This window comes from Haemorhous mexicanus, chromosome Z (assembly GCF_027477595.1).
Source record: "Haemorhous mexicanus isolate bHaeMex1 chromosome Z, bHaeMex1.pri, whole genome shotgun sequence".
Lineage (NCBI taxonomy): Eukaryota > Metazoa > Chordata > Aves > Passeriformes > Fringillidae > Haemorhous > Haemorhous mexicanus.
The window spans coordinates 42,697,738-42,768,848 of NC_082381.1; the positions used below are offsets into that span (position 1 = coordinate 42,697,738).

Consider the following 71,111-nt stretch of genomic DNA (forward strand, 5'->3'; position numbering starts at 1 on the left):
GGAAGAAAGCAGTCTATTCTTATGCAGAGGTGAAACAGATGTTCCTCCTCCATGGCTCTGGGCAAGTCTGCAGAGACCTAGGAGTAAGGACCTAGCCCAATAATAATGGCTGAATCCGTGCGCATCTAATGCCCACTTTGAATGTGAGCACAATAGCCACAGTAACAGGATGGAGCTTTGTCTTCTATCCCCAGACACTCCCATTCCAGTGGGTATAGTTTGTCCTCCGGACCAAGTAGCATGAGCATCACATCCCTCATGACTTGTTCTCTGAGCTGGAAGAAAGCTGTATGAGAGGCTGAAGATGCTGAGTGGAAAGAAATGGCAAGGTAAATCCCTGCTGCAGGCTGCGATGGGAGAGAAGTGCACACACTGGCAGTACCCTCGGGCTATGCCTTCTGCTCTCTGGAACACTTTCTGCAGCTGCAGGTGCTGATGTGAGCAGCCTTCTTCTCTTGCCACCACAGAAATTTAGCAAAGGAGTTGGAGATCTGGAGATGAAGAGGAGGTAAAAGACAGTATCAAGTGCAGAATCAAGCCCTGTGTGGCCACTCTGTCCTTGTACAGCCTCTGAGCTGAGGAGCTGCACTACCAAGGAAAGGATGCTGCTGGACAATTGTGCCAATAGCATCAAAGACACTGAAGGTTATGTGGGAGCCACATCCCTCTGGGAGTGGCCAAGCTTGGTTTGCCACACGGCCCATCACTCCCAAACCAACCCTGACCCAATGATGCATCCTCTTTCAGAAGTCCTGCTGTATCTTTAAATTCCATAGTCATCCCTCTAGCATTGCTAAGGCTGGCTCATGAAGTCAATTCCTAAGGCATCTAAGGAAACATTTGTTTATTACACTTCAGCCTATTAGTTTGCATTTTGTACAGCCCCTAACAGTTGGTGTCCTACATGTGGTAATCTCACTTACTAAGTACTACTTAGTTACATTAAGAATTCCGTAATCCTGCACTGCCTGGGTTACCTTGAACAGTTCAAGTTTTTGTCCTGCACTAAGCTTTATTGGCCTTACTCATACTAGCTCTAAACAGAATCCAGCTAACAGGACATCCAACTCTCTCTGGCTCTCAGGATGGAGTGGCAGTCCTCACCTTCCCCTGGAGGCTTTTTCACAGTCCTCCTAACACTGGGTTCCTGCTCTATGTCTTGCACTGACACCTCACCCTTTTCCTGACCCTCACCCTGCCCTAAGCCCATGTCCAACATGAATTTTGCCAGCAAAGGCAGTCTGCCTTGCATTGGTCTTACACATTTCAGTCTTCCATCAATTCCCAATACATCCAAAAAAGGAGAATTATATTTAAGCATTTCTCATGGAAGGAGGAATTGACTCCAATACAACTTATTAATAGAGCTGGAGACTTCCTAAGAGAAAAACAATTTTAAAACCTCTAAAACTGACATAGCAAAAGTATGCATATGTGGCAAATGGTAAATGAAAAAAATCTCCCCAACTTTCCAGATTTTCTCGGTACAGTTTCCTGTCTAAAACTCAGTTCCATGTTATTGCTTCACAGTTGTCACTAAAGCATTTCAATAGAATAGTGACACCTTTTAAAATTCCAGAGCAGAAATCAGGAGGAAGATGGGATCCTCTTCCACAGTTTTGATTTTAAATTTTAAAGACTCAAAACTGTGGTCAAGAATGAAATAAAACACATGTGAGGGGGCAGCAGAGATAGAAAAGTGGAAGTTTACAACTGACTTCTAATTTAAGAAGTGACTGGAAGAAAAAGATGGCATGTATATATATATATATATATATATATATATATATATATATATATATATATATATATATACATACACGTATTTATATGTACATATACATACATACATACATACACATACACACACATATATACAAATATATAAAGATGGAAATGGTATTTCTGTAGAATTTGAAAGATTTAAAATACAGATGGAATCGAAGTAATTACACATGACAGTATAAAAACTCCAAGGATATACTTAATTGCAATTCTCATTCCATAATTTAAAAGTTCTAAATTTAACAGACTTGGGCTTGCATGAATCCACAAAAGATACATTGGCAGTGAAATGAAAAGATAAAGTATGTTTACTTTTGCATATATACACACACACACACACACACACACACACACACTCTATAAGTCCAAAATGGCTTTTTTCACCACTTCTGAAAGACATAGATTGCACTGCAGGTATTGCATATTTATAGTGTTGCACATATAGTGTTTTAGCTCCTATTCTTTAAAAGATTTTGAGGATTTGTCTCACAAGATTTTTTACAATAGCAGAAAAACAAATCATTAAAATCTAAATTAGAATCTTTCCTAAAACTAATGCCATGAAGACAGAACAATGATGACAAATTACACTGTGATTTGCAAGTTATCAGGCAATGAAAGACCAGAAGCTTAAAAAAATGAAGTGACTGACTAATCTATCAACCGCAAATGCTCTGCAACAAGTGGTGAAACTGAAAGCCAGTAGTCAAAAGGGCACAAATCAGTATCAGTCTAACAGATGAACAAACCTAAAAAAATACAATTCTGTGCAGCTTGTGAGAGACCAATACCACAAAATCAGGTGAAGTTTGACAATTAATGATGAGATTGTCTAAACTGACAAATTCAGAGTGCAAATTCCAAAGCCATACCACTATTTCTGAAAATCCCATCTCTAAAATGCTTAGCTTTGCTATGTTTCTTCTTTTCCATGTTACCATCCAGCCACTTTTACATATCAAATTGTATATTATTAGCATAAGATTTTTTTAATGTGTAATTCCTAAAGAACACAATGAAAATGAAAAATCCAAACTTAAACTGAATTGGAACTGTATTTATTTAGTCTCTTGAACTTTATAACATTCACTACTACTTACATATCTGAAATGTAATTCTGTTTCACAACAGCTTCTATATCTACAAATGTGGAAACCACATAAAGTTTTGCATTAAGAAAAAATCTACTGCTCAATGAGCAGTCTGCAAAGAAGTCACGGTAACTCTTTCTTACCTGACTGTCAGTATTAACCCTCTGCCAAGAAACTATAACACAACTCCAAAGGAAAGAGCATAAGTTTCACATATAAAATTATATTTAATCATTTGTGCAGATGTTTGGTCTATAGATGAAAACAGTTTCAGGGTAAATACTTACATATTGCTCAAAATGCTTCAAGGAAAATAAAATTTTATCTGAGACATGCCCTGAGCTATCTATATTCCTTAATAGTGCAATGTTGCAGTGATGCCTGGTTTCTCCCTGGCTTTCGCAAATAAAACACAATAACTGCTCACAGAGCTCCTAAATGGCTGACACAGCACAGTATCATATGCACTACAGCAGTTCTTGTAGCTTTGCCAAGTTTCTCTCCATCCACTGGATATTGAGCTGAATCGTGTCAATTGCCTCTTTTACACAATGCAGTTGAGAACTCTCTTCTGATTTTGACTCAAAAAATGACTTGACCTGCATAGCAAGAAAAAAAGAAAGAAAAAGAAAATCTTAATTAAAATCAACATTAGCCAGAAAAATACAGGGTGTTTACAGGTTCAGCAGCAAAGGCTATACACATGTTGCAGGAAATCTATTTTTGAGAATTGTTTGTATCTATGCAGTAAGCAAACCTTGCAAAGGAGTTCCCAAAATGCAAGTAAAGCATTTTTCACGGATACAGCACCATTAACTCATTTGGTTTCAGTATGTCATTTCACCAGTAAACAGACATTCATTTACCATATTACAAAGCCAACAGAGAGTATGCAGAGTTCTGGAAAAGGAGTGCTATTCTGTGACAAATAATTGGTTGTTGCAAGCAACCCTCTTCAGCATTCTGGAACAGCCCCCACACCCCATCATCATTATAACTGTCAATGCTAACACTTAAAATATCATGGATCAAACCATTAACACCAATCCTTATCAAATTATCTGAATGAAAACATTAGACTAAACTGTAAACAACTCTTGATACATTAACTTCAAGGCCTTGCTAGGGAAAACAACAGAGCTTTTTGAAAGCCATTAAACAACTCTTGACTGATACTCAACTTCTACAATAACTCTTTGGGATTGATGATGGAAAAAACCAGCAAAAAGCAATTTTTATGGCGTAGTATCACATTTCAGAAATACAGAAAGCAAATCTTGTATACAAAAATCTAGACCAAAATTACATATAGATCAAGTCGTTATTTTGTGAGACAGTGTGTTCCAGTGTACAGGAAAACACAACAGTATAAACCAATAACTGGGTTCAACTTTGTCACAGACTCAGTATATAATCTCCTGGTGTCCATGTATATATTTACCATGTATGAAACAGGGAAAGCAATTGATATACATACTCTCAACAGGGTGTCAAGGATATAAATAACATATGAACATGTGTTTTCCTCATCCTTCAACTAAATGAAAACAGCACTGGCACTAGAAAATAACCCTTTCTGGTAGATTGTGCCACCAACCTCAAGCAGATGTGCCTTTGTTGCAAACTGAGAAGTTGACCAGGTAATAATATTTTGGATAGTATATGAGCCTAGGTGAAACCTGTAAGACAAACAAACATTTTCAGCTAGGAGACACTTTAAGATGCAGTTTTGGTATATGTATGCATTCTTTTCTATTATTTCTACTTTTTTGTTTAGCAGTTCAAAAATATTAAAAGCCCTTAAATGCAATACCTTATATTAAAGTTACATACCTTATTTTTCAAAAGAAATATATGATCTTAGAAATCCAAGCCTCTAGCTCCCTATTCCCTCTAAAATGTAACATCAGAGCAAAAGCCATGGAAAATTTTCAAACTTCTATCACAGATCAAATAGTAAAGAACTGAGGACACCACACAGTGAATATCAAGATCTGTATTTGTGGTATGTATGTGTTCTAAAGCTCTACCAGAACTGAACCTGCAACCAGGTTTTCTTTCAAACGAAGTAACTCTGTAATATTGGTTATAAAGAGCTTGCTAGAGGAAGTCTTCCTAGAGGAGAAACTTTTCAAGCAGCATGAAACTATTTAAAATCAAAGCTGGGATTTACAAACAGAGGTTTCTAGTACTGTTGGCTTTCTGAAGACTTGGGGGGCCAGCTTTCCTGCTGGTTACCTTCAAGGACAGTGAAAGACAACACATTTCTGAAGCAAGTGGGATATTTCGGTTACTTGGTTTTAGGAGTGCTGTGGCAATTCAGAAAATATAAATGCTGAATTATTTCCCAGGATGTCCTTTTGAATCATTTTGATTCACATAAATATCTTTCAACTGAACCAATCATCTTAGAGACAGCAACCTTTCAAGAGAAATTAAGATCAAGACTGTTGAGAATTATTGGGAATGTCTAGGATGATTGTTGATGTAGCAAGTTGTATTTATAAACTCTGATTTTAAAACATGTTTTAGAATTTTAATATGAATATTCTTATATGAACACTCCTATTTATTGTCTTGTTTGAAAAAAGAAACAGGTGCTTTTGCCACTCTCAGTTTGAAAGTTTCAGCTGCATGAAAAGCCTTACTTTCGTGTAAGCTTTTCCCAGTTCTCTTTGACGAAGTCCCAGGCCAGCAAATATCCAGGCAAACTCTGGCTAACGGTTGCTATGATATGTGAAAGCTCCTGTGACCTGATGATTTCTCCTTCAAGACTGTTCTGCATTAGCCTAGGAGACAAAGCATATGCAAAGAGACAGGAAAAAAAACATCATTCATATGTTCACACAGGTTTCCTGAAAGTCCTCAATTAGATGGAAAAGATGATGTATTATATCAAGCAAGCAAATTCTGGCACCTGGAAGAAATCAAGGTTACATTTTATTACAACAACTGTATTTACTTAACTTTAATTTCCAGAAGTCAGAATGACCTTAGCTCTAATCCAAGTACCTGAACTTTCACTGGTGTTGGAAAAGATGAAGTAAATTCTATTAATTTGTAAAAGAAAAACAATACAATGAAGACATAAGAGAGGGAAACTGAAGACAAATTAGAGGACAAGTTTGCATTGTCCATGCAGTATTAAGATTTAGTCTACAGAGAGGAACATAATGTAAAGTCAAATTTTCACCCAAAGAAAGAAATGGAAATAAGAAGAGAAAAAAACCCCAAACAAAAATATACCTCAACTAGTTATTATTTTGATTATAAAGATATATCAATCTTTTAAGGCTCTATAGAGCAGCCTGCAATTTTGCTACTTGCACTGCAAAATCTGAAATTTTGCGTTACCAGTAGTGCAAAGCCTGTAAGTTCAGTTCTTTTCTCTTTATGCATATTCAGAATTTGGGTTTTTGTGTTGTTCTGTTACATAAGTTATTTTTAAGTAAAAAAATATCAGGTTCTTTGTGTGTATGGAAGCCTGGGCAAAACATTTGGATGGATTTTCTTTAGCAATCAGAAATTTTTTCAACAATAGAAAAAAGGAAATGCACTTTTCCAAGAAGATTTTATCACTTGTAATTTACACTGCATACAATTTTTGGCTCCTTCATACCAGATCAGCTTTCTGGCATCTTCTGTGCTGGCCAAGGCTTCAATCATTTTACTTTTCTCTGCTTCAGAAACTGAAGAGAAGTACATTTTCAGGAGGAATTCCCAGCCATCATTAGACTTGGCTCCAACTGCAAATATGGCTTTCATAACATCACTAGGAAGACTACAAGGAAAAACAAAAACAACAAAACAAATAAACATTGGGGGTACAAAAATGCTCACCTGAGGAAAGAAGAGAGAAGTCACAAAATTAAAATATTGACTTGAAGGAGATGCCTCTCTTTGGAGCAATTTGATTCTGTAGCAATTGTAAAGATTTGGCATTATTGAATTCATGCCAATCTAATTCTTTCAGTCACTAGGAAAACGCAAATCATTTAGTCACATGAAAACAAAGTCAATTGTACACAAAATTGAGTATTTTCTACAGCTCAAAATGCACATTGAATCCATAGTAGAAGGAATTCTGCATGACAATAACATGTGCTTTGGCTTTGCCACTAATCCTCTTTCAGCATGCTTCTCAGGAAATGCAGATGAAAAAAATTTATAGCTGGTTTTGCAGTTAAAACTAAATGAGCCCAGAGACAAAGTCTAACACAGTCACCCTCTCATTGTGAAACAGAAATTACTTCTACACATGGAACAGTTACAAGTTAGAATCACATTCTTTATCAATACTAAGTCAGTGGTGGTGGTGTGGTGGGGTTGTTTTTTGATTGTTCTGTTTGCTGTTGGGGTGTTTTTCCCAAGTACAATGGTGGCCATGCAACAGGAAAGCAGATGGGTAAAGGAAGTAGAAGCTCAGTTTTTGTGGTACCTAATTGTTCCGTTAGACTTCATCCACGTCTCAAACATCTTAGCAGCAGTTGTTCTGCAGTTTCTTATATCATGGGTGCAGGCAAAAGCCAGCAGTGTTGACCGGAGATCTCGTTCAGACAGGGTCCCATCATCTGTCCATTGCTGTTGATCCATTTTATCTCCAAGCAAGTCCTCTATCCTATGCTAAAGGAGGAAAAAGTTACTAGCAATAGCTAATCCCTTCCAAGAGGATTTCCTATATATAAAATTAGTTTAATGTAGGAAAAAAATAAAAGGTTGAGCTTTTGAACTGTGGAAGCTAAACACAGTAGTTTTTCATCTATTTATTCCAACTTACAAATGCTATTTCTTAACTGTAGGAATAAGTATCAGATAAGACATAAATCTGAAAGATGGGCCAGGTTACATCTTAACTGCACATGGAAACTGAAGACTCCTCTCTGAGCCTTGGCTCAGACTTGCTTGTAATCAGCTTACAATCACAAAGCACTACAACTTCTGTATGTTTAACTGCTTTTAACTTCACCAACTCACAGTAAATACACGTTCATTTACCAAAAAGAAACAACTTTTGTATGTCTATAGGCTGAACACCCTTTAGTTTTGTAGTTCTGTAGCTTGCCAAAACCACAGCTGGATGTCTGATCAGCTACCACATCTCAGCTGAAAATTCTAAACTTAAATAAAACTGCATAGATACTGCACTGCCAACCAGAGCTTGGGCTGTTTATAGCAGATTCATAACAACTTTGGGTAAATTACAATACTTCTTTTTTTTTCTTATGTTTCCTTAAGCACTCACTAATTATCCCTTGTTGCATAAAGAAAAAATGTCTGCTATTCTATCTAATAATTTAATAGTTTTCTTATAGACTAAATCTCTTTACTGATGTTTTACACTGCTAAGCAGCAAAGGTCATTTTAAACCAGTAGATGAATATGGAGAAGAAGCTCCATAATAAGAAGGTAAACAGAGAAATGAAAGACATATACTCATCAAGAACTGAACCTACAATATTGATTTCACTGTCAAGTCTGTAGAACTACACTGTATTACACAACTGGAACAGGACAATGACAACCATCCTTGTGTTTCTATTTCTACAGAAAACAGTTCCAGTTTTTTTTCTTGTCTCTCTACAAAGCAATTAGATCTACGATCTCTAGCCACTATAACTTTTGAAAATAACTTTTCTGTACAAGAAAAGTATAAGGAATCTGTTTAATTACATATTTGTACTAAACTGACCAGTATGGGCACTTTAAGATAGCCCCAGACACCACTGCACCACATCCCCTACAAAATATTTTGGGGCATATGGGTATGGCATGGAAAGAGGGGAAGAAGAGGAGAAGAAGCTGGTCCAAAAAATGTAGCATTTTGGTAAGAGACCACTAGAAAAAGCTGGAAAGACTGGCAACTCTCTAGAATTCCCATCCAACTTAGTGAAATTAATGAGTATGTTCAGCAGTCAACACATAAAAAGAGAATGTAAGTATAAAGAACATTATAGCTAATTATTTAGAATTATCATTTATGAAAAACTAAGACATACCATGACTCTTGCTGCCAGTTGTTGTTCACCTTTTTTGTCTAAAAGACTGTATATAAGACTCAGCTGAAACAAAGCTTGAGTAAGTGGTGCAGTGCTGTTCTCTTTGTTGAGGTAATCAATCAACTCAAAGGCCTTTTCCAGAGACTCTCTTCCTAGACTATGGGTCAATGAACACAAACATTAAAATGGATTACAAAACAAAAGCATTGAAACACTGAAACAAATCAGAAGTGATGCTTTCCATTATACTAACAGAGAGGTAAGGTAATAGAGGGGGTGACATAAGAAACAATTTACAGGTAGAAATTTTCATATTTTAACTTCAGCAAGATTACAACAATGCAATGATGGCCACTAACATGCCTCCAGTTAACAAAAATTGAAAATGGGTAAGGAAGTGTGGCAAGGATGTCTGAAAATATTTATCATAAATAGGGGTACTCAGATAGAACAGCAGTTTCTGAAGAGACAATCCAATATGTTCTGCCTCACCTGCTTCTGACAGTGGTGGTGAAATACATGAGAGGGCACCAGCAAAAATTTAAGAGGAAAATAGCTTACTTTCCAAAGTGGAGCACTAGAGTACAGGAAAACAGTTAGCAGGCAGATTATTGGACACTAAAGAAAACAGAACTTTCAGAAATGGAAACTATCATGTGGCTCTCTGTAATCCAAACAAATAGATTATGCAATAAAGAAGAGGAGATAACATCTAGAGCATCAGTGAACAGTTCCAACAAGGCTACTGAAGACTGAGTTAAATTTCCTTTAAAGCAGTTGTCTCTAGCAACTAAATCTGATCTTCTCTGACTTGGAGAAAACTTGAAACACATATTAAATACCTTTTACAATACAGAAGTCTTACCGTGCAAGGTTGAAGATATTGTTGATCAAATTTGCTCTGTCTTTAGGACTCAGAGCAGTGTGGTTTTTTTTCAAGAGATCAATCAGTGTTTTCCAGTCTTCAGCATAGTGTACTATGTAATAGCCATTCATGTCCACATTGAATTTTATCCATTCCACCTCTTCTGGAAGTTCAATGACAGCTAGTGGACAGACAATATGTTATCAGCTGAAACAAATATTTAACAACTTTTTGTCCAAATCAAAATCTATGAAGTAGACTCATACCCGAGAGACAGTAAATTCTCTCCCACTATTTCCCCCTATAATGACAAAGGAAAAGCCAGTAAGAAGGTTTTGAAAGATGGCTCAAAAATTCCAGGTTGTACTTCCACATCCCTCTTCCTACACCTGATTGAATGAACATTATCACAGGCCGCCCCAAGCTGCATCAGTGAATTTTTCTCCTTTTGTCCAGTTGTTCTTTCAAAAAGCCTCACCTACAGTTCCAAATACAGTATTTTCCTATACAGTTAAATAAAATAAACATTTCAGTGGAAAGTTACTTGCTAACGTTTCAGCAAACTGGCAGATCAACTTTCACATAACTTGCTCTCTAAAGAACATGCAGTTTGAGAGACTGTGTGTATGCACTGTCATGAAAAGCATAGGCTTTTAAAAATTTGAAACCTATGATTCTGTTCCAGTTGCTGCCATGTATTTATACACACAGTGCTACAGGGTACCAGCTCTCTGATGATGACAACACCAGCAGTGCTCTGCTCCAGATCTCTGAAATTATTTTATACCCTGTATGTCTTCAGCTTCACATCTTACTCAAGGGTGCTCTCAGAAAAATCATTTATCTGTAACACTAAAGTAACTTGCTACCAAAGCTTTTAGTCACATACCTGACTTCTGATCCAGCAAATAGGCATTAGTGCAATGGGTGAAGTTGCACCTATTTGTTATGTAAGTGAGCGGAATATGCCACAGGTAACTGCAAAGAAAAACAAATGTTTATTGACATGTTACATACATACTATTTCCCTTGAATGGTTTGTTTTAATTTAATTTGTTTTATTATAATTTAATTTATATCATTTTGTATACTAATAGTACTAGAATCACTGAGTTCTAGTATGTGGAATAATAAACTATAAATCTCACTTACGTAATCAGAATATGATGAAAGAATAAATGCACAGCATGTACAGAAGTTATTTTTTAAATCCCACCATGCTGAAAAATGGGTAAATTTTACAGAACAGACTGGATTCAAAGAGACCTTTTAAGGTCATCTAGTCCAGGTTCCCTGCAATAAGCAGGAACATCTTTGACGAGATCATGTTGCTCAGAGTCCCATTCAACCTGGCCCTGAATGTTTTCAGGGATGGGGCATTGACCACCTCTCTGGGCCACCAGTGCCACTTTTACCACCCTTATCGTGAAAATACTATTCCTTATATCTAGTCTAAATCTACCCTTTTTTATTTTAAAACGATTATTCTTTGTCCTATCATGACAGGATCTGCTAAAAAGTCTGTCCTCATCTTTCTTTTAAGTACTTGAAAGAATGCAGTGAGGTCTCCCCAGAGTCTTTTGTTCTCCACGGTGAACAGCCCAAATTGTCTGTCTGTCCTTGTATAAGAGAGGTGTTACGTCCATCTGATTGTTTTTGTGAACCTACTCTGGACTCACTCCAACAGGTCCGTGTCCTCCCTGTGCTGGGACCCCAGAGCTGGATGCAGGGTTCCAGGTGGGCTCTCACCAGAACAGAATGGAGGGGCAGAATCCCCTCCCTCCCCTGCTGCCACACTGCTTTGGATGCAGCCCAAGATACAATTGGAATTCTGGGCTGTGAATGCACACTGCTGGCCTGTGTCCAGAACCACAACTCCCTCAAGTCCTCCTTTGCAAGGCTGCTCTTGATTTGTTCATCCCCCAGCCTGTGTTGATACCAGACGCTGGCCTTACTAAGGACCCACTGCTCAAGCTTGTCCAGATTCCTCTGGATGGTATCCCTTCCCCCCGGCACACCAACTGCACCACTCAGCTTGGTGTCATCTACAAATTCTCTGCAGGAGCACTTGATCCCACTGTGTTGATCACTGATTAAGATCTTAAACCACACTAGTCCCTGATGGACTCTACTTTTCCTAGTACTTCTTTCCCAGTTCCAGCATGCTAGGTAGCTAGTCCAATATCATACAGATAGTAAATCTCTAGCTGCGTCAGAAATTTGTCCAGTATGATTTTTACATGAGTCCAACATTGTTTTTCTGATCTTATACAAGTTTTTAACTAAAATTAAAAAATTATCCAAGTACAAGACTCAAATTCCAAATCATGGTATAGAATTCAAAATTCATTGTATAGCACAAAGACTTTCTTAAGTGAACTGCAAGCTGAAATGCTAAGGAGGCTCATAATGATGTTAAGGACCTGGCTATTTAGAGAAAAACATAAATCTGAGTGGGATGAAAGAAGCTTCACATATTAATCTGATTTTGACAGGGATCCCCTCTATGTATGACTCACATAGACTGCTCTTTTTCTAAACCTTTTCATACCTGCCCCAAATTTACATTAACTAGAAGCAGAAATTACTTAGCTTAAAAATCCTTCCCTTCTTCCCTGACCTTTCAACCCCACATTGCTTTTCTTTCTCCACATAACAAAATAAACCAGAGCCTTCTAAATTCCTACATTTCAAGAGACAAATTTTTTTCACAGACCTATTTTTCTGCAAGGAGATGCAATGGACTTAGCTCCTGTTAAAACTTAAAAAAACTGAATAAAACCAGCAAAATATCAAAAGAATTCAGACTTACATATTTTTGTTAGAAGACACTGTTGAGGGTCCTAAGGTAAGTTACATTTTCAGTAAACAAAATTTTAAATCTACCAACTGCCACATCTTTGCTTCTTCAGTATTTGTGTATGTATTTCCTTTTAGGTTTTGGAAATAGATATTGCCTCTGTTGTACATTCTGTCACTTGTTGTCATGTAGTAGTGTCATCTTAAAATTTTGAAGCCAAGAAACTACTGATTCTAGCTTCTCTACCTTCTTGTGGTAAAGCCCAAGGTATACAGCTGAATTTTGGAAGTTAGAAGCAGGGGGTCTAAAGTAGGATACATGCACCTGTAACTTCTGTGAAACTTCTGCAGCCTGCCTTTCTTTAGAGTCTTGTTAAACACACAAAACTTTCTCAAATGTAAAGAAATCTTTACTTATGAGATCTGCCTTTTGGTATTGAAAACCAACTCATGATGTCAAGCTTAAAAGCTTCAAGAAAAGGATGCATGTAAGAAATTCAGATTACAAAGGGTATCACCAATTTTTACCAGTTGCTTCAGTGGAAATAGACATGGACCTCCAGACAGATACTAGATGAATGAAGTTTTGTGCTGAATTCTCTGTTACTACCTGACTTCAAAGGAAACACTAAAAGGCCTGAATACAAGTCAGAAAGATGTATAAACTTAAGACACCAGCTTGCTTTTAACAGATAAAAGGTATTAAGAAGGTAATAACCTTGCATCTGATGTCCAATTTTCTGGTTCCATACGATACAAAAATTTCTCTTGCCGTACTGAAATTATCTTTCCCTTTCGGACAACAGTGACTAAAGGAAATCCTTTATGCACAATCCAAGTCTTCATCATTTTTTTTACATCTAGTGTTCCATTGGTAATCTGTAAAAACAATCATAGCATAAAAAGCAAATGGAGAACACTACACTTTCTTTTTAAGTTACCAAATAAGTGGTTGCATGATTTTGCATCTGGAAACAATCCCTTTGACAGTGAACTTATAAACTTCCCTCCACTCTCTGGGTCCCAGCCATCCAGACAGTTCTTAACCCAACAAAAGAGTGCACCTGCCCAGGCCATGAGCAGCCAGCTTTTCCAGGAAAATGCTGCGGGAGACAGTATCAAAGGCTTTGCTGAAGGTTAGGCAGACAATATCCACAGCCTTTCCCTCGTTCTCCAAGTGGGTCACCTGGTCATAAAAGGAGACCAGGTTGATCAAGCAGGACCTGTCCCTCCTAAATCCATGCTGGCTGTGCCCGATTCCCTTGTTGTCCTGTATGTGCCCTGTAATGGTACTAAAGATGATCTGGTCCATGACTTTCCTTGGCACTCAGTTCAGGCCGATAGGCCTGAAGTTCCCCTCGACCCTCAGTCCTTCCCCTGTCCTTCCTGCCTTCTCTCCACCTTCCTTTCCCTGGCCTCTCTGATTCCCACAGCATTGCTGACTCTAGTCCTCACTCTCTTCTACCCAAGCCCTTGCTTTATTGACCCCTCCACACTCGTTTTAAAATTAGACACAGCCTTATAATTTGAGACCTGCCTGTACAGTCTGCTTTCCTAAAATTTCATCACACTTGTTAAAACAGAAACTATCACAAAGTTACATTAGTAGAGAGTAACCCAAGACCTCTGTGAGGTTGGATATAGCTATTCCTTGAAAGTAAATTTTATCCTGAATTTTATTACTTGCATTCTGGTCTTAACACACTACCCATGTAATTGTAGAGAGGATATGTCTATTCTGGATGTACATGCAGGGCAGTACATACTCACTCATAGCGCTTTTCTGGGATGGTATGCAATGTAGCCCTAGAAGCTTCAGTAATCTTCCTATCTATATGAAAGAACTTTGGAGTAAGATGAGCAAAAAATTCAGAGTACTTACCTGCAGTCCATTATCCTACCTTTTTAATCAACAAGGAAATAAATAAAACCTATGATACTCTTAGAGAAGTGGAGGAAAAAAAAAAAAAAAAAAAAAAAAAAAAAAAAAAAAAAAGAAAGGAAGAACAGTGTGTCCAAGACAGATACCTCATTCATGCTGTCCCACAGGTCATCACTCTGGGCAGTTCCATAGCTGTGATTATGCAAGTATACCTCAATGCCAGCTTGGAAAACATCCTTAGTGAGATAATGTTTCAGCATCAAAAGAAGTGAAGCCCCCTTTAGGTAGAAAAAAAATAGAAAATTAATCACTAAATTTAAGTTACAGAACTTTTTTAAGCATATGCATATTATAGCTCTTTCACAGTACAGGAGTAAGTCGGAAGCTAGCAGATTTTATTGCAAATAATATCCTTCAAATAATTACCTTTACACGCAGTTTCCTTGGGAAAATATTCTTTTACTATTTCATAAACTCCAAATACAGTTACAGAAAAGGCTAATGTAGTTTGAAAATTTTTTCCAGCTGCTTTGGAAAAAAAAATATTTTAAAGGCTCAAACTACAATTATAAAATGGACTAGTAGAATTTGACATTTTATCCAATCAATATCATCTGAAAAATATTGCCTTCTTACTGATATGTTTCTGCTGGCTGCCATTTTACATTATCAATACTCATCTGTATGGTACAGAACTGCACTTGTGAGTCAGTGTTTAACAGTCATATGATGGGCACTTATATCGAAAACCTAAAAATACAGGAAAAATGTAAGATACACTTGGTAGGCTGGAATTGACTAGAGAAGAACAAGTACGTTTTGATGTGTTTAAATACAGCCATGTCTTGTACAGAAAAAAATGAAAGTATAGTTTTAGTATCAAAAGGGCTGTGAATGTTTCCATGTGAAAGCCACCAATAAGGAAATTGCCTGACCACTTTCATACTGTAGAACTGAACACAGAGGAGCAGCCATAGGTCAAGAATAGGTAAGGTACACTTTACATTTTTGGTACTATTTCTAGGAAAGAAACAAGAAGAAAAGGAGAAGATTTTAGAGAGATAATGCATTGTTCTCACACATTCCGGTCTCAAGTTATGGAATGTGAGTAACATCTTATCTGAAACTGAAGGCTGCCTGGTTATTCACTACTCATCAAATGTCAGGAATAGCCCTTACTACAGTTTTTAATAATATGGCCACAATTTCCTCTCCTGTATGCATCTCTACTTGACCTACAGCTCTTCTTTTTTTTTTTCCTACTGTCATATCCTTCCAGGTAGATCTTGTCCCACACATGGGTGTTAGGTTTACTGACAGTCTGCAAAACAGTCACACTAAAAATAATATTGTACAATTATTTCTGTTCCAGACAGTACAATGCAGAGGTCACCTCCTAATCTGTGTCAGTTGGTAGACCAGTAAAACAAATTACGCTGTACAGTTCAGAAACAGACAACCCTGTGCCTATTGGGGACTACACTGCAGGTGTCTTCTCACGTGAATCGCAAAGAACTCAATCTAAGCTATAAGGACAACAATAGTGTAATATAAGAACTTCATGCATGAATGAAAAGCTATGCAATGAAATCCTCTGAAACATAGAAACCATCAACAAAAACACTATTTCTGACAACGTGCAAAACCTCTTTTGTTCAGCTCTTAAAGGTGTATGTTAGTACAATTCTATTCAAAATGTGCACATACTTATTAGCAGCAATGAAGTAATAAAATAATTCTCCAAATACAATGTTATACTAATTGACTGAAACGTCAATCCAATCCCTTAGGAAACTTTTCCATTAAAATTATATAGAGAAGTTTCAATCAAAGATTGTCAGAATTTGTATCTCTAAAGTTAGTTGGTTACAAACATGATTGTGCCAAATGCATAGCTTCCAGAAGCTCACCAAAAAGGGAATTACTTGAGACAGCACCTCTGAAGCATGAAACAACAGCCATGCCTTTTGATAAAAGGAGAGAATCCAAATTCATCTGGCAACCAAGTTAACCTGAAAATCATAGATATCTGTTCTTGCAGCTGAGAGAGTAGAGTCCAAAATAAATGGAAGCACATCACTCCCGTAAGTCTGTTTGGCATCCCAGACTATTCAAGGATGCCAGACAAGACATGTCGACCCGTTGAGACTTGCAAAAGGAAGTCAGAGGAAACAAACCAAGACTGTCATGGGAACTGCATTCCACTGAGCAGAGGAAGATGCAGTACTTGATTGTTTTCTAGCAGAAAATAGCTGTCCCCATGATTTCTAATTAGATGAAAGTACAAGACAGTGACGGAAAAAAATGCCAGCTAATCCATAATAAACAAAGAAAAGGCTTTCCTCCTTTTATAAACTCTGTTATCTACTAAAACCTGGTATCTAAAACCTGAGACAGCGTGAATAAAAATTTTGTAAATACAGGTATTTCTTCTCTCATGCATTTTTAAGCAAGGCACTGAGATACTTTAATAACATAAGCCTCACACACAACTCTCACTAGACATTAGAAATAATCAAGTTTCAGACACAAAAAACATGCAGTAAAGTAATTTGCATTCAGAAGCAAGCTTCCAGTTCAGGATATCTCTAAAATACTTGAGTTTTTTTAAACCAGAGAGCGTATAAGATTGAGTTATTACTGTGGTGTTTTGTTTTCACTCTTTTTTTAATCACTTGTAACAGTCTGCTACCAGAAGAATATATGCCTAACTGGTTATGTTGCTTCATCTATTGGTTCCCTCTTACATCTTCATGAGTATTATATTTTGTGGTCAAGCACTGAACAAGATGGCAAGTAAGGCAACAAATACATATACATAATATTTTCCTAATTAAATGCTACATAGATGCTCAAAAACATTATTGAGAAATCCTGCATTGTTTGAGTTAGGTGTAAATAACCTCCAAAGGTCTGTCAATACATGCCTATTTACTTGTGATTCCACATTCATATTTTCAATTACTAATGTATCACTTTCCAAATATTTTGGTATATTTTTACAGTTACCTTGATGTAAGAAAGAGCATCAAACATTTCTTCAATTTGCTCTGAAGACTGAACAGAAGAAGAGACTGGATGTGAAGAATTCAAGGCATCCTTCATCATAGCCTTGAAAATTAAAGTAAGGAAATCTTCATCCTGGAAGAGAAACATTTTTAGCTGTTTAGGAAGCTGAAATGCACATGTTAAGCAGAAAAGTAAATGTTGTCTCTGCTTTGCTCCTCCATTGCTCTAGGCAGCAAAATAATCGTCAGGATATAATTTATAAAAGCTATTTCCCTCCCACATTTTAGCAATGGAATCTCATTTTCGAGTTTGAATCATTACGCAAACCTTTAAGCCCCTGTCTCAAGCAAGTGTGTCAATGGCACTAGACAAAAATGCACCTTCTAAATAAGTGTGTGTCAAATTTCATATTCAATTTCGCCACTGTTTTCAGTTCATTTACAGGAGGTAGGGAATATAAAAATATGACTTTTATGTCATGAAGGCTAGAGAAATTATTCATTATAGCAATGTTTGGTAAAAATGTAAACAGCATTTTATCTACTGATTACCAAAATCTCTTTACTTCTTTTCTTCTAGAATGAGGATATTAGAACTTAATACATTGGTAGGAGAACAAAACCCCATACACTGAAAAGAAGCTGATCATACCAGTATGTTTCCATTTCATTTCATCAAGGCAAGCAAACAATTCTCTATACAGTAGAGAGTTTAAAAAACCCCAAAACCCCCAACAATAACAACAACAAAACAAACCCACAAAAACCTTTTGTAAAATTCAATAAAAATAACTGTTAAAGTTTAAAATGCTATGGCTATTCTTGAATGGAGAAGTTCTAGGGAAAGTATTTTATTTTCACCAAAACACATTCTGGGACCATCAAACAATGAAATGAGATATTCATCAAGGCAGCTTGTCAAACAGCTTTTGGAATGAAGTACACAGATGTTAGATGTGTCCTTGTTAAAAAAGGACACCACTTTTGTGTCCCACCCTCAGCATATATGCACCCAACAAGCAGAATGGCTACATACTTTTGGTGACAATTCAACTGAACAACCAAGCTAAGCCAAATGAAGAAGTTTTGAAACAACCAGTGCTGCAAAAGAATTCAGCTGGACCAGGGTAACAACTCAAGTTTTTCATACTAATAAGAGAGATTTAAGAACTCAAACTCACACTTCTCCAAAATACTGAGAAGAACACTATCAGGCAGGAAACAGTCAGTACAAATAAGGTGTTTAATCCCATGACTAAGGCAAATCAGGTAAACACTCCTAAAAGTTGATTTCAGGGCTCAGGTATGTCCTCTCCTTGGAGCTATCTCTATCCAGAATGAAAAATTAGTCTCTCCACTACCCTGTACTTTTCCACTAACCTTTGTTTATCTGCCTGTCATTCCCAGTGACAAGAAAGTTTTATAGCAGCAACTGATATCCTTTCATTGGATATTTGAATCCATCATGTTTTCCAGTGTCTGAAATGCTAAGTCACTTAGTACTTGAGTGAGTTAGTAAATAATCGCTACATTATTATGTCAGAAAGATTCTATCCTTCAGCCATATATGTAAACAGAAGTGCCTGTGGGAGTAGTGCTTTGTATTAAGTGTAACTCAATGCTATCAGAATCCTTTGTGGTGGACCATTTGATATTTTTATGCCAGATCTGCTCACTTGTGAAATTCAATCTGATTCAGAAAGACACAAGCAAGTACCACGATGATGGGAAGGCAGGAGTTACTTCATGTAGGGAAAGAAAACAAAGGGAACTTATAACAAAGAGCATTTAGTTAGAAAGAAAAGACTATTCAGCCAAGGCAGAAGAGATATAACAAAGTTTTTAAAAATGCAACAAGTAGCAGGTGCACAGTAGTTTGCAGAAAGAACTATTATATAAGCATTTATCTTTACGAGAAAAGTCTGATGTTGCTATTAGGGAATTGAATTATTGGTTAGCAAGTTTATTAACAATTATACTATTGGCGTTCCAGGCTCACGCTGTTCTAATCAAATGATGAAATATTATAAAAGCTACGCACACTTAATAAATGTGGTTATACCATAACTGGGGACTGTGTTTCTTTCGTGCACTTGCAATCTCAGGCGTATTTAATAACCTAAAGCTTCTCAGGTCTATTAGGAAAAGCAGAAGTAGACAAACTTGTTCAACAACATGTCTGCACTTCTTCTAGAAAGATTTTAAGTTATAATTTGGTATATAGACATCTACATGTTTAACACCTGCTATTTTGCACAGAATACTTTAACCTTCACAAAACACAGTAGACCGCCTTTTTTGGTAGATTACTACCAAAAAAAAAGAAAAAATTTTAAAACCCACAGGAACAATGTACCATCCTCAAAGCCACTTCCAATATAACAAAATGCCAAAGCAGAGACACATGATCTCAATGGTGCCCAAAATTAATTTTAATATCAGTTATAAGTATCAATCATTTATAGGCAGCACTAAAAACATCTTTTAGTGAAGGCACTGTAAATGTAACTATAGAAATTACTTACTGAACGTAATTCTGGAAAAATCTGCTCCATGGCAAAGTATTCCATGAACGTGGCAAATCCCTCATTCAGCCAGAGATCATTCCACCATTCCATAGTTACTAGATTGCCAAACCACTAAGAAAGACCAAAACCATCATTATTTTCTTGGAATTAAAATCAAATGAGAAGTACTCCATCCATCCACTGCCTTATCTAAAATGAAGGTAAGGTAAAATGATGGTCAGTCAAAACCACAGTAAAACCTTTGCAGCAACAACTCTTAAGCATGGCATAAGAGTTGAACTCTGCCCGTTGTGCTGTAGAAAATACACCTGCAGGTTTTCTAAACAGATACAATACACTACCCAGTCACAGTGAGGGAGGGGTGAATTTAAGGACAGAATAGAATTTCACTTAAAAAACAAAGAAATTAAAAATGAAAAAAATAATCTTCCCAGACTAGTACCTGATGGGCAAGCTCATGTGCTATCACTGCAGTTATTAGCTTTTTATCCCTCGCTGAAGAAGTACTATTGTCAAATAAGAGTGCTGTTTCTCGGAAGGTGATCAAGCCCCAGTTTTCCATTGCACCAGACTGAAAATCAGGAATTGCTATCAGATCTGCAAAATATTTGAAAGAAGATTTTGAAAATTACTAGTTAAACCAATCCTATCTTTCAAGCATACATATTATACGATACAATCATTAAAAAATTAATTATTTAAACCCTGCAGTGTGGACATTCACTTAAATCTCAAGTACAGAAGCCCCACAGATTTATAATGATGTTTCTCTAGCAGTACTCTGACACAAACAACAAGACTATGCCTATGGATGCTGCATGAGCAAAAGTAGCATGGAAATGAGATGACCTGAAAAGTACACTACTGAAAAGTAGTGTCTTAGAAGACTGCATTTCACTGTCTTTCCAGTCAAACTAATGCATGTAGAAGAGTCAGGCTGCAGATCTTGCAGTTGTGAACATGATTCACAGATTGAGAATTTCCTCACTACTAAGCTGAGTAACACCAAAGAAATTATTCTGTGTAAATTTATGTAAAAATATAAGCAATCTGTCTCCAAATTCTCACAAAAGCTTTCCAACTTGGGACTCAATACTTGCAGTCAGACAAACATATATTTAGTTTTTTGATTTATTTAATAATTGTAATACTTTTTTTAAAAATTAAAATTCCCTTGCATGTTAAGATCAGAGCTTCTTCTGGTTTTTGTTTTTTTTAACAAAAAAAAAAAAAGTCCTAAACAACTTACCTAATTTTTCAAGAGGGTATTTCATAAAAAAGTATTTTTGGTAAAATTCCAGAAGCTTCACTGCTGTGTCTAGGGCGTAACCAACTTGGTTTAGATGCTGCGGTATGGCATAGACAGATACCTAGTCCAAACAAAGAAGAGAATATTTTGAAACTTATAGCTACAAAAGATTTAGAATTGAAGGAGGAGCTGGCAGGAGGTCCTGAAACAGATGAGACACGTTTTTGCAAGTACATACACAAATTACATATAGTTATGAAGCTGCTCATAAAAAGCTGATTTTTCTTACTAGAGCCTATTAACAGGTGAAAATACAGGGACACTGTCCTGTGTGTATGCAAGAACAATTCAAGGATGACGACTTTAAGGAATGTGTCCAAGAAGGGTCTACATGACACAATTTTAAAATCCCTCATGCGTTATTAAGTGACCCTCCCTGTACACCTCCAACCAATCTTTAGTTTATGACAGCATTTATAGTATGACAGCAGTAGTATAATCTGCAAGAAATTCTCTCTCTCAAAAAAAAACTGGCATAAACCTCATCCCTATCTAAGGTATGGCCACATTAGACATGATGTAAGAAGCATGTATATAAAAATTGAGAGGTTACAATCTCCCCCTATTTATGTTCAATTGTCTGTACCACGAAAGTATTTTTGATTAGGTTACAAGTACATTCATGTTTAGGACACCCCTTCCTACACAAAGAAATATGTGGACAACCATATTCCAGTTCCACAAAAAAGGAGCTGCTTTTCCTGTGCTATAAATTAGTTCAACAAATGACATTTCAAACAGATGGAAAAGGTTACCTTTTAACTTCTGAGTTTAAATGAAGCACATATAAATAAGAATCCAGTCTAGTGTTCCTGGAGTGCAAAACTATAAGCATGAAGCAACTTTACTTCAACTCTGTACTATCTTAAAACTCTCATGACAATAAACTTCTTCGGTGTGAAGCTCAAATTCTTTGGATCTCCCAACCACATATAGCTGGAAGCATTCTGAGTCTGTATTTCCTGGGAAATGATAATATATGCTTCCTTTTTACTCACTTCCTTGGCCTGCGGGACACTGATGAGACTACTTTAGACCTACTACAACTCTGGCCTTACTTGGTATTCTTATGCTTTCTCCCTTCAAGGCAGCAAATACTCTTAATAAGATTAAAATACTATTTTTTTTTAAATGAAGAAATTAAAAATAATAAATTAAAGATAAGTAAGAAGTATTCTAATTAAGTTAAAAAAGTTATCTGCCTCAGAGAACTGTACAGTTACCTGCCTCAGAGAACTGTACAGTTTTACCAGTGTACAGTTCAAATACAGACCTGAATAAAAGCCACAAGACAAAAAAGAAAGAGCGTAACAATCTGTTCTATTCATCTTTCATTAGAAATACTTGTCTAGATCAGAATCAAAGCCTGTCTTGCATCTTTACTTGTGTTTATTTATTGGATTAAAGAGAGAGCTTCTCCTTCTACAAAGCTACTAGCACTATTCTCTCTGGCTTTTTCTTGGTACATAGGCACTTCTGACATTTCACCACAGAGGGGCAGTTTCTGCTAATGAGTCATGAAAGTCGTTGCCTACTCAAAACTTCTCCACTTTCTAAAATAAGATTAAGGAGCATCTACTAATATTACCACATTAATTCTTTAGTTTCTCTAACTGCACACATTATAGTAATAGGCCATACCCTTGCAAAGGACAAAGCTCAAGCAAGACGCACTCTTTGATATTTGGAACCTCTGAAAAAGCAAAATTAAATAATTGTATTTAAGTGACTAAATGCAGATTTAAAGTCAACCTAAGTTTGCTTTACTGTAGTGCATGAGACTTTCAGATATGTTATCTTGGCAGGTACAGAAAATTCTTGTGGCACTGCTTGAAACCATGTGTAGGTGTTCCCAGAAACTTGTCACATTTCTTTACATCCTCAGAAGAACTCCTGATTTGTGTGACATTACTGTTCACAGATGATGCACTGAAAAGAAGAGTTTAAAGCTGCCAGCTCTGGAAGCTCTTATGAATTTTACATTTTGTAAATTCCGGGTTTTAATAAGACATGATGCAGAGTCCCTTGTTGTAAAAGTGTATTCAGTATAGTATCACTTCAGTCCACTTTATAGCATATGGCTTTTGTCCCCTACCTATGATGAACATAATGAAACCAAGAAGACAAATAAATTTAAAAGAGTCAGAGTTTGCTTTTTGGTTTGGGGATCTTTTTGTTTTGTTTAGTAGCCTGGTCAGCTTGGGAAGAGTGAAGAAGAACTTAAAGTGAAACAAACACTTACCAGAGTCCCATTAGTTTCCCTGCTGATGTTTTTCAAGTCTGCAACAACAAAAGCTACTAGATAGGTGCTCATCTTCAAACTCACAAAAAACTCATCCTGAACAATTCCATTTGTCACAGGTGTAGTGGCTTTCTGCAGGGGAAATGAAGTATTATTACTGCAGACAAAAGAACACTATGACAAACAATAAATCAATGTTAAATAATTATTTTATGCTACAAATAGTTTATAGGCACACTTACATAACATCTTTATATTTTTGTTATATTTCAGAGGGATTGATGATACTTATAAAAATGTAACAAGTTTAAGAAGACATGAAACATTTACACTTATACATACAAAAATTATTTGTCAAGTTTTATTATGTAGTATTACCAAACAACTACTCTGTTGGAGAAACTGACTTAACCTGGATTGCATTTAAAGTTCCAGAATAATATAAAGTCAACATATAGATCAGCATTGATTCAAGAGAGCGTCAGGCTAGACCAGGGGCAAGGTTCAGCATAGACTACTAAAAATACTGGTGTTACCTCAGTTAAGTGTCTGTCTTTTTACGGAAGACTCAGCAAACCTAGGTAAATAGACATACTTACTAATTTAAAATTGAACAAAATATTTCTCAGATGCACTTTTATAGATCAAAAGAGACTGCATTTCAAAAACTGAGGAAAACCTAAGATTTCAGTTACTTCAAAGCAAAAAGATGCCTAGCTTAAAAATACACTGACAAAAGTGACTGTCTTCCCAGTTTTCTGAGTACACAGTAAGAAACCATATAGAAGTAAGATACTGTACCGTACCTCAACTTACTTTCTGTGTAGTTTTCTTTAATACTAGTCCTAGAAAAGCAGGCTATATGCCTTTAAGTACTTTTCTATGTATTCCTTCACAAACATGAAATACCAAAAGAACAAAGAAAAATTTTTAAAACCACTGTAGTGCAGAATACTAAAGGTCTGGAAAGAGAGATGGCAGTTTATAAATTCTGAAACTTCATATATGATTTTGTTTTCAGAACCCACAAACATTTAAAAAACAGCAAAAATAACCTTAAACAAGACCATTTGAAACCAAACAATGTTTTGACATCTAAGTGTCACTGAAAATTTAACTGTCAACCTTAAAGAGAAATGTGTTTTTAAACCTTAAGATATAACCACTATAATAATTTAATCTGACCATTATGTATGAGCAGAACACCATATTTTAATTTCTCTAGTGAATTCATAAATTTCTGCCTTTATTACAGCTTTTGTTTCATAAGGAGGTGACAGTCTATTTAAGAAAATCTGCTGCAGCTGCAGATAAACTGGTTTAAAAATTAGTTACCCTCATTAAAAAAAAACAACACACCCAAACCAAAACCAGGACACACGAAAACGCAAAAGGTAGCTCTACAGGCCCAAAACACGCAGTTTATTCTAGCCCACGGAATCCAAGTCCAAGTGAATGGCCAAAACAGAGCTCTAACCCACAACCTTGGCATAATTAGCACCTTTCTCTGACCGATGGAACTAACTGTGGGTGTATGCAGTAGGGCTGAACCGCCACTGACTTTCTATACATGAAGATCTTGGGAGGCTGTTGAAAGATGCCTTAGCCACTTGCCCAGCTCTGAGCAGAGGAGAGTGAGTGAGTGCCCTTTCTTTTTTACATAAAACAGAAGAGCGGTCCACCCGAGTTCATTTCTTCTTGTACTGCTAAGAATCACTACAAATCCAGATAAATGTTCATACACCGTGAAAACATACTATTTCATAAGGTTGCAGTTATTAGCTTGGTTTTCAAAAACAAGGCATCTGCATCAGCACCTGAGCTTTAGACAGCTTCCTGGAACCCAAGCTGCACAGTGTACATAAATGTACCAGAAACACCAAAGGCATAATTTCCTCATTACAGATTAGACCAGTGTCAGTATTGAGCTTCTGCTGGGTGATAAATGGTGGTAATATTTTGATGAGAGAACACCTAGTTCAGACACAGATAAGGTAATGCTAGTCTTTCTCATCTGTGTAAATAATTAGGCTTCCATAAAGGTTTGTAAAAGGCATAAGAGCATAAAACATCACCATAAAATTCAGATAAGCTCTTAAAAGATTTCATCTGAAAAATTCTAGCTGAAGGAATGTCAGATTCCTCATTCACATTCTGGAGCTGACTCTGTCTGTGTTCATACCACAGCTCCCCTCATTTAGGAACAGAAGCACATACTTCAAGATCAGGCATACCTTTCACATAGACTGGTGCTAATTGCACAAACTACTGCTGAAGGTACTCCAATACTCTGCACGTGTGCAGCAGCAGCAAACACAGAAAACTCAAAAGCAAACCTTAAGGGCTGTTGAGACCAATGTCACCAACAACACAGCCTTTAAAATAACAGTTCATTTGATTTCAACAAGAATCCTTCAATCATTCAACTGTCAGTAACATCCTACACTGTGCAATGCATTGAACAGGTGTTTTCTCTACAAAGTTCAAGTCTTTGAGAACAAAACAGTTGATAAATCATACAGCTTAAAGTCATATAGTTTATAGCTTACCCACTCAGGTAAATCCCCTGGACATTAATGCAATAAAAACACAATCACAAACACTGAAATGGATTACCTAGGCAGCAGCTCTACTAAAATTCCCCTACAAAAGCAGGTACCTTTGGCATATTTGACAGAGTGGAAAGTTTCTCATCCCTTTTGATCTTGATTAAAAAAGTAGCTTTAAGTGCTGGTTCATCAAAGCATGGAAAAGCAGACCTTGCTGCCAGAGGTTCAAACTGAGTTGCTGCAAACCACCTAATGGGAAGAGTGGAGAAGAGCAAAATAAGAATTACTAAAAGCATACATGTCAGTTTAGTTAAGATAGAGCACTCATTTCCCTCCCAAACATTCTAAGAGCTTGTTACAGGAATAACTTTTTGAAGACTGGCTGGGCCAGTCAGAAGAAATGCTTCTTTTACTTTTTCTTTAAAACCAAGTAACATACTTATTTGAGGAGTAATCTTCTTGGCTATTTTTTTTGCTTTCTGAACAAAGAATAATACACCTGGAATAACTCACTTACAAAACAATTGCCAAAATATAAGCCAGCCAGTTTCCAGAGAGAGGGAATAAAAAGAAGATTGAAAACTTAAATTAGCAAGCATGCCTACTAAATAAGAGTTTGGAAACCTCTGCAGTAGACAGGACTGCAAGGAAGCTTTTTCATCAAATTGCCAGGCCATTTCCTGCAGATGCTCCCACAGTTCATCTAACTGTATGCCTGCTCCCTGTGCTGGCTAGTAGATGGATTCTATCCAAGTTCCTGTACTGTCTTGTCTCTAATCCAACAGATATTAATATCACGCGAAGACTTCTCAGGAGTCTACCTTCCTTCTCCACTCTTTTTATACTGACAAGCCATGGAAATTACAGCTTTTGATAGACAGCATCTCTGACTTCCAAACCTGCAAGTCAACACAGTCCAGCAAGTCTACTAATTAAAATATTTACAGGTGCTACACGGAGAAGTTGGTACACATTGTGGGTTTTTTTCTTCCTTGCTTTTCCTACTGCCAAGTTACCCACAAGTGTTTGGGCAGTTTATTTGTTCTGCACCAGGATTCGAACATTTTTGGATATACAGCTTTTCTGAGAAGGCACAGTGCTGACAACTCACAAGATTAAACTGCATGTCTGCTTTCAACTTCTTACTCTTTTCTTTCCTCTGACAAATTAATGCAGTTTCACCACAAGATTGTGCAGAAGAAAAGCAAAGAATAAAGAACCATTCTGCATAAAAATACAAATAAGGCCAAATTTATTTATTTTTTATTTTGCTTTTGACAACAAGTTAAGTGAGTTATTTTGCCATTTTGTAATCTTGTGACGATATAAAAAATATTCAAAAGAAAGTAGAACTAAACTAAAGAAAATATATTTTCTTCCAAAATCAATTGAGAGTTTGAATTTTATATAGAAAGTACAGTAACAACAAAGGTTACCAGACGAGTCTGCGTTTGTAAAACTACAGACAAACTGAGACAATGCCTCTGCAAAAAGAAGAGGCAGGCAAGGCAACGGAAATGATGTAATCACTAAAGAGTTATCTGGAAAGGATTAAGTGAAAAACATACAGGTTAAAACATGCTCAACATACAGGTTAAAACACCCTGTTCCTGAACAAAAGCACATAGCACTGGACTGAAGAGAGAAAAAAACCTCAAAAAATTACTCACAGGTCATGTTTTCCCTCTGTGAACAACTAAGCATTCTCTTTCTACTACAGTAAATACAAACAGAAAAGAAAGCTGCAGCTACATCAGAAGAGGAAAAAAAAAAACACTGGCTAGTAGATGTAGGTAATCTAGGTAATTTTTGCCTTTTACACTTGCCACTGCACTCTTACATCTGCTTACTTCATGGGAATGCATGTTTTTAATGCTTGCAATAGGTTGCTTAGCTGACCCACACTGCTCTTCCTGTCTCTTTTTTATTGCACCACACTGTTTCTAGAAGACCTGAATGAATAATTACTTGCCCACAAAGGCATGAACACTCTTAAGTACATGACCAACACAAGGCCCATCTGAAGAGGGAAGGAAGGCCAATTTTCAATAATCTTCTTGATAAAAAGCACTAATTTAGTCTTTGTAAGTGTGATGTTTCCCTTTTCTCTAGCCATGTGAGACTTTGCCTGACTGCCATGACTTTTTCGTATATGATTGAGAGCATCTTTGCAATGACATCTCTCAGTTGCCTTATGACTGTGTGATGCATCCCTTTGGGCCCCACTGGGTTCCTCTGGTGGTCTTGAACCTGGCCTCTTTCTATGAGGACAAGACTTTGCTTCCTCAGTCCCTGCCTTAAGATCAAGGGCTCAAGAAAGAAAGAATTTCCAAAGAGAGAAATTAAAAATTTAACAAACCAAAAAAGCCACTCTATAACCACCTACAACCTCCACACTGAAGCACATTTCACTGTAGGAGAGGCTACCCTGACTTAAGGAACTCATCCATTAAAGATATTTTTCAGGCAGATTAATCAAGAGATAAAAGACTGATTTTTCTCAACAGGAATAAGTTGTATAAAATGTCCAATAAAAAAGCAGCCTTTTTACTTCTGTTATCAAAGCACAATCTCGAAGTGACAGAACAGAGAAGCTGTATTAGTGGGAGTACCTTTGCTTAGAGCTCTCATCCTTGTAAGAAATTTTGTAGAAGCCGTAATAGGTGTCTGATAAATTAGATGAAAACTCCATGTCGACAGTGTAATTCTGTCGTGCAAGGAGAGCCTCTGGAGCCATGAGTGCAATCTGGTCATGCAATGGATATTCCAGGAATTCAACTGGCTTTGCTTGCTGCCCTTGTGCTGAAGTAATTGTTGCCTTGGTGATATTAAGTCCTGAGCTGTGAAGTACAATCTTCTGAGTTACATGGAGGATGCTGACCACTATTTTTACGGAACCTGTAAATTTCAGAGTAGTTAAATTTGGCTGCAAGACAAGATCATAGTGCAGCGGTACAACATCAGGAGGAAGTCGAATTTTGGCCCATGGAAACAGTTTTCCATTGGTTGCCAAAGGATATATTAGTTCCATTGTATGATTTTTTTTATGGCAGCCTTCTTTGGTAAATGTACACTTGGGAAGAAGATAAAGCACTATTATTAATGAAAATGCAATCACAAAAACAACTGTGCAAACCACCATGGTCCTTGTAGAGGGAACTGAGCATGATCCATTTGGATTTTGTCTATATGCAGACATGTTACTCTGCAGACCTGAGCTTCTGTTCATGAAAGACATCCCCAACAACTTTGCTGATGACTCATAATCCTCTTCATCATCATCCATTTCATGCTCTCCAAGGCCACGCACCAAGAGACGAGAGCTTCTTGGTTCATATTCCACTTCATCAGGCTCCAGTGGATGTAAACAAGGCTCTTTTGCCAGGTCAACCACATCGGGCTCCTCTTCAAACATACTATTTTCAATCATATTCCTGGGTAACTGGATTCGATCTGAAAAAGAAATGACCATATATTAAATCATAAACAACAGGCTTGATTTAAACACCTAAAGATTTATCACCCAGTTACAGAATGGGAAACGTCTTTACAGTATATACCATCAAGATCTCTTCCATTTTCTCTCCTAAGTTTGTTTCCTGTAAATATTTCTACACTTTTCTGCCTACACTAATTTTGTTTTCAGTATCTCCAAAGGGACGCTTTCCTTGGGCATAATCAAAAGCATCCTACACATAACAGGAGGTCAGCTAGACCACCAGCACTGCTCTCCCAGTCCACTGATGTTACTGGCTTGGCTGCATTTCCTCTACTCCAGTAAACTATACTTGTACTCAATTAAATTCTTCAAGTTGGATTATTTCTTATGTTGCACAGTAAAGCACAACAGCCAATACAGTTCTAGAAGTGTTTCAAATATGCTACTTTTTGAGTTATTTAGCAGAGGAGAAAATCTGCCAATGCAATGGCAGCCACACAAATAAAAACTCTCATTAGACATTTTTAAACTTAATTTTTCACAAACATTGCAAAAAAGATAAAAATATTTCTCACACAAAAATAGCAGTATGAAAATCATAGTTCCAATTGACATCTTCATTTAAGATCTAGCTCATACAATCCTTGAAACAATCCATGCATCTAAGAAGTCAAACCAGCACCAGACTGTTTGCCTCGATAAAATTTGTCCTTAATAGATAATAGATCAGTCAATATAAATGAGGAATTGAAATTCATACCAAATTTTAAAATCACAGTTTTATAACATGCAGTTACATTTTGATCAACTTCTGATCATATCTTCCACTATTTATGTAAAAAGTTATCTTTTAGCTAATTGGTCTCTACTCAGAGGTTCTATCCAAGGAACTAGACAATGCTTTTGCCCAACTGCAAGGGTTCAGAAACTAACCTAATCTCTTTTAGACATGCCTGTCTACAGTCAACTGAAAAATATTCATATCATACCTCTATCTTCCACATTATTTGTTTCCAGAAGAAGCAAGCTGATTTTTGCTCTGGATGTAAACTTACTATAAAGTAGGCTAACTTGTATTAATTTCTAGCAAGAATGTACATTTTGCCAATCTATAAACAACCTAGAATATAACTGTTCCTCCAATGTATTATTTATTTTTCATTTTGTTAAAGTCAAGTTTCTCTATGTCTGAAAATCTCAAAAGTGAAAATAAAACATTTTAAAGAAAAGATGGCAAGAATATTTTCAAACTAGATATACTAAGTTCCTGAACATTCACTCTAAATGTATCAGGACTTCCTGTTTCAAGGCCACAAAATCAGAAAAACTGCAGTGTCAGTATCTCTAGCAATGAAAAGGCCTTAAAATAAGATAAAAAGAAAATAAAAAATCCTTCCCCAGAAAATTTAGTCAACCTGAACAGGAGATATAGTAATGTATGAAAGAAGGGAGTTTGGTGAAACTTGGATCTACCTGCTCTAAGAAGGAATAGGATAAGAGGGTCACAAGATACCTGAGGCTGGAAGAGACTTCAGGAAGCCATCTGCTCTAGACAAAAGCAACTTCCAGAATTTTCTATTCTTATGGCATTTCCCTGTACAGTGCTCACATGCCAGCCCTCAGGCTGTGGTTGCATTCAGTGGTCTAGCACCATGACCTCTACACTGGAGCACGTGTACTTGCGTGTCACACTGGGGGCCACACAATTGAGAGGACAGAAAGCTAAGTTAAATTAGAAGTGAAAACACACAGGCAAACTAGTGGAGGAAAAAAATGCAGAAAGTAAGTATTGTGCAGTAGAAACTCTTTTACAATTCCTCTCCCCAAGAACAGTTAATCAAGAATTCACTATAACTTTTAACAGAATTTCTTGATTACTCCCCTCTGCTGGTTGCTTTCGAAATCTGCTGATTAGCTACAATCAAATTTGAATACAGACTCAAGACCAAATTTCTTCAAGTTCCAATGAAATCCCACCCCAAAACAACCAGCTGCTGGTAGAAGACACCCAAATCCACATCTGCTATGTAGAAAAGGCAGGTATTAAGACTCACATCTTAACCACTCCAAAATGTAGCAGTCAATCAGTACACAGCTCCAACCCCAGCCATGGCATGTGCAGCTGCATGGCCAGCAAAAGAGGTAGAAGACAGGGGAGACACTGCAGAGGGAAGGAGGAGAAAGATAAAGTGCATAAATCTAGCAGAAAGTGGGTTTCATCAGCTGTGAGGTTTAGAGAACAGTTTGGATTTGAGGAACTTATTGGAGAATAAGTTACTTCTAAAGACAATATTTTCAAAGTCACATGCATGTACTAACAACTTTTTCAGTCAAAAAGAATTATACTAAAAAATCTCAAACTGAAACTAAGATAGAAAAGTTAAACTAGAAGTTAGCTTCAAGACAATTTACAGTTTTAATACCTAGAGGCATTAATTTATATGAAAACAACAGTTATAGGCAATTTCTACAGAAATATTTGCACAAATTGGAAGTAATCAAAATCTGTAAGATCAAAACTTTACTACGTATCTAAAGCATCACCAGACTACTACTCTCCACTGGAAAGAACATAGACCAAGTATATACCAATAGACTAGAGCTATTCATGCTGATATAAAATTCTTTTATCATTTTCTTTATTCACAGAACACATTTTTAGGAGATGAACTATAGAAAATTTGTTTAAAACTTATCACTCAGATAAATTCTGAACTCTTTGCTTCCTGCTGGTTCACTGGCATTGAAAACATGATAGTATGAGAGAACTGAATTTTTATGACATTTCAATTTTAACCCATGAGCTGTTACAATACGAGCTAAACAGCTACATGAAGGGGAAAAACCCAGTATTCTTAAACTGAAACATGCCACAAGGAATAAGGAGCAGCTTGAGGAGCATGATTGCAAGCATCACATTTCACCGTCATCTCTCATGTCCTGTATGGCCAAGCAGCAACCATTCCCATTTTAAAACACATACAAAGCAGATTAATTCATATTCCAAATATAACACAGGATAAATTATTATAAATTCAGGAGTAGGAAAATTAACCTGGAAAGAACTTGCATGGTTCCAGTGAACGACCACTGTCATGCCAGAGGTTGCAGGCGCACTAGAGGCATTTGTGGTCACACCAGTCCACAGTAACGAAGTACTGATCTGAGTTGCTAAAATGTGTTACAAAAGCCATTTGCCATCAAGCACGGCAACTTGAATCTAAATATTTGCTAAACCCAAGTCTATCGTGAGAGTAAACAAGGAGGTAAAAGAAGTGAGTCTTGCAGCTCTCTAAATAGCCCTAATGAAATGCTAAGAGCCTAAAGGTGAAAGCTTAAACTTTCACCCACATGAGCTAAAAGCTTAAACATACCCAAACAAAAGTGCTTTTACACAATTCTTCCACAAATTTTTGTTCTGAAAGCAAGAGATTTTAAACAGCTTCCCCAATATGTGATCTATTATCACATTTAATGGTGAATAATATGAATACTCACAGTTAGAAACAATTCTGAGAAAAGATGTGAGGTTAACTACTACATGATTGACAAATCCAGAAAACTAATCTTCCTTATACTGAGAAAAGGAAGGAAGGCAGGTATTTTCTCAAAACTGATGGTTCTGAAAGCTTCTTTAGAGCTGCCTCCTATAGCACAGATTCCCAAAAATCTACTGCAAGACATCTCCTCATTACAATATTCAGGTATGGTAACAAGCTGGGTCTATTATTTTCTGTGAAGAGGACAGAATGCTTAGGATGTGTACTTCAAACGCAGCTTGCGCCAAGACAACAGTACAATGAGCTTACTGTATGTACTGCAGTTATGACAATGTAATACCCATAGGCTTTGATAATGTGACCTAGGCAGGCGGTATGGAGTGGCGCGACTTAAGGACACAAAGGCAAGCACACAGCTTGTTCCTACAAAACATACTCTTCACTTCTTTACCTCTCACAAATTAATCCTTAAACTTATGAAGCAACTTCACCACAATACTCATGTTCAGTATGAAACATGATCCTACAGGAACAATTAGGCGTTGAAGTTAAACAGTAGTCTAGCATTTGCTCCCAGTATTTATTTTGTCTGAAGAGGTCCAATCTCAGTAAGGAGGAGAACATAAGCTTTTTCCTGAAGTTTAATAGACAACACAATGTTCTGAATTTTAGTGTGTGCAACAACAAAATATCTCATGATGTTTGATTTTTGGAATCCATTATAAATATTCTGCAGAATACAGAAAGAAATGATTCCTTTATATTTCAGAGACAGTATCTTCCTGTAATGCTATTGATATCTCTTTTTAGTTCTAGAAGTATGTACTGCTTTCCCTTGCAAAACAAAATCAGTAGTCTCTTGTCTATGTCTATCATGTCAGGATATTCTACCTCAGAGCAGAAATCTCAATACTCAAAAGTCTTATATGGATCTAAGTGACCTATTAATTGAGTTCATTTCTTTTTAAAAGATATATAGAAAATGCTCAAAGGCATTTTATTTTTCAATTTCTCAATTCTGATTAAGAGGCCAAAACTAAAAAAAAAACCCTAAAAATCCTCTTCAATCCTATTCAATTCAGACAGACAGTTACTGCTTCCTGAGACTGAAATTCACCACAATACAATCTTAAAATAGTGATATCATAAAATATTTTAACTGAAAAAAAAAAATATTAGAGGAATTGCAGTAACACCTGACACATTGCAGCAATTAAATTCCCACTAAAAATAAGTGAGAACCTTTCTGTAATTCTGGAATAATCTAGGAGCAAAACAACTATTGGGTTGCATGTACCAGCAAAAGAAGCAAAACCCAAGGCCAGACCAAATTCGTAAAGGGGTATAAGGTGTGGCAACCAACTGGAATAAAAACTGATTCTCACTGAATGTAAACTACTTCAGCTGCATGTAAATAATAGGAGAGGAGGTGCAGAGTAGCTAAGCCTGCGCAAAACAAGACATTCATGCCTTGTGGGTCAGGAAAAAACAGAAAAACCGTGAGCCAACTACTTGTTTTGCTATCAAGCAAATCACTGATAGTATATCAAAGAATAATTTTGCCCAATGATTTCAGGAATAGATGTTTAACAATGCCATTAGCTATTAAGAGCTATAATACTGTTTTGCATACAGAACTTTTATGTCCAAATTTAAAAGCATTGGCCCTTTTTTTGGAAGAAGCAGCTGCTGACAAAACAGCAAATTCCATAAACAAACTACATAAATTTGCTCCTATTAAAAGCCCTGCTGCTTTGGCTAAAGCCATCCAGCAGGGCAAAAAGCAACTCCAAGATGGATTTTTTCCCTTTAAAGATATTTTTTACCTTCATGTACCTGTCAAAAAGCCACCTCAGCTAGAAGTAGCGGTGAAACACTTGCAAGGTTTCAGCACGGGTACTAAGATCAGAGTATGTTAGCCCTAATACATGAATGAGCTTGCCATGAGGATGGTAAAGTGAGCTGGAAGAGAAGATGCTTTTGGGCACATATACTGTCTGACACAGTCTAAAACTAGAAGAACAAAGGCTCCACTAACACTTAAGAACTGGAGAATTAGTTCTATGCTGTTAATGTTTAGCAAACAGCATAAAATTCCTTGTTTCCAGGACTCTGAGGAACTACCGGAAGCACTTATGAGCACTTGCAAATATTCTGTGTATTGCATGTAAGCATGCTCCAAGCAGAGAAATGCATGCTAGTATGTATGTTTAATTCATCAGTAAAAATAGTAAGACTGGTTAGAGTACACGGAACCTGACCTTCTCTCCCTTACTTGGTCTTTGGGACTAGCAGAAAAGAATGTGGTAGCCACGACTGAAGCAGGTCACTCATACACAGCCATGGACACAAAACTGAACAAATGCTACCGCTCTTTAAGTTGTTTAGCTCTTGTCAGTACTAACAGTATGTCACTTGGAAGAGCCAATGAAGGAATTCTGCAGAAATAATGACACATATAGAATCACTGCCCTCTCTTGTATCAAAAGCAGTGAATTTAGTGTAACTATTTCCCCGAAAAAGAAGAAAAAACAAAGGTTGAAAATTAGATATCAAAAAAATGCTTTCACTGTAACTTTTGTATTTTGCTTAGTGAAATAATAATTTCTCATTGTATCTGAAAAAAACCCAACTAGAAACAGCACAAATTAAAAAGAACTTATTAGCCATGACAAGTGTATTGAAATTTTCTGCTACAATTGCACTGCCTTTAAGAGGTAATATGATTTGTGCAGACATGGCTCTATAAAGTTTGCAAATAATAGGTGTACCTGCTACAGAATCTGTTATTTTAGGGAAAATATTAAGACATTCACAGTACAGTACTTATCTATATTTATGAGAGAGGAAACCAAAAATATACCTACTTAGTGAAATTTCTCACACATATCTTATGTCTGTAGTCATGTCAAGCTAGTGACCAGAACAAGATGAAATATGAGACTCATTTAAAACCAGATGCACTTGCATTGGACAGTGTGCATGCAAGAAGGAACAAAACAAGCCACAGGAGAAAAGTACAACGAATATTCAACAAGCTTTCAGAAACATGACATGCTTGTATTATTAGTTTCTATATAAATTTAAAATATCTCAATATTTTAAATGCACAAACCACAAAGGTTGTCACTATTAAAAAATAAAAAAAAAATCTTAACACTCCTTTCTTTCCTAGAAAGACTGGACTCGACTGTAGAAACAAAACTGTCATTTTTCACATTAGAGAGTCATCTAAAATGTGTTTAAGGATACCTGAGTAACTAAGAATTTGGAAACACTATTAAAGGTTTACACTTTTCTTCCTGAACTGTCTGATGCAAATCTGTATCTTCAACCTCAAATAGGAGGAGGGTAGAGACAGAAATGTTTAAATACACCAAATCTTCAAACTGTCCTATCTAAAATTTCAGAAGTGCTACTATGGAAAAGCAACATAGCATATGGTATTCAGTCACCTCTTTTAAGTTTGGGGGATTTTTAAATTAAATTCAGCATAGGCCCAACTTCCACATATAACTTAAATCTATTTATTTATGCTGGGTTACTTACTAAAAATATAATTTTAACAGAATTGTAAAAATTAAAACTATATACTTGGGTTCTGCTCTGACTAATGGCAGTTCACCAATTCTACTTTACAGGAAGCAGCAGATCAATCACCCCAGTTCCAAACTGCCAAAAATTAATGTTTTCAATAGACGACAGAAGGGAATATGCACTGTTATTTGGGCAACTTATGCTGGACTCATTGCTTGAGACTTGCTCCAAATCTTACAACCTGTTCTCACCCATAACTATTGTCCTATTTATTGTTTCTAAGTTGTCTGAGAGGAGAGAAGAGCAATGGGCAGCCCAAACGGGAGTGTCAAAATAGATTAACTGTCACAGATACTCAAACTGGCATACAATGGCATTTTGAAGAAAATTTGGTTCCAAATACTACACTGGAAATCCTAAAGGTGATAAATATTTCAGAAAGTGCAATCACTTCTTCAATGGAGACCAAAAATCACCAGTTCCAAACACCACTAGTTAAGGGGTTTTATTACTGCAGATCAGCATTAGAGTTTAAGTAAATAGAAATAAGAACAGCCAGGGGTATAGATAAAACACAACTATCAGATTTTTTTTTAACAGATGAGAAATAAAATGGCCAGGAAAGAAGTTTAATTGACAGCTAAACATCTGAATTGGTAGGTTTTGAAAATGCACACTTGAAACATCAATTGTTAACATTTTCTTAGATATAAACTTCATCTTTCTAAACCTAAAGATGAAATAAGGCTGGAAACTTTAACTAATGCTGTTTATGGATTGCATATGACAGAAATGAGTTTCAAAAATCCAGCAGAGAAGGAAGCAACATTCTACCCTACTTAACTACTTCAGCAAATGAAATGAGAAAAGAACCACAGATCAAGAAACAGAAGTGACAACTTAGAAAATTAACAGTATTTTATATCAATAGTTTTGTGGAAGATAAATATTTCAAGAATAAAACCCCCAAGAGATTATTGAAGCAATATGGTTTTTTGTTTTTCAGAGTCCCGCTTCCCTATTTATTTAGGCACCATTCAAATCCATATATATATATTATGTCCTATATGCTGTATTATATTTGCCACAGGATTTGAACACATAGGTGACATTATCTCATCACTAGGTGACATCTAATTTTTTACCATAAAATTCTCAAAAAATACAAATAATTGGCATTGATTGGTCTCTGGCAGTATATGCTAGTAAATGCTCAGTCTACAAATAAGCACTTATGATGAAAAAACCTCCTGCTATCAAAAGCCTTGTTACATTTGGAATGCAGATTCAGAGCTGCTTTCTGTGTTACTGCAATTTCAAAACCTGCTGGTCAAATCAGAAATAACCTCAGCTCTGCAATAAGGTTTATGACAGGTTGCTTGCTCAGGCGAGCACTTTAAAATCTGAACAATTATACAAGAGACATTTAAATCAACTGGCTAAAAGCAACCATACTGGTATTTAACCTTTAAACTGTAATTCACTGTTGAAGCATCAGCAGCTAGGAAAAGGAAATCCAGGCTTTCTCACCATTGAATATTAACATAAAACCTTAATTTTAAAAGACAATTAAGCAAACAGAATAAACAAACAGATGTACTCATATGCAGAAGTGACTGTCATCTTAATGTTCATGGCCAGCTCAGAACTATGGGTTGAAGCCTCTCAATCCACCTGGACACTGAGTATGAGTACATAGAAGCTGCATTACCTTTTGACATCTGAAAGCAGACCATCCTTAAAGTTACTTCCGAGGCATAACTGCCTCCCATCTCTGCTCAGTCAGAAAATTTAACAGCAGGAGTACAGTACTGACAGGACCCAGACTGGAGCTATGCAATACAGTTGTTGTCACAGACATGCAAAACAAGTGAGGATCAATCGGACAGATTTTACATGCAATTCCATTCCCCCCAAAAGCAAAAAACTATGAATCTGAAGCCATATTTCACAACCCTTGCATACAAAAAAAAAAAAAAAAAAAAAGGTGCACTGAAAAATAAACACTCAGTAGTATCAGTAATGCTACAGACAGTCTTGGAAAGTTTTTGTAGTTTATTTGCTAGAAATATTTCATGCTCAGCATGCAATTATTCCCAACACTGCAGGCTCCCTGCTACTACCTAAACCATTCTTTAAGGATTAAATTTGCATTTGCATTTTGTATGAACTGTTAATTGCTGTGGTCTAGTGTCTTATTTTTCCTTGATGAATTGTGTACATTACCATAGACAAAATCAGCACACAGTGGTTGCTGTAGATTGATTAAAAAAAAAGGAACAAAAGTGTTGAAATCAAGCAAGAAAAAAAAAAAAAGGCAGACATTTTATACATTTAGTAGAAAATGGTAGTAACAGTTGATCAGACCTATGCTTATAAACAGTCAGGAGAATTGCTGTATGATTTTGTCTGAGAGGTATTTACTTAGGAAAGAACTTAATTTTTAATTTTTCATTCATTGATTGCTGATAAGCTCTCGTGGACAGTCTGAGCAAGCAGCATTCTATAAAAAAGAACATCTAACACATTTAAAATTGCTTTCCCTAGTTTATAAATTCTCTAATCTATTTCAGGATTGCGGTAATTCCTCTAAAGATATCTGCTCTTATTTAAGCTGCATTTAGAGTAAGTTGCTCCAGGGCAACCCTTGGCCTAAAGGTTTAGTATGCAGGCCTGTAGGTCAGGCTGCAGTAAGAGCAGATACCTTCAGTGACAGCTGTTAAGTCAGAAGCAGCACTTAGAGGTTTGAGCAAAAGTTAACTGAACACAAAAGGGTTCTAGTGGCTCAACAGGTCTTGAAGTTGTAGAATAAGTACCACAAACTTATCTTCCCACAGGTGTAGACAGTCTGATTTCTGAAATCACTGATGTAGACAATAGAAAAATAAAATCAAAGGCTGTGCTTAACAACAGCCGTCTAATGATACCAGCTCTTAAAGACATAGGCCTCTCTGCTCTTTTATAAAACAGAGGTTTAAAAGAGGGATAAAGGTGTTACTTGATAGTTCACCAATGATCTTTTCTGGGAGGAATTACTTTGAATCTCAGCAGTCCAAGTGAAAACAGCATCTCATCTGCACTCTCCTCTATGTAGCAGATATTTCGGGGTCCTCAAATTTCTCCCAAAACACTCATGCAGCATCTTGTGTTTGTGGATCCTTTTTTCTGGCCCATAGAGCCATTTTTCCAATTTCATTTATGTAAAGTCCAGCTAAGACCAAGAAAAATACTCAGAAAATTATTTGTAACTGACATTTCCACTTTTCAGCTACTCCGTTTTTGTAGCTGTTCAATTTAAAACTTGCATGAAAATACCCAGGCTGTGTTCATGAAGATTTCTGCAGTTCAAATACATCAAATATGGGTGAAGAGTAGGTTATTTAAAAGAAAAAAGAAACAAGCAAATGGAAGTCTAAAATTAATTTCTTGTTGAAATACAAAAGCCACAATTTGGAGGAAACGTTCCCATTTACATTTCTATAACCAGTTCTTAGAGAGTCTGAGTTACTGTATGGGCTTGGGGTCAAAACACCTAGAGAAGTGTAACTTAAATTAAACACATTCAGTTGCTATTACTCCTGGAAAAAAAAAGATGATAAGTAAGCAGTTTCTCTTCAAAGGGATAAAAACAAAGCAGAACTTTGGTTGAAGTTATTACCTCATCGACTCACAGAGCCACTGCTGAATGCTCAGGATGAAGGAACTGAGGTCAGTACAGAGATTTAATGTCTTCTATCCAGAAATTTAATTCTTATTTGGTTAAATCTGGTTTAGGATATTTCTTTTTTGTTTACTCTTTCAATGAGTAAACTACTCTAAATCTAAGTGACTTGAAATAACATGGAAAAATTTAGAGCCAAAATGGTGACTTAAGTTATTAACTTAAAGCCAGTCCCCACAAAATATAGAGAATTCCCATTTTTACACCAGATTTCAATTACACATTCTGGAGAAAACCAAAAACCACATCAAAACACAAACCACAGTTAAGCAGGACAGGAATTTTGCAAGTGATTTAGTTTCTCTGCACTAACTGGAAACTGAAAGGCGGTTAGTGAGGTGGGTGTTGGTCTCTTCTCTCAGGTAGTAAATTACAGCACAAGAGGAAATGGCCTCCTGGATATTAGGAAAAATTTCTTCACCAAAAGGGTTATCAAGCTTTGGAACAGCCTGGCCAGGGAACTGGTGGAGTCATCATCCTTTGATGTATGTAAGGTCGCATCGATGTGTCACTAAGGAACATGGTTTAGTGGTGGACTTTCCAGCATTCGGTTAATGGTTGTAATCCATGATCCTAAAGGTCTTTTCCAAACTAAATGATTCTGTGATTCGATAAATAATTGCTTAGCATGGAAACTTCTAATATTAGGTATAAATTCTATAAATCTGATCTAATTAAGTAAATTGTACAATCTGTAGACCATCTCTATTTGCTGATGCCATACTGTATTCCTAGCTGTTAAAACTGACAGAACATTCCTCTGAACATTGGCCCTATTTCCCCACCCAACTCACCACTTCCTCTAACAGAAGGTACATCACCCCCTCAGCACATCCCACCATCCTTTCCCAGACACCAGTTCTCAGGATAATCCAGACACCACTTTGTTTTCCATCCTCCTCTTTGCTCTTTTTCTCCTTTTATAATAACAGTTTTGGACAACCAGCTGCTGCTACCAAGCAGAAGATTAAATAATTAAAAATGTGAGCAAGCTCTTCCTACTTGTCCTCTGAGCACTACATTCACTGATTCACTGTAGGACTGTACACCTATTTCCAGGAGCAGTTAACACTACTGTAGTTAATTACAGCATTAATTAGTGTAGTTCTTTATTCTGAAACCTTGTGACAGTCACAAACTCTTAACTACCTCATTCCTTACCTTGGTTTCCATGCAAAGATACAAGACTCACTTAGCTCTTCTAATTGCCAGCTCTCCCTGCACTGTCACTGCGTATTTCTTGTCTGCTCATAGCTTGAAAAGAAATGCCTCAAAATTTTGGAGGAAGCAATTAAAAAAAAAAAAACTTTGAAGTGGAAAAAATACTTAACTAAAAAATATTAATTTTTTAAAATTGCTTTTCTGTTCTTCTAAAATATCAGCCCACAGAAGTTATATCAGTTTTGTTAAATTTTTCTCACAGACAATTGTGTTACAACATAGTAAATAATCCCTGTTGCCAGCTGCTTGCTCTTTGGGACAAAGAAATTCACTTACAGAAAGTGTAAAAAGGTACTGCACAGGCTGCTGATGATCACATGCCAATGTCTGAGTATTATCATGAAACCTATCCAAAATCCTAACTAAAACCTCAAGCTTTCATGGGTCATGCAGGCAGTGATATTTCTAGTCCTATCCTCCCTCCCACAGAAGAAAGGAAGTGTGAGGAGGGACATCAAGCAAAAAGCTACATTTATTCAAAGTCTTCATGAAGTAAATTACTTATGGCATTTCTGGACCCAGAACTCAACATAAAATCACTGAAGATTGGCTGCATGAATCTTGTAGGAGACAAGCACAACTCCTTAAATTCAAGACATGCTCAAATTTGAGTTCACACGTTTACAGGCAAAAAAAAAAAAAAAAACCCTGAAGATTTACTTACACAATCTAATTTTTGAAAGATTTTGTACTTTGTTAGTGGAACAGTGTGTAAGTAAAACATAAGTAAAGAGTAAAACAAGTAAAAATCTTCATATTTTCAAAACTTTATGCAGAATTGTGTCTTGTAAAAGCAGTGATTAACATCACCGTATTAACACTTAAATATTGCACTACACTATTTCTTCTTGTGGGTAAGTATCAACAGATACATCACATCAGACATTAAAAATTACTGAATTGAAGAAAGCAGCGATTTTTTACAAGGCTGCCCTTTAATTTTATAATCTTTTCAGCATGCTTCAAGAACTTGTTTGTTTATGATTATTACTCCTTGTCATATTAGCTCTTCCTTCTACAATGTGAATTACTTCCTGCACTGTTATGCCCCGGGCTGTCTCCAACTCATCCATTAAAAATTCTGTGTTTGGAGGGAATGAAGAAAAGCTTATCTTATCTCTTCCAACAAGCTTGTTCAGCAAACAAAGCCCATGCCTACAAACACATTAGTTACGCTAAGATTCTTACTAAAGATTTCCTTCTTCTCTACTATGTTTCCCTCATCATTCCATACATTATAAGTTCCTTCTGAGCAAAAAAAAAATTCAATTCTACACAGAAAAATTATTTGCTCTAGCTAAGGCAGGACAGTACACAATGTCATTCACGTAATTTCAAGCCTGCATCTGTCTGCAATAAGAAAACAATTATAACCTTTACTCAGCTAACAAAGAGAAAGCAAGCCACTGGAATGTCACAGAAATCACAAGTCCTACTGGAAAGCCCTTTGCCTTCATTTCACCATGGTTTCACCTACAACTTTGGAGCTGGGGCTTCTTTTTGCTTGTGTGTATGCAGCTTTTGCGTTCCCTATCAAAATATCTTCATCTCCTGACTCTTCCCTTTTTCTACCCTTGTGCTTCTTTTCCCCACCCTGCTGCACGGAATTAAGCACGAGACTACATAGGGATTAGCTGCCTATCAGGGTTTACCTACAACGAGAACATTTAAGCAGAATTTTACTGGTATAGCCAGTGTAAAGGGTTAATACACAGCCACTTACAGAAAAGCACAAGTCTTTGCATTTAGGAACAATTTTCATGCCTGCATGAAAACATTTTATTTTAAATGTGTTAAACCTTACTTTATGAACCTTTACAGGAGACCAATATTTCTGGGGAAAAAGAAAGGTTAGGCCGCTACAAGATAGAAGTCATGATTTTTCTCTCTCAAATTCCTGAATTCAGACTAAATTAAAAAAAAAAAATAATCCAATGAAAGAAAGGAAAAAAAAAACAAATGAAGAAGTATTAGGCAATATGAAGCATTGCCATGGGAATCTGAATCATCCATGGGATTTGCCTGCTTTTAAGAGAAAGAACAGAAGCAACAGGTAAGCTAAGAGCAAGTTCTTAATTCCCACTACACAGCAAGATTACATATGCATTGCATTTTTAATAGACCAAAACTGGACACATATACACTTATATATACTTTTATATGCTGAGTGCAACTAAAAAAAATTTTTAAAAGAAATTTTTTAAAAGGCACACAGACTCCGGTAAAACAAAAGAGGGTCTGTTGCTTTTTGTAGTGTCAACACCTACAAGCAAGCAGATATGATGACTCTTATGATTTTAACAAATACTCTTATACTCTTTAATAAATACTCTTTTAATAAATACTCTTAAAAGGCAGACAGTACCTAACATCTGCTCACAATGCACATATGAAGCACATATGCCACTCTGCAAAGGTTTGATTTCAAGATACAAATAACTGGTAGAGGTTTAGAAGAATCTGTATAGTTAAGCATATATCATGACTTCTACTGGACAGACAAAAGGTCTTCAAAACAGATGCTGGTTTTGGGGGGACAAAAAAACCCAAAAACCCTTCTTTCTCTTAACCTGAAAATGAATAGATTTTCCTGTACTGCAAAGGAGGACAAATTTTGCTTTCCACTCCAAACTACAAAAGGGAACTCAACTTAGAGGCCTTAAAAGTTCACTCACCCCTTCAAGCTATACTCCAAGGTCTACTTCTGCTGTTTACTTGTTTATGTGGGTTTTAAAAATGAATGTGAGAGAAATACTGCTGTGACAAGCTTCTGCACATAGACTGGAACAAAACCCTGCCAATTCACTGTATAATGGAAATTAGAACTATGTGTGATTATGTATTTTAAGATCCTCTCTTATCTGAGGTTGCCATAAGAAACATGAGCAAGGAGTGTAATTTCAAGGAAGTCAGTGTTTATTAGTCTTGGGTGCTTCTAAAAGGTTCTCTGAAAGTCTCTTCCTGATTTTTAAGCAAAGTACCATTGCATTTTGTTTGTCAGGACTTTAGATTGAAGAACTACATGGATCAATTACATTTCACCATTTATCAGTTAGATTTAAATGTAAATAGCCAGGCTCCTATGGAGCCTTCTATGTTATCAACAAAAAGAAAATAACAGAAGGGGAAAAAGTGAGTAGATAATTTACTGAACACTCCACCTATACAACTGGTAAAAATTCGTAACTTATTTTTGTCATAATTATTTATCAGACATGAAATTAATGGACAGGTGTTGTCCATTAGCTATGAGGAGCTATAAGGAAATAAGAGGAGAACTTAAGGCTAACCAAATCAAAGTTAGTGTGGATTTTGATATCCAACAAATATATATCATGTCGGTTCACATTAACATATATTTTCAAGTTTAAATCTGGTACCAGTTAGGTTTCCTAAGAGAAAATGCAGGGGAAGTGGAGGGAAGGAAAGAGGAAGTAGTTGTAAACTTCCCTCTTTGGATACTACTGAGAAGGAAAACTTTCCACAAGGTTGAAGCAGTTCAATCCTTAGCCACCAGCTGAACAAAAAATGGGACAGAAAAGAAGCTTCTGGCTTTAATTATAGAATATGGCTGTTTTAGTTTCCTGCTTCCAATCTTACCAAAGGCATGTTTTGGAATTAAAATCACATAATACATTTAACCACAGGGGTCTAATGAAAAGGTCCTGAATCTTAAGAGACACACAGGAAGCTGTGTCTCAGATTTCTTGAGCTACTCAACTCCCATATTCAGAACTGCTGACTATCCTCTTCACAACACCTGCCCATTAATTTCATGTCTGATAAATACTTCGTTCATCATCGCTGAGAATACAAAACATCTCTCTGCTGGTACCAGTTGTTCTGAAAAAAAAAATTTTTTGAGGGTTTTCTGAAACATCTAACAGTTAGGTATAGAACTTGACAGACTATATACAAACTGATGCTTACCTAATCTTTTTGTTTTCTTGTTAGCTTTTAGCAATAAATTAATAGAATCATATCCTTTTGTCTTGAACACTCTCTACAGAGGCAACTCGATATGCCTTCTGAATTACTACTGTTACTTAATATCCACTTGACAACTCCAACCATACCAAATCATCTGCAGGTCACAAGCACACATTGCATGTTCAGTGCTCCACAACTGGGAGTCCAGTTCACAGAAAGCAACAATGGCTAGAGGCTACGGCCAATGATCCCCGACACAGTAAGTTCTGTATCATCTTAATGGAACAAAAATACATCGATCTACATTTTTCTCAATCTCATAATACAATAAAGGGTATTTATAAAGAAGTGGCAGTGTGTCCGCTTGGTAGCATAAGACATACTGAAATCCAGATTGCTACAAAACCCTATCCTGGTATCATATATCAGCTTTGAATTATCATCATAGCAACCATCACTACGGGGGGAGGGGGGGGGGCGGCTCAGATACCAGACACTTTTCAGAAGGTCCCTTGCAAAATCTAAATGACTAAACTAAACCTAAATGATTAAAGTAAATCATTCAATGATTCATACTTATGATTACCCCTTTGTTCCAAAAGAGACACTAAAGCCTCGTTAATATCCCCACCAATGATAAAATCACAGGTTTTGAAAGCAACTGACAGTTTATACATGTTGTATTCACAGCCCCACTTTCTAAAAACCTACTCTTTGTTCTTCTTTTGTAATGGTTTACAGGTCAAACGTATGAGGCCTCTAAAGCACATCAAAGCATTATGGCCTCTAACACAAGTCTTCCTGAAGTCCAGAACTTTTGTTTTTCATGCATGAAAAATAGTAAAAGTGGCTTTACTAATGTGCTACCAGCTAATTGTTAGTGAAGAAACTGTATACAAAAGAAAGGCTTAAATAAAAATCACTATTAGGCCCTAGAACAGTAGCTGAATTAGGCACATTCTTAGTTTTGAACACAATCAATTCTCCATAAAAGTCAGTGGCACTGTGGTAAAAGTATTGTTACACAAGAACTCCAGTTAAGAGAATATATTTCTTCAATGTCAGAGTGATTACAACCAAAGGAAAGCTCTCTGCACACAGTTATGCTTAGTAAAGCACACCGAAACACTCCTCCAAACATTTGGTGGGAGTTTTGATCAGAATAAAAAACAAATCCCAAAATCAAAACTCACCTTATTTCCACACAAACAAAACAGCTAACTGAAAGCATCTCATGTTTCAGTGGAATCAGGATTCCAGTTCTTCACTCTCCACCTGATGTAGTAAAGAAGACCTCTGCAACTACAGACTACTCCATGCTCTGAATATACAGAAGAAGAGCTGGGCTCTGAGATCCTCCGTGAACATCTATTTTGAGACAACACTCATGAAGCAATAAAGGATCAGCTGTTCCCTAGGGACATGAACTGCGCAGAACCCAACACACCATACTACCCTGAAATTCCTGTCTCTTTGATCAACTGGATGAGTTTTCCAGACACGTTCCCTCCCCTCCTTGCTCCAAATTTCTTTCAGGAGTATCCATCTCTCTGTGTGCAAGAAGGCACACAATCTTTTTGTGATTATTACAATTTAAGGTTAATATACTTCCACTATTTAAAGCAGTATCATAAGTTGTCAAAACACAACTTCAAGAGGTACATAGGTACTCTTTAAAATACTTTGAGGCAATTAAAACCTAGATCACACAATATCCTGGTTTATTTTAAAAGCTAATATGATCTTATTTTAAGGTACTGTTGGACAGAAGTCTAAGCAGCAGCAGCCATGCATATATTTCTCTGATAGATAAACAAATAATACTACTCCAAATCATAAAGAAATCTCAATGTTTTTGCTGTTCTACACAATCTTTGCTTTTGTACTTAATGAAAAAGAATATTGTGCAGGAGAACTGGAAATTCACCGAGCTTTCTTAAATCACTGAGTAGAGGATGAAAAACTTGAATTCTTTGAATTCATCACTCCTTTAATCAGAGGATGCATTAAATATAGATAAATTCAGCTTCTTTGTATGTAATTGTTACACCAACGCCTGTCTAATATGAAAAAAAGTATTCTGACTAGTGAAACAAACAGAGGTGGTTTTATCCTTGCTTTTATTTGTTTGTACTATTTTTTATGGCAGTTGTTACAGGGCTTTATGCAGCACACATTCACACAGACCCAACAATGTGAAACTTGGTGGCTCAGCTTTACCTTATCTTCCCAAAAATGATGACAAGACAGTCCTGGAATACTTTTATAGGTAGATACTGAGGTCAGCATAAGCTTTCATTGTTTTTTACTTATGAAGTAAACACACAGATACTCCATGGTTTCATTCTGCAAGTGGAAGACCAACTGCTTAGTGGAAAAATACTAAAAAATTATCAATAGGGAGCACCTATACTCTCATCTTCAGACATTCTTTACGTTAATGAATTCTCCTTCTGAATGCCTGAACTCTTTGACAGAGAGTTCACAGCGAAGCAGTAAAAGCAAACACATATCCAACACATTGAAAAAACAGGTTCCTGTTCAGCTGAGCTGACACAGGAACACAAGCACAGATCCTACAACCCGGCCTTGGGGAAAACTATGACCCAGCACAATGCACTTTGACAACGAAAAACTCACACTCAGGAACAGATTAAATCAGTTTTAACAGATTACATTTTTTTCCCATAATAACTGATGGGATAAGCAAAACACAGGGCAGAAAAAAAGACATTAAGAAGAGACCTCTTTGCTGTTTTCTATCTACCATTGTACAAAAAGAAAATATTACTCAATCTGTTGTTTAGGACTGAGTAACAGTTTAGGACAAAGAGGAACCCTTCTCCTCCATGACACAACATTGTAAAACATTGGCAGTCAAGGCTATGCCTGCTGCCCCCAACAGAATTAAAGCTATGCACACGCCTGCTGCCCCCAACAGAATTAAAGCTATGCAAACATGCTTCTGGAACCTCCAATACACTTCTGTACTGAACAAAATTAACACAAAGAACAAAAATATTTTAGAATTGACAAGAACTACCTGAAATAATTAGACTTTGCAAATAACATTTTCATTTTGTAAAAAACATTACCTAACTTGATTTATTTCTACTTTCCAAACCCCCCCCCACTTTTTCCCATGAGAGTGTTTTTATTTATTCATCAATTTAGTCATATAATTAATATCAAAGACTGCTTCTGCTGTGTATGAAAAGGGCAAAAGTAATTCAGGAATGTCAGTGAAAGTGAATGTTATTTGCACTTGAGATCCTCACAATTTATCCCATCTGCAGTTGCAAGTTCATGCATGTCACCGGTCTTAAATGAGAAACTCTGTAATAGCTCAATTCCACCTCTCTTTTCTGTGTCAAGTAGAGAAGTGACATACTTAATGTATTAAACAGGAAATGATGAAATGACCTTTCAGAAACACATACAATCTAAAAAATAAGCAAAAGACTTGCAAAATAATTTGTACTGATGTCCAAGATAGAGATGTCCAAAATTACATTACATATTCCCTTTAATTTGTATTTAATTTCTTTCACTTGTTTTTTTGTTCCTTTAAATTTTAGTGACACTGTTTAGGTAACAAATGACTAGTCAAAATAAATAAATTCCGCTCATGGATTCACAGCAGAATTCAAAGGAATGGCAGACCATACACTTTGGGGGAAAAATTCTGTGCAACAAATAAGGAAAACTTCCATGAACTTTTAATTAAACTTTGATTATTCATTCTTGGGGGAATATCTCAAACTAAGAACAGTCATACAAAACAGAGGAATCCATCTCCAAAAAAAAAAAAAAAAAAAAACAAACCTAACAGTAACCATTTCTAGAACATGTACTACTTTACAGCATTCATAACTTTTAAGTAGAAGCGCAGATGGGACATCAGGAAAACGTTCTTGGGACATCAGGAAAACGTTCTTCACTGAGAGCGTGGTTAGTCACTGGAACAGGGATAGGGTTATGGCATTGAGCCTGCCAGAGATCATGAAATGTTTAGATGCCACTCTTAGTTATATGGTTTAGTTTTATGTAGTCCTGAGAGGACCAGGGAGTTGGACTTAATGATCCTTATAGTTCCCTTCCAACTTGAGATATTCTATGATTAACTCAGCGATTCCAAGCACTAAAAATAAATATGCAATTAACTATTCTTCCAGAGCTACAGACCTCATACATCATCTCCACCTAAATTCCTAGGCAGGGAGGAAGACACAGCCTAGATCTCTTCAGAGAGGTCCAAAACTAAGTTTACAGTGCAGGGATGAGGGAAGAAGTAAAAAACAAAAAAAAAACCCAACATAAAAACCACCAAACAAAAAAAAAACCTGTAATTTATTTAGTTTATCAGAGCATTTCCACTGGAGAAGCTATTCAAACAGCAAAGAGTTCAGCACATCCACTAGGATTTCAAGGAAAGGATAAGGGTGTCTTTGACTTTTGAAATGCATTGTGGCTGTGTCTTTTATTAAGGAAAAAAAAATCCAACCAAATACTGCACTAGAAAAGCTGGAATTTATATCCACTTTAGTACATTTGCTGCCTTAAAGTCTATTTTAAGACGCATACTCAATCAGAAACAGCTCTACTTCCATAAAGAAAAACAAGAATTTGTCTCATTGCTGGTTTGCTCAATGGGTATCAGAGCTCTGAATCCAGCTAAAATGCTTTTGCAAAATCTGAAGATGCAGTCTGTTCCCTCTTCCCCATGTTCTACAAGGGTAAAAACTCCAAAGAACTGAGACATCTACAAGTATAATATTGTAAGCTTCCTGTAATAGGCATGCTTTCTTCTCAATTTAAACAGCGCTTTGCACAGGAAGTCAACATAGACTGTCAAGTCAAACGGAACTCTTAAGTATTGTATAAGACAAAACAAAAATCCAGTTTATTTGAAAAAACTGATGCCTGCAAAAGGTTCCAGACCACCAGGCATGAAAATGAAAATTCTATTCAAAAAGCCAATAATATAAGCACCCTCTTCACTTCAGATTTTCGCAGCTGCTATTGAGCACCAAACATGCCCCAGGGTCATGAGAAATAAGGAGCAACATTTTTGCTCCAATATTTGCTTATTCTCTGTGGTGTCCATTCCAGCAGAGCCAGCTTTCAGGAAGAAACTTACTGGCCAACTTCAGCTCCAAATTTTCTTCCAGTCTTATCACCATCTGCAGGGTTCTCATTTCAGGGAACAAAATTAGGAAGCTCAGTGCATGAATATTGCTTCTCAGTACCTTAAAACTACATGCTAAAGCCCGCAGTTCCATTTCTTCCAGTTGCATGGAGCAGAATTTTTTAAAACGTTTTATTGCACAATGTAGCAATAGCATTATGTCAAACAGACCTTTAAAACAACAATCCCTCTCTTTAAAAAGGAATGGCCGTAGCAAGATGACTTCAAAATAAAATTCTCCCCCAAACTGCATTACCCTTAAAGACAAGCTCCTTTTATGATGCATACAAGAATGCAGACTACAACCCTGTGACTGAAATAGCCTGTAGCTGAAAGACCTTACACTAAGGCCAGGATTAACTAGAGAACCAAAACACCAACTGCCTGTAAAAACTGTAATTTTAGCATGACAATACAAAGAGGAAAAAAAAAATGGTGGCATAACTAGCAAGGTCTCTCTTGCTAGTTATGCCACCAAAATATGCCCAGAGCTCATGACCTTCAGTTTCTTTCAGATTCCAAACAGCAGCATCCAATGATAGGAGATATTTCATGTGTTTGAAGAAAGGGAAATGCAAGGCAATGAAGATGTATTTCTAGATTCACAACATGGTTCATAAAACCACAGAACGGATTAGAAGGAACCTTAAAGATCATTTAGCGCCAACCCCCTTGCCATGAGACAGAAAATTATTTTTTAGTGTATGGGGTTTTTTTAAAACACGATGCAGAAAACTCTACCTGATACTTTAGCGATGGCTATGAAATATGTTTGTCATTTAACAGACCAAATCCCACCTGTAACAAAAGTGCTGCGTTTTCAGCAGGAAGGCTGTTGTTTTACCCACTGTCTAATTCCATATTTGGCCATGGTTGTGAATCTAACCAAACATACTTCAGTTTCAGTTTGATCTGAGAGCTCCATTTCCTCCTCTGCCCTGGACGGGTAGAATGTGTTACTATTAGTAGAGGCAGAAGCAACACGGACTTTACAAGGCTTCATTTCAGGCACAAGCACAGGATGCACACACACTGCTGTATCACGATGCCAGCAAACGCTGCCGTATGCTTATCTCTGAGCATATGCAACCACGTCGGAATTTCAAGCGCTTCTGTCAATGCATGGGCACCTCCGAAAGCTTCCTGGGTTTCAAGAACACCCCGAAACACTATTTCTCGTACACCGCTTATACGTCTGTATTTTATTTCTCCTTCCGCTCAGAGGGGAGGGGGTGGGGGGGGTAGGGGTACGCTCTGGTGAGAATGCCCCGATCAGGAAAACGCCATGAACAGCGGGTTTGGTTCCCACTTCCCATCAGAATCAGGACGGCTTTGGAACTCCAGACACCTATAAGGATCCTTCAGTGGTGCCACACACGACGAGTGTACACCTGGTGTACAAGTGGCCCCGGCTTCCCAGTGCCAGTGAGACCCCGGCCGGACAGTGAGAAGCGCAACAGCGCCGAAAAAGCGAGGGAGCGCCTCTCACCTCTGTCGTTCAAGACACCTATTCCTAATTATCCTGAGACAATTTTCAAGCCACGAACAAGGAGGGCAACAACACTACGAAGGCTCTCGTTTTTCTCGGGGCAAGCAGCTCCCGCTGGACGCGGCTCCGCCGGGAGGCCCCGCGGCCCCGTCCCGGGCTCCGACGGCCGCCCGGGTACTCACCGCTAGGAAAGGGCTCCATCTTCCTCCCGGAGTCCGCTCTCAGCGGAGGCGCTGCCACGGCTCTTTACCCCTCCTCCTCCCGCCGCCGCATGCTCCCAGGACGGGCTCAGTCCGCGTCCCCGGCCAGCACCGCCCCGCCGGGGCCGCAGCGATATCAGCCCTCGGCTCCCTCCCTGCTCGGCAGCTTTTTCAGGCGAGGCAGCTCTGGCCAACCACCACCCGCCGCCGCCTCAGACCTCGCTTCCTCCTCGCCCCTGGCTGGGCCCCGCGGCACCGCCTCCTCCCCGCATGGGCCCGCCTCACGCCGGGGATGCCGGGGCGGGCTACGGACCCCGAGGGAGCGAGTGTCAGATCGCGGAGTGCTGTGGGCCGCTCCTCCGCAGAGTTGGGTGACCCGGCCGCGGCAGCGCCGGGCCCGGAGCGCAGCGGCCGCGCAGGCCGTGGCGGTGCTGCGGGGCCGGCTTTGCCTGCATGTCCTTGCCGTGCGCCTTCCGTCGCAATTTAACGTTACTCTTTATTTAAACAAATAATTCTCTTACCATCCGGTAGTGTTCTGCTGTGCAAGACGTAGGAATCAAAAGACACAAGCGATTGTGTGAAATGTGATCAAATAATGCTGCTCAGAAGATCTGGATAGTGTTCCAGGAACAAACAAAAAAGATCAAAACAATTCATTATACAAAATGGACCTGGTATTTGTGAAAGAGAACCAGGCATCCACGGCGGATGTCACTATGAAATATGGAAGTATTGAAACATCATTAGAGGTGGCTGCTGTGGGAAAAGTAGAGAAGTATAAACACCTTCAATAACAAATAAGAACAAATTCAATAACTAAAAAATGCTACAAATACTGTATTTATGGGTTTTCCGCTTGGCACACGTGGGAAGTGGCATCGTGGCAACGGTGAACTTTCAAAGGCCCAGCTTGAGGAGGGAGGACTGCCCATGCTTTGTTTTCAGGGCAATTTTTACTTCTGTGGACATTGTGTATGTGTTTGCTGGTAAAGCATGTAGCATTTTATCATCTTAATCTATGTAATATTTAATATCTACATAACATCTTGTACTGCAGTGTTTATAGTAGCATGTATTAATACCAATAATGAAGTATTGATAGGTGGCAGTAACACCTGCTGCCAACCCCTGTACCCTTAGAGGGGTTGGAACACAAGAGACAAAAGCTTGTGATTATGTCTGAACATTAACAAAGAGTCATGAGATTGAAGGCAAACACCATGAACCTAAAGCTGCTGCAATCCTCTTGGCATTAGGGAGGGATTGTACGTAGACATGACAAAGGAATCATGGTGTGATATGTCACATACCATCAATTTGGGACAAAATTTTCCTGATGTTGATCAAAGTGGCCCAGCCATCTATACTTAACCTGGAAAAGGAACTTGCATTAATTATATGTGCTAAATACCTAGCCTCCTTTTTGACTTGCTTGCCCCCTGCTCCCTTACAGCAACGCTCCTGTTATCATCTGACTGGTTAAGTTTTTTGCTTAAGACAGGAGAATTTTAGACACTGCTTTTTGGAAAGGATAAAATGGAAATTGATTACTCCCAAAGAATACAAATTTAATGTCCCATATTTATTTTAAAAATTAAAAAAAAAATTGAGGTTAGTTGTCCAGGGATCCACAAGAGCCCAGGCACTGTGCAGCCCTGTACCTCTTCTCTGTGTTTCATGAAACTGTAAGTGCCCTTTTTCACACATGATCATGTTTCACAGACTTAGTTATGGTGACAACCTTGTAGCATAATCTAGGTCAAAGTCATGTTTCACACAAATCCTTGGAGTTTAACACTGGCCTTAATGTCGGCACAGAGCTAAGTGATTTTTAATAACCATTTACATATTCTCAGACACCCTTAACATATCACAACAGCCCATTGTCAAAAGAAAAACTTCTTTAAATTATTAAATCACCAAATCATTTCTTTTAATAGGATGATGGGTCTCTAGAGTTTTTTTCCAAAGCACTAACCCTGTCTGGCCTATATTTAAATATATTAGAGAAACACTTTCTGTGTAGCTAACTTTGCTGGGATTTCACACAGTGTCATGCAGAGGCTGCAGAGAGACCTGAATGGTGTTTTTTGAGCACCTCATCATATGTTTTCACCATTCTTCCTTTCTGCCAATCAAAATTCCTTAATTAGTATAATACATCTTTGGGAAGCTAAAAGGCTGAAATAAGATCATGCTCCATTACATGTGCAGAGATTTCCATATCCGGATTTTCCTATTAACATCAAGTTTTAAGATAATACAGTGGGAATTAGTCATACAGAATAAGTCAGGTGTAGAGCTCATTTCACAGTAGCACTGTTTGTACTACAGTAGAAGAATAAGGGTTTTGTTGTACTTTTGTATAACATCATTTAGAAAAAAAATTAATGGATTTGAAGGTCCATCTTTACTTGTGTTGGTAAAAAGCTAGAATTTATACTAAAATATTTTCTTAAAACTGCCTAAAAGTTACAGGTCCTTTCCACTATAAAATATATACAGTTTTTATTTGTAGCTTGTGAGTGATTTGTTGAAGTGAAGAACTTAAATTGTTTCTTTTTTCAGATTTTAAGTCAACTATTACCACAATTTCTGTCTCTCTTTTTTTTTTTTAATATGCAGAATAAAACATTTCTGTGATTGCTCAAAACCCTAAATATATCCTTAGAGCATCTGCAATAGCCTGTATTGTGCCTTAGTTTGGTAGCTGCAGTTTAACAATATCTTAATTGAGACCTTTCCATGGGTTAAAATATGTTTGCCAGCACCTTTTTTAACTTTGAAGACAAGCCATCTCTAAAGAATGTTTTAGATCTTCCAGCTTTTAGACACCTGAAAATATGACTCCACCTGTCTCTTTGCAGTTTATTTTTCTTGTGAAAGGCACAGAGATTTCATTAACAGTACAAGTGTCAGTAGACACGAAGGGTTTTTTTGACCCAGTGGAAAATCTTCAATTGTTTTCAACCACATCTGCACATAAGTAGCAACTACACACAGTAAAGCTTTGTATCTGAGAAGTTGCCAGGCCTCCAGGGGCTGGAAGGAGAGGAAGGTTCATCAGTCTTGCTAGAACATGTAAGAAGTAGCACAGACTCAGTCATGGAACTGGTGAATCATTTGTCTGATAACCTTAAAATAGGATGAAGATATTGCCCCAACAAATACTTGTGCCTTAAGCTTGAGCTGAGAGATAAAGAACAGGCAAGTTCTTTTTATTTATTGATTGAAATGGTTAATACTACTGATTAATATTTAGCTTCTTCCTGAATGTGGGGTTTTGTATTTAAAGCCAAAATGGTTTCTTTGGTGTGCACACCATTCTGGACAAACCTAACACCCTCATCCCCTGTCAGCAGGAACTACAGCCACTTGTAACCACTTTTTGCACAGAGTACTGTCCCAAACAATCCATAGCACTGTTTGCAAAATAAGTATCCTTATCTACGTGTCTATCTATTTCTAAAGGTGTAACCAGTTAAGTAATTAAAGTAAATATTTTTGTGAATGGTGGAGCTAAATGAGGCATGGTTGTTTTCACATATCTTAACTCACTGCAGATTCTTGCTAGGAGAAGCAGCTGCTTCCACAGAAGTGTCATTGCTATCTGCTTTGTGTTGTCTTACAACCTACCTTTCAGCAATACTTACTAGATATACATTCCTCTTTTGAATAGAATGTGATTAAGCTCTCACAGTTATCTTGCCTCTCGCCATGTCTCAGAAACATTAAGACCACTGTGTATTTTCTTAGAATCCAGAAAGTTTTTATTCTCTGTGGCCCAGAATAAGGATTTGACATAGTGCTCAGCCCAAGGTGCAGTCCCATTCTCTATAGTCATGTAGAAATAAATACCTGTGGCCTTTGGGTAGATTACAATGCTACATTACAGATAAAAACTTGCAAGCTATTGTAAGGAAGAGTCATAACAGGGTTAGAACGCTGGAACATTTTATTGTAGTATAGTCACTTCACCATAAATGCTTTTCTTGCTTTGCTGATTTTGTTTAAGTCATAAAAATAAATAAGCTACTGTAAGAACTTTAAAGTCCTAAAATTAAGCCAGTGTATTTTTCTCTTTCTCTTGGAATATTGCTAGCATGTTTATATCTTGGTTCTAAAGACCTACATCTAGTGTTTCATTTCTTTAAAAAAGCATGTACTAGCTAGAAACTATCATGTAATATAAACATACCTACCAGGTAGAACAGAAGTAATTTACCAGTTTTTGTGGCTGGGATGCTATGGGGCATGATTCAGAAGTCTTTTTCCACAGGAGAAATTAGGATACAGTTATGTGTGATGATTTAGGCTGATCTAACAGCTTGCCACTTTTTAAAATGGCAGCGTCCTTTCCCCCTGCTCAGTTCTTGCCTCATGTTTCATTGCTTACCTTACACCAACTCTAATGCTTGTTATATTCCTCTACAGGCTGATTTCAACTTTTCAGCTGCCTAATCTGGCAGAAAGCTAGTTCACCAAAATAGTGGATCACTTTTTTTGGATCACAGCGTTTTATCAAAGTATCTGGATAACAATAGCAACAGGAGGGCTCATAAACATGCAGCTAAGCAACCTCAGCTAAGAATTCTCCTTTACTTCCATTAATAAACTGTCTATGTCCGTCTGCCCCTTAGGGTTCTGTTCTTTAGCTGATCCATAGGTCATCCCTAGATTAGTCTCTCTTTCCAGTGATTCCATTCTCAGCTTGGAAAGCAGGCACTTCCTCTTATCCACCATAAATTGAAGCTATATAGCATTGAGAAGAACCATTCTTAAATACTGAGAAAAAATGGTAGTAAATTGATTCACTAAGACAGAAGTTTTATAAAGTAAGAAGTCTGCCCAGAATAAATGCACACTGAACATTTTAAAAGCACTGACTATTGACAAGACTTTTTTCTTCTTGAAATCAACACTAAATGACATAAAGAATAGTAAAGCAACAATGGTATTGATTTTTGAGAGCTTCAATTACTGTTCTTAATGAATAAGATACGAGATATAAACAGGATGATTAATAAATAAGGTACAAACATAAGTAGCCCATTTTTTATAGCCAGAATAACACTGGAATTTAAAAATCTGTGTTCATGGCTCATATCCAAAGTCCCCCATTAAGCAACTGAATAGTATTACTTTCTCCTTCTCAAACTGGAGAGCTGCTGAAGAGCTATGATCTGAAATTATCAGCTATTTATCAGATGCAGTGAAAAACTAGCACTATTTATTTCATGTATTTTTATTAATGTATTTGTCTGATATCTTTGTCTGGTACTATAAAGTTAGTGAATCAGGCAAGTATTGAATATGAGAAAGATGAGACTGATGAACCGTCCAAAGTAACTTTGCTCCTGAAATGCTGAGTTTGGTGAACATGCCTACCATAAGCTGGTTGATGTGTTCTCAATCTTCCATAATGCAGAAGTAAGCACAAGGTGTAGTGGAATGGTCAGTGTAGAACATCCGTATTATTACACATACCTCTCTGAAGTGTTCAGCGTTGATACCCCTAGTTTGATTCTATTTGCACTCAGGGCAATGAGGGCAAAACCCCTTGCCCCCATTAAAAAGATTATAAAAGGAAATTGTGCAAAAATAGTGTGACTAATACTTCTGTAGCAAAATAGTGTAGTGATGCTCTCTCATAATCCTAAATTATTTAGTAAACTGTAGAGCTTTTGCTCGCAACAAAAATGTAGCCTTCAGTCAGATAGTTTATGTTAAAGGATAGAGAACATACCAGATGCTAAACAAGGTGTGCATGCATCTGTTCAGCCACGGTACTCTAACTTAAAGCAGCTCAGGACAACAAGAAAGCAAAAGTCTGGCCAATGTGTTTGAGCTCTAATTCAAGTATATATTCAGAAACTAGAGTTCTTTCTGTTTGCCTGTGGTGAATTTTTCAGTGGTGTGTTTATTTCACTGAAAGTCTATCCCCATGTTGGCAGTGTTCCTTCAAGAACAAACCTTTGAGAAAGGCAGGTAGCAAATGACTTGATAACACTGTTGAAGAGACATATTCTTGCTTCTCATCAAACATTGTAATTACTACACTAACTTTTTAAATAAAAATTGAAAACAATTTCAGGTATTAATACAATCCTTTTATTTTCTTTATTTTAAGGAATAATGCTTAAATGGTAATGCTTTAATGCTAAATGCTAATACTACTGCTTAAATCTTAATGCTTTTAGCCCCTTTTTATTCCTGTTATCCATTCTAAGCAGTACATTGAACTTAATGGGGCTTTTGTGCTGCTGCTTGATGGTAGTTATGTGCTGTTGTGAGAAACTAGTTATAGAATTGTTGCTGATATTAAAATTATAGTCTACATCTGTCCTTTGAAAAGTGTCTGTTCATACATTTTATCCACAACCACATTAAGAAATACTGATTTAGTGTGATTCTTCTTATTAGAGTAGCAGTATGTTTACAAGATTTCTGCAGAGAAAGTAAATGCAATCTGAGTCACAAAATAATGGCGTGAATCCTCACAGGTAAGAAATATGATCTCACACACACAGGTATGTGAAATTTGCAGCTGATGGTAGATGGGAAAGATAGTTCTAGGTGGTGTACAGAAACATTAATTTAAAATCAACTGGCCATTTGGTCAGGCTAACTTTGACCCAGTAGATGACATAGATGTGCCCTGACAGACAATCCAAATAGCTGAAAAGCAACATTATTTACTGGACAGGTACCACTATGTCTTGGTTTGGATAAGACAGGTGCCTGCTAAAGAAGGCAGGAGCTTCCCCTGAAATGGAGAATGCAAACCCTCCCCACCCCTCCAAATTGCTATGAATTTTAAATTAAGGGGCTCTCAGGCAAAAAAAATACGGGAGCAGGAAATAACAGTTCTTTAATAGGGAAGGGGGGAAAAACCATAAAATGATAAAATAAAAACAATGCAGTACACTAAAATGACAGAGTCAGAACTCAACCTGACACCCTGTTGGTCAGGGTGCTGGCAGCAGTCCAGTTGGAAAAAAGTGGCTGCAGTCCTCCTGAGGTGTCAGGTGTGGTTCTGTTGGAGCAGGGGGTCCTGTAGAAAAAGGGTGATTCTTCCTCCGCAGATCCGTGGAAGAAGAAGCAGCTGCTGTTCCTCTGGTGAATCCAGTGGAGAAGCTGTGCTGGTGTGTCAGAATCTCCTGATTATATCTGGATAGCAATGCTCGGCTCCTCCCTCTGGGCGGAGCATCTCACAATGGGATGTTACAGTTCTTATCAGCCATGCAGTGACATTCAATAGCCTCTTATCACGGGATGCCCCCTGCTGAGGGAGGAGTGATTGTGATCTCGCAGGGAGAGAGATAAGGGGAAATTGCCCACTTAACACCTAGACAACTGCCATACAGATGGTAATAGAATACATCCTGCCTTGCAATCCAGAACATAATCCACCCCTTATTCTATTTCCATCTGCATCACAATGAATCCTTACACACAGTTCTCACTTAAGACTAGGTTTCCCTGTGGTACACAACGGCTTTCTCCATCTTTCTGCATTACCCACCAAGTGTAACCAGGTCCTTGAGCAAAAACAATTCCACGGATGGGTTTGTCTTTGCCTGAGGTGGGAGTAATCCAAACAGTCTTTCCTAAAATACCTTTCATGTGTACAACAGGGACTTTATCTCCATCTACAGTGTGCAGGGGTTCAGACTGGGCAGGACCAGCTCGATTGATAGACCCTCTGGTGTTGACCATCCAGGTGGCCTTTGCTAAGTTCATCTCCCAATTTCTAAAAGTCCCCCCACCAAGTGCCTTCAGGGTAGTCTTGAGTAGTCCATTGCACCGTTCAACTTTCCCGGCAGCTGGTGCATGGTAGGGGATATGGTATATCCATTCAATACCATGTTCCCTGGCCCAGGTGTTGATAAGGCCGTTCTTGAAATGGGTCCCATTGTCCGACTCAATTCTCTCAGGGGTTCCATGTCTCCACAGCACTTGCTTTTCCAGGCCCAGGATGGTGTTCCGGGCAGTGGCGTGAGGCACAGGGTGGGTCTCCAACCATCCCGTGGTGGCTTCCACCATGGTCAGCACGTAGCGCTTGCCTTGGCGTGTCTGGGGCAGTGTGATGTAGTCGATCTGCCAGGCCTCCCCATACTTGTACTTGGACCACCGCCCACCATACCACAGGGGCTTCACTCTCTTGGCGTGCTTGATGGCAGCACACGTTTCACAGTCATGGATAACCTGAGAAATACTGTCTTTGGTTAAATCTACTCCTCGGTCTCGTGCCCACCTATAGGTGGCATCTCTACCTTGATGACCTGAGGCATCGTGGGCCCATCGAGCTAGGAACAACTCCCCCTTATGTTGCCAATCTAAGTCTATCTTCGACACCTCTATTTTTGCTGCCTGATCTACCTGTTCGTTGTTTCGATGTTCCTCATTAGCCCGGCTCTTGGGGATGTGGGCATCTACGTGGCGGACTTTCACAGGTAGGTTCTCCAACCGAGCGGCAATTTCTTTCCATTCCTCAGCAGCCCAGATTGGTTTTCCCTTACGCTGCCAGTTGGCCTTTTTCCACCTTTCCAGCCAGCCCCACAGAGCATTGGCTACCATCCACGAATCAGTATAAAGATAGAGCCTTGGCCATTTCTCTCTCTCAGCAATGTCCAGGGCTAGCTGAACAGCTTTGAGTTCAGCAAGTTGACTTGATCCACCTTCTCCTTCGATAGCCTGAGCAACCTGTCGTGTGGGGCTCCATACGGCTGCTTTCCACTTCCGGTTCAACCCTACGATGCGACAGGAACCGTCAGTGAAAAGAGCGTAGCGTGTTTCCTCTGCTGGGAGTTGGTTGTATGGTGGAGCTTCTTCGGCACGTGTTACTTGCTCTTGTTCCTCTTCATCAGAAAGACCAAAATCTTCACCTTCCGGCCAGTTTGTAATTATCTCTAAAATCCCAGGGCGATTCAGGTTTCCAATACGGGTGCGCTGTGTGATGAGGGCAATCCATTTACTCCATGTAGCATCAGTGGCATGGTGGGTGGTGGGAGCCTTTCCTTTGAACATCCACCCCAGCACCGGTAGTCGGGGTGCCAGGAGGAGTTGTGCTTCCGTGCCAATCACCTCTGAGGCAGCTTGAACTCCTTCGTAGGCAGCCAAGATTTCCTTTTCTGTGGGAGTGTAATTGGCTTCGGACCCTCTGAAGCTTCGACTCCAGAATCCCAGTGGTCGGCCTCGAGTCTCCCCAGGCACCTTCTGCCAAAGGCTCCAGGACAAACCATGGTTCCCGGCTGCAGAGTAGAGTACGTTCTTTACCTCTGGTCCCATCCTGACTGGGCCAAGGGCAACAGCATGAGCAATTTCTTGCTTAATCTGGGCAAAAGCTTGTTGCTGCTCAGGGCCCCAGTGGAACTCGTTCTTCTTGCGGGTGACCAGGTAAAGAGGGCTCACGATCTGACTGTACTCGGGAATGTGCATCCTCCAAAAGCCTATGGCACCCAGGAAAGCTTGTGTTTCCTTCTTGCTAGTTGGTGGAGACATCGCGGTGATCTTGTTGATGACCTCAATGGGAATCTGACGCCGTCCATCTTGCCACTTTACTCCCAGGAACTGGATCTCTCGAGCAGGTCCCTTGACTTTGTTCTTCTTGATGGCGCAACCGGCTTCTAGCAGAATCTGGATGATTTTCTTTCCTTTCTCAAATACTTCCACTGCCGTGTTCCCCCACACAATGATGTCATCGATGTATTGCAGATGTTCTGGGGCCTCACCCTTTTCCAGTGCAGTCTGGATCAGTCCATGGCAGATGGTGGGGCTGTGCTTCCACCCCTGGGGCAGTCGGTTCCAGGTGTACTGCACGCCCCTCCAGGTGAAAGCAAACTGAGGCCTGCACTCTGCTGCCAGAGGAATGGAGAAAAACGCGTTAGCAATGTCAATGGTGGCATACCACTTTGCTGCCTTGGACTCCAGCTCGTACTGGAGTTCCAGCATGTCTGGCACAGCAGCGCTCAGTGGTGGAGTCACTTCATTCAAGCCACGATAGTCCACAGTCAATCTCCATTCTTTGTCAGACTTGCGCACAGGCCAGATGGGACTGTTAAAGGGTGAGTGAGTCTTGCTGACCACCCCTTGGCTCTCCAGCTCACGGATCATTTTGTGGATGGGGATCACGGCGTCTCGATTCGTCCGATACTGCCGGCGGTGCACCGTCGAGGTGGCGATTGGCACTCGTTGCTCTTCCACATTCAAGAGTCCTACTGCGGATGGGTTTTCTGACAGTCCAGGCAAGGTGTTCAACTGCTTAATGTTCTCTGCCTCTACAGCAGCTATGCCAAAAGCCCATCTGAGTCCTTTTGGGTCTTTGTAATAGCCATTCCGGAGGAAGTCTATGCCTAGAATACATGGGGCCTCTGGGCCAGTCACAATAGGATGTTTCTTCCAGTCTTTCCCAGTCAGGCTCATCTCAGCTTCCAAAAGGGTCAATTGCTGTGATCCCCCCGTCACCCCGGCAATGGAAACAGGTTCGGCCCCCACATGTCCCGATGGTATCAGGGTACACTGTGCACCAGTATCCACTAAAGCATCGTACCTTTGTGGTTCTGATGTGCCAGGCCATCGGATCCACACCGTCCAGAAAATCCGATTTTCCCGTGCCTCTCCCTGGCTAGAGGCAGGGCCCCCCTAACCCTGGTTATTATTTCTTCCCTGGGCATACATGGTAGAGGTACCCTCAAGGGGATCTGACGGATCATACTCAGCAGCTCGGTCATGGGAGGTTGAGGCTACCTTCACTTTACTGGAGTTCTCTCGGTTAGTGTTTCCCTCCTTGAGTTGACGCACCCTTGCTGCCAGGACTGAAGTGGGTTTTCCATCCCACTTTCCCATGTCTTCCCCATGGTCCCTCAGAAAGAACCACAAGTCAGCCCGTGGGGTGTACCCTCTCTCTCTAGGTGGAAAATGTTGGGCTCTAACTCTGGGGCCTGTGACTCGCACTGGTGCAATATGGGAATTGTTCCTTCTCACCGCCTCCCTCATCTCCCTCATCTCCTCTCTGAGTTCTTGGACCACGGCAGAGACATGAGCTTGCATGGGGCCATTGATCATACTTTCATAATTTCTAAGTTTGTTTGCCACAGAACCCACTGTCTCTCGGTTGGTATCAGCATTGATCGTTGCAATGAAAGTGGTGTATTGAGATGGCCCCAGATTTGCCAGACTCCACAGCATCTGCCCTGTGCACCTGACCTGGTCGGGGTCATTATCATGCTGTCCATCTCTCCCAAAGAGTACCTCCAATACTGCCACTTCCCTCAGCTGTTGGATCCCTTCCTCAAGAGTCTTCCAGCGCATTCTGTGGTGCTGCTCCTGCATTCTTTCCCTGTGGACAAATCTCTCTCTGACACTTGTTAAAAGCCGCTCCCAGAGGGAAAGGGACCCTGGCTCCCTTACAAAAATCTGATTGATACCGGAGTCCTGAGTTAAGGGTCCCAGATTCCTTGCCTCACCACCATCCAGTTGCACACCTGTACCCATAAGGTCCCAGACCCGAAGTAGCCAGGTTGTATAAGCCTCACGTCCCCGTCGTACAATGTCTTTGTGTAGATTACGGAGACTTTCGTAAGTCAGGGACTCGGTGATGATTGCAACCTCTGGCTCCCCTGTGGGTTGTGAGGGCCCTCCCCTATCTGGGTGCTCTGCTTTTGTTTTAGATCTCCTTGTTTCTACAGGGGCAACTGCTGCTGGCTGTGACTGCCTCTGCAGTTCAGCTGGAACCTGGACAGTTGTAACATCTGTGGGTTCTGCTGCTGCACTATTAGATTCTCTCTCTTCAAAGCAGGGGGAGGGCTCTGCACCAGCTGGGGAAGTGTACTCCTTCAGGATCTGGCCTATCTCACGCATCTCCTTCACCAGACCCCCCACCCAATCTGGGTAGTTCACATCTGGCACGGGCTGTGGGGTAGGAGTAGGCTCTGGGGCAACAGCATCCCTGGACTCTGGTGGCGTGTTAGGTTCTGATGCAGGTGTCAGGGTAGTTATCCAGGTTAGTCTCTCTCTCTCTCTAAATGCTAAATAGAACAGGCCTATCAGCAACACCAGCCACTGTATGATATCATTAATGTTTAGATTGGATCTGAACCCTTCAAAAACTGGTGGGGTGGACCCAAAGAGGTGATTAAAGGGTTGGGAGAAAATTTCCCCTGGTGTAATTTCCTTACAGCAGGTGCCATTATTAAAGTAACCCCAAAAACACATAGTTAAGGTGTGATAGCTGTGAATCCATGTGCCTGCCTTCCAGAGGAAGTTAAAAATCCATGAATTCCTCACCTTATTCACCCATAAAACAAACCGGATAATAGCCACAGTAGCCTTGGTTATAGGACCCATGTTAAGATAAGGGCCTACAAATGGGAGAAATACAGCCATGATCACGTGCCACCCAAACCAGGGTAAACTGGACCACATGGTGTCACTTGATGAGGTTTGTATAGCCACACAAAAATTAGATTACTCAAGAACTGTTATTCCCTTTTTGTTTATTTGCCCTCGAGCCCCACGTTGGGCGCCAAAAATCTGTCTTGGTTTGGATAAGACAGGTGCCTGCTAAAGAAGGCAGGAGCTTCCCCTGAAATGGAGAATGCAAACCCTCCCCACCCCTCCAAATTGCTATGAATTTTAAATTAAGGGGCTCTCAGGCAAAAAAAATACGGGAGCAGGAAATAACAGTTCTTTAATAGGGAAGGGGGGAAAAACCATAAAATGATAAAATAAAAACAATGCAGTACACTAAAATGACAGAGTCAGAACTCAACCTGACACCCTGTTGGTCAGGGTGCTGGCAGCAGTCCAGTTGGAAAAAAGTGGCTGCAGTCCTCCTGAGGTGTCAGGTGTGGTTCTGTTGGAGCAGGGGGTCCTGTAGAAAAAGGGTGATTCTTCCTCCGCAGATCCGTGGAAGAAGAAGCAGCTGCTGTTCCTCTGGTGAATCCAGTGGAGAAGCTGTGCTGGTGTGTCAGAATCTCCTGATTATATCTGGATAGCAATGCTCGGCTCCTCCCTCTGGGCGGAGCATCTCACAATGGGATGTTACAGTTCTTATCAGCCATGCAGTGACATTCAATAGCCTCTTATCACGGGATGCCCCCTGCTGAGGGAGGAGTGATTGTGATCTCGCAGGGAGAGAGATAAGGGGAAATTGCCCACTTAACACCTAGACAACTGCCATACAGATGGTAATAGAATACATCCTGCCTTGCAATCCAGAACACACTATCAGTTAGCAAAACTTGATATGGATTAGAAACTCGTAATCCCCCCCACTTCTGGCTCCAAATGCAGGGAATAATTACCAGTAATGAAAGTACCATGATGTGCAAAACTGTTTCTGGGCATAAGACATATTACTGAATAATGACATTTTTTCTGGAATACTTTTCAAGTATTGACAAGCCCTTGAACTAAAAAACCAAGTAATTTTGTAGTTCAGCTTTCCTGAGGGGATTTATCTGAAGTTCTCATGCACTATAAACAGGCTGGTGCTCCCTTTATTTTCTTGACACCTTTCACTGTGGTAGTTCCTTTAAGACCAAGTCATACAATAAAACAAGGTATTGTTGCAGAGAAAAAAAAAGCCACAAGAAAGAAATAGAGCATAACTTCTTTAAGAATCAAATAATATTAAATGTCAGCCTAAGGACTCAGAGTAAACTAGTCCTGTCTACCTTTATTCCTTTACTCAATACTTTAAACATATCAGGTTTTGAAAACTTATCAGATAGACCCCAGTTCTCAAGACTGTATAGATACATACTATAGTGTTAACAGGCCACACTGCTGATATGAATGGGTAGACTGATGTAGCTCAATTGGCCCCCAGTAGTTTTACAATTAATTATGAAAGCTAATGATTGAACTCCATAATTTCCAGACTGACGACTAGCTTTCCCATTGACTGGTATGAGAGAGTGAAAAAATTGCTATCCTGAAAATTGCTATTCCTGAAGATGAAACCATGGGAATAAAACAAAACGCCTGCACACTTGTTGAAAGAATATGTTCAGTTCTCACTCAGGTAATTTCTATGCAAGTATAAAATCATCACCACTATGATGCAATAACATGTCTCCAGATAGCTGCCAGCCAGGGAGAGGAGAAACAGAACTCTGCATTTCACTGTAATTTTAATTGTCATGGTTTGGTGACCTAGGATAGTTCATTGCACCAGTACATTTCCAACTCAGGAGAAGGCAAGGCAAGGCAAGGCAAGGCAATGATTCTCTAGAACAACTAACTGCTAGTATGCTTATGAAATTACTAACCTGATATTGCAACATCCTAGCTTGTTTTCAAAAATACCCACAGCATGCCTGCACTTATCTGTCCCTATCATAATTAAAATGCCACCTTTTCTTTCTATCCTTCTCTCTTCACTCACTTCATTAACCTCAACAGTATGGAAAAACTAGGCAGAATACCTAAGCTACTGTTCAGAAACCTTGGACCAAGCTCCTAAGAATGGTGTACGGAGAACATCTCACTTGAAGCCTACAACTTTGAACTTTTCACACTAACCCCGAGTCATCCACAGTGACGCAGCAACAACAGTGACCAAATAGCGGTTATAGTCCCTTCAACAGTCTTAAGAAGGGCATATCTATTGAAAATAAGATAGATAGTTGTGAGTAACATCCAAGAGTCTTGCAGTCCTGTTTCTGAGGAATTCACATTTTATGTGCAGCAGCCTGTTTGTGCTCACTGTTCTGATAAGTTTAGCCCTCACCAGTGCTACCTTGGAAAAATATGAGTTTTTTGAAGGAGGAGAACTGTGTAAAGGCTGTAAGAAGGCTTGTAAGACTATGCTGTAGGTGAAACTTTCAAAGTACTTTGCATGTCTGGAGGGAATCTTACAAAACCCTCATGAACACCAGGAGATGCATGCAGTATTAGAACAGGATGATGCTTAATAGGATGTCTGTCTGGAATGCAGAGCATGCATTTTGAAACAGCAGTGTTCTGTGAAGAGATATAATACTAGGAATATGCAATATAATCAGCACATAACAATGTCAAGGGTAGTCAACTGAACATCCAGCAACTGCCTCTAATCATTAAGTTCTGATTCACAGCAGTATGTTTCAAGCATAGATAATGCTTTACAACTGCCAAATGTGAAGACAAACTGCAAACAAAAAGAGTCACATTAATATGAGAAGGCTACAAAGGAGAAAAAAATCTCCATAGGCAGCAGACAAGTTGTCACTTCCATATTTAATAAAAAATTCTGTGAGACAAGTGTGTGCCTGAAGGACGCTGGTATCTAATAATAGCATTGCCTCACACAATCTCTTTCTATGGCAAAGGTTTCTGGGCACACCCACATGAGGAGAAATCTGAGCTGATCATAAACAAGTGAGGCTGGGCTGGGAAGCAGTGGGAACATACTGCCTCCCCAAGACAGTCAGCTTTATGGCACTAATGTGGCACTTGAGCTGAATTAAACACTTGGACAAAATTCCTCAGAAGGCACTAGAGTCTTCTGCAAAGGAATTTTCTTTTATCCAGATTCCACTTTAAAAGAGTCTTGCAAACACAGGTGTTTAGTTTCTTACAAATCCAAGTGAAAAAAAAAATCAAGTAGAGAGACAAAAAGATCTTAGGCATGTGAAAGATCTAAACTCTGTATGTATGATGAGAAGGTTTTACACACACTCTTTATATGTGATGTTAGTTGGTTTTACAGTGTGTTTGAGATTTGAATATACTTAGTTTTATTTAATTTTGCTTTGATTGCAAAAAATGCCATCCAGAAAATACCATCCTACCAAAAAACAGGTGCCAAGGTAAGGAACAGAACTTCATTCAGTTGTGATAAAATACCAGAAAGAAGTTGGATTAAAAAAACTAAAAAAACTAAAAAAAAAAAAAAAAAAAAAAAAAAAAAAAAATCCTGAGGTTATGCCAGCAAGATGAGGTGATGTCACATCAAGGTTTTTTTATATCCCCCTTTCAAATGCTGACTGATGAATAACAGGCCAGAAGTACAATATTATTAGAACAAATTTAGGGTGTCATGTGCCTGATAATATTGAAATATTTATACTTTCGTAACTACTTTTGAGATCCAGTTATTTGGTGTATTTCATCTTATGGGCAATGTATTTAAGCTACAGAAAAAATTGTATACTTCAGCTGTTTAAAAATTGGAGGTACACTGACATATGTCTTGTATATTTATGCTTGGAAATACTGAGAGTGATAGATAGCAAAATATTAGAGGAAAACTCAGGTGCTTCCTAGAACCAGTTGAGAGCTTTTTGAGTACAGTATATAATTTGGAAAAGTATTGCTTGCCAAACTGCAGTTTTCCCCCAGGATGTGCTGTTAGCAATAAAATAATAAAATGTTAGTTGGCAAAGTGTTTTGACATCCGATGTGGAATTCCTAGATGGATTTAAAGATAAATTAATCTAATTAATTACTTGGCAGTTACAGTAGTATTCTAAAATGCAGGTGTCTTAGGATATGTCTGCATTGGATATTTAACTCAGCCTGAAGAAGGCAATCCTTGTCTGTGCTGAATAAGAGGTACCAATGGTTTGTTTTGTCCATGTTAGGTTGTCCAGTCTGTTCTTCTTTCTGTTGTATCACTAGGGGCAGAAAGTGGGGAGCAGGATGACTGGAGACAGAGAATTGTAAAACTTGGATCAGCTATGTTCTCTGGTTTAGGATGTGCCTGTAAAATACTCACAAGAAAGTTGCTCATCATAAATCTAAAGAGTCATCTGATCCATCAAGATGTTACTGAGATCTGGTGCTTAGATCATATATAACAGACATCATATCAATCATTTTTAACCTGGATTCAGCAGCTGGTCTGAGGCTGTTGAGATTTTTACCCAGCTATCTGATGCTCCTAATGATGATATCTAATGATAATCCCATTGATTTACAGCCACAATCCATGGTTCTCCAGAGGCTCACAGGCAACTAAATAAAGACATGTCAATCAGTGCCTGATCTGGGTCAGCTTTAGTCAAGCACCTCTACCAGAAGAACATTTTCTGTCAAATACAGTAGACAAGGTAAACCATGACTTTAAAATATGTAACCACACTTTTCCTTATCCTGACTTCTAAGGCTGTGCATGAGGTGAGGCTGCATCTTCCTAACTACTGACTTCTGAAAATTCGTAAGATCACAGGAGAAAGGTGAGCTTGTTTTTCTGCAAAGCAATGCTCCAGCCTATTATGGCTTAAATTTATAATAAGTTCTGCTCATGTCTTTTGCCTACATCTTTCTTGAGATAGGTTTTATATCAAAGAACAGAGGAAGTTATACTGTCATGCAATAGAGCACCTACTGAGTTTTGTATAACTTTTTAATAGTGATTAAAATAACTCTCTCTAGGACAGTTTTCTCAATTAGAAATTCACTTTGATTTTAATAAGAGCTCACTAGTTTAAAAATTGCATTTGGTTTTAAATCCTGTGGCACAGTGTGTGTCCCTAAAAGTAGCACATTGTCGGTGCTTAATAAGTATAGGAAACAAATGAATAAATACAAAACATGACTTTTCAGCTTCCAGAAAACTTGTGTGAGACAGTGATTATTGATCATATGCATGTCTGTTTTGTAAGCTATGTATGTTTTCCAAAGTAAAGCCTGAACACAAACACAATTACCAGAAGATTAAATCTCTTTCTGTATCATTTAAGAAGTGCTACACATACTGCAGTAGTAGGAAATATTGGCTGTGGCAACACACTTGGAGAACACTAGCTCATATCATACTGTAGAGATGAAGACTGAACTAACAGAGACTTTGGGCTTAACTGTTACCCTTGATTAGCTAAATATCCAAACTTTACCTCATCTTTTGTCTAATCACCCAATCATGCTCCAATACTCTAAGACACAAGTTTAATGAGATTAATTGTGGTATTCTTTTCGATTATTGGTGTGTCTAAACATCTTTGAACTCACCCCCAGAAAAAGTAAAATGCACTCTCAGAATAATTAGTTCTAACAGAGAAAAAAGCTGATTCAAATGTGTGAAGGTGAATATAAATATTTTTAGCAATAATTATAATATTGAAAATGTATCCTCACAGTGTTTCTCATCATTGAGTTTCTTTTTAATTTCCTTTTGTGAACAGCAACATAATTCCAATTAAAAGCACTTCTTTACCGTGACAGCCAGTAAGAGTGACTTGTTGGACAAAGTTCTTGTTTGTTGTTATTAGAATTACTCTCTATTAGTTTAATCTCCCTGTAAATTAAGTTAAAACTGTTGCCTTTATCTATTTCTTTGTTTATTTCCCAGAAGAATATATGGATTGAATGCTTATGTTTCTTCTGCAGTTGCAATAGATAATCACCCATACTTTCTATTATATTTCTCTCTGCCTCTATGATAGAGACAGATCCTTGGTCCTGACAGCTGTTTACATTATGAACTGATATTTTTAAAAGTGCAAAAGAAAAAAAGATGAAAATACAGTTTATTAAACTGATTTACCTAAAAAAAAAAAAAAAAAATAAAGCTAGAATTGCATTGAGAAGCACTTCTCAGTAGTAAATCTGGCTAGTAGCTAGCTCAGTAGCTATCTGTCTGTCCCAGAAGGCTGATGCAACTTGGATAACACTACATTGCTTGTCAGAGGTAATCTAAGAAGAGAAGCACCTACAGCTTCCTCAGAGTTTACTTGGAGAGATGAACACCATCTGTGATAATCAGAGCATTACCATGTTGACAGGATTTTAGAGATTTGACATCATTTTAGAAACCTGTATTTGCAAGTGTATTTCTCCTTTGAAGGTTCAAAGAGCTGCAAATCACTTAAATCAGGTGAGAACATATGCCATTGAGGACTAC

At 38.2% G+C, this 71,111-nt stretch overlaps 1 protein-coding gene across 3 annotated transcripts; it reads right to left on the reverse strand.

The window, feature by feature from the left end:
- Positions 1–2,821: 2,821 nt before the first annotated feature.
- On the reverse strand, positions 2,822–52,505 carry LNPEP (leucyl and cystinyl aminopeptidase). Of its 3 annotated transcripts, XM_059873921.1 has the most exons (19): positions 52,262–52,505; positions 31,548–31,654; positions 28,667–29,507; positions 26,165–26,303; positions 23,506–23,637; positions 21,204–21,324; positions 20,397–20,551; positions 19,952–20,065; positions 17,428–17,559; positions 14,565–14,696; positions 13,255–13,415; positions 10,627–10,715; positions 9,738–9,918; positions 8,873–9,029; positions 7,315–7,499; positions 6,496–6,657; positions 5,525–5,665; positions 4,474–4,555; positions 2,822–3,475 (listed from the first exon to the last, which is right to left on the reverse strand). In XM_059873921.1, the coding sequence occupies exons 3-19, from the start codon at positions 29,482–29,484 to the stop codon at positions 3,344–3,346; spliced, it is 3,033 nt and encodes a 1,010-aa protein (XP_059729904.1). In that variant the 5' UTR covers positions 29,485–29,507; positions 31,548–31,654; positions 52,262–52,505; the 3' UTR covers positions 2,822–3,343. The 3 variants fall into 3 exon arrangements, with proteins under 3 accessions (XP_059729904.1, XP_059729902.1, XP_059729903.1); XM_059873919.1 differs by lacking the exon at positions 31,548–31,654; XM_059873920.1 differs by lacking the exons at positions 6,496–6,657; positions 52,262–52,505.
- Positions 52,506–71,111: the final 18,606 nt, after the last annotated feature.

What these genes read in the sequence shown, in the direction of transcription:
- LNPEP (XM_059873919.1), bottom strand. An exon ending in TTTTTCCAGAATTACGTTCA is followed by an intron (nt 17,560 to 19,951) that starts GTAAGTAATTTC and finishes TTTCTCTTCCAG; the next exon opens with GATGAAGATTTCCTTACTTT. An exon ending in AATATCTTCAACCTTGCACG is followed by an intron (nt 9,030 to 9,737) that starts GTAAGACTTCTG and finishes ATTGACCCATAG; the next exon opens with TCTAGGAAGAGAGTCTCTGG.